The sequence below is a fragment of the Oryctolagus cuniculus genome, chromosome 5 (genome assembly GCF_964237555.1).
Source record: "Oryctolagus cuniculus chromosome 5, mOryCun1.1, whole genome shotgun sequence".
NCBI classification, from domain to species: domain Eukaryota; kingdom Metazoa; phylum Chordata; class Mammalia; order Lagomorpha; family Leporidae; genus Oryctolagus; species Oryctolagus cuniculus.
In genome coordinates, this window is record NC_091436.1 from 168761209 (window position 1) to 168831797 (window position 70589).

General features: G+C 52.6%; 1 protein-coding gene across 1 annotated transcript; it reads right to left on the reverse strand.

Moving 5' to 3' along the window:
• Window positions 1-35736: 35736 nt before the first annotated feature.
• Window positions 35737-57638, reverse strand: LOC100354642 (histone H3.1-like). Its single transcript, XM_070074948.1, has 2 exons — window positions 57561-57638; window positions 35737-36180 (listed from the first exon to the last, which is right to left on the reverse strand). Exons 1-2 carry the CDS (start codon window positions 57636-57638, stop codon window positions 35737-35739), a joined length of 522 nt encoding a protein of 173 aa, XP_069931049.1.
• Between the last annotated feature and the right edge of the window lie 12951 nt (window positions 57639-70589).

The following is a 70589-nucleotide window of genomic DNA, read 5'->3' on the forward strand; positions in this document are numbered from 1 at the left end:
TCAAGTGCTGCCCCCAGTGAGGCACTGCCGTGTTGGGGGGGACAGACAGAGCTCAGAATCTCCGCTGTGCTGGGTGCCAAACAGGACTCATTGACACGTGTATATTTGGTACCTTTCAAGGCCTCTAGGAAGACCACTTTTTAAAAAATTTTATTCCGAAGGAATTTATATGGGCAGTCTCTGCTTCCACGTTTTTCTCTTCTCTTATATAAGAGCCCAAGAAATCGCGGGGTTGAGAGCTCTGCAAGGAGGTCGGGGCCTGTCCTGCTCTGCTTCATCCCCGTCACACAGCACAGGGCTTGGCACACGCTGAGCCCTCAGGAAAGATCAGGTACTGAGTGAGTGAGTGATGGATGAGCGGATGGAACTATGAGTGAAGGAAGCTTATTGAAGGGATTGTGCTTTGTACCGAAGGCTCAAGCCTGAGATTCGGATCTGCTCCAGGATTTGACAGCTCAGTGAAAACACATCATAGAAAACGTATGCCTTCGGATCAAAAATGCCTGGAAATGGCCCCACAGGTAGGAATGTCTTAAAATCAAAGGAGTACAAAGACCTTTGGGTTATGGCAGTAGCAGTGGCAGTCACCCTGTACCGGACTGCCCCTCTCCTGGAAGGCGACCATGGACACTATAAGAATTGAAAACAAACAATGACGTCACTTCCTGGAAGCACTGGAAAGAGCTGGACACGGGCAGGCTGATCAGGCTCACCGCGTCGTTCAGTAAGCACCCACAACTCCTAGGCCTGGCTCACTCCTGTCCCTGTGTTAGAGGGAGGGTTGGGGGGCGTGGGTGATAGCTGTGTGCCTCCCTTCTCTGAATGCCACAGTACCTGGCGCAATCTTTACAAACGTTTGTCACTAGGTGCTCATAAAGATTGTCGTTCGGGTATCGGCGTTCGGCGTAGCTGCTAAGATTCCAGTTAAGACGGCCGCGTCCTGTATCGAGGGCCCAGGTTCAATACTTGGCCCCAGGTCCTGACCCCAGCACACCCGGGAACAGCAGTGAAGGCTCAAGCCACTGGACCCTGGAAGACCTGGGCTGGGCACACAGCTTCCGGCTTCGGCCCAGCAGAGCGCCAACTGCTGCAGGCATTTGGAGCTCTCTCTGCCTGTTAGAAACATGTTTTTATTGATTCTTTGACTTCTGTTTTAGTGACAAGGTGTCAGGCTTTTCCTTATTTCAGCGTGAGTGCCTTAAGCTAACCCTTCAAGCTGGCCCCCGCAACCCCGAGACTTGACGACCTCCCTTCTGCTCGTGGGGAGCTCATGAAGGCGCGGCGGCAGCAGGAAAGGACCCCACAGCTGCCACTGCAAGGATCTGGGGTTCAGCGTCTTCGCTGGTGAGAGCCAGGCTCCTTCTCTTCCATTTCTCACACAACCTCCCTGACCGGGAGGTCCTGCCGGAAGCGATGCCGTGGGCAGCTCTGATGAAACAGTCAGGCCAACAGAATGCTGGGAGATCCAGGTTCAAACCTGGCTTCCGATGTCTTGATTGGCTGCGAACCCATAGAGGAAGTACTTCAACGTGAGACTGGAGAAAAAGAGTCTGAATTCAGTGTCGTCAAACACAAGGTAGAAGCCCTCCCTGCATCCCGGCCTCAAGGGAGAGCGCACAGAGTGAAACTGCTCCTGCAGGCCTTCTGAGACAGCCAGGCCACACCATCCTGTGCTTCTGTGGAAGCAGCCGCGGCGTGTCCTGGAAGAGGAAACCCTGTTCCCACCTGGCACAGCTGACCGCACGCCTGACAGGTGAATCCGAGCTGACCATCTGCAGTTGGATGTTATCCAGGTGAGTGGGACCCGCCGTGCAAACAACCAGTGGGACCTCAGCAGTCCATGTCTCTTCCCCGGGAGCCGTCACTGAGAGTGGACAAAGAGGAGCTGACCCCCTCGGGCTCAGGTGACAGCCCGGCCCCCAGAGCAGAGCTGCAGGTAGGCCCTTCACGTGCCAGCTGGACTCTGGTCTTGGAAACCCTGTGGCCTCCGGTCACTCCTTGGCCCAGTGTTCCAGCGAATTCCTGAGGGTGAACGTCCAATCCTGAAGGCAACCTGCGCATTCACTCTCTTCGCGTGGGAACTTCCTGTAGAGCCCCACGGCCAACCTCACTGACGGTGCGTTGAGCATGGAGTAGGTTTGCTGTGCACGTCAGTGACGGGAGCTCAGGGAGCCCCTCACCTCCCCCACCGCCTGTGGACTCAACCGTGTGCAGCCATCCTTCGTTCTTCGTACTGTCTCAGCACTGGGTGTCCCGCAGGTGAAATGCTGACTATTGTTGGTGTAGACGTCCTAGCTGTGGCGTCTAGAATGTCAAGAAGTACTCTCCAAGGACTGCATTTCTCACCCCCCCCCCCCGCAGCCCTGTGGTCTGACTGCTGAGCCACGTTCTTGGGTGTACAAATGTCAGGAGAGGACACCCCTGGCTCCCAGTCTGTCTCTCTGCTGCTGGTTGTTGACAGCGTACTCTGGGCGTGGAATGGAATGTTAAGATTCCCAAGCAAGACCAAGTTCCCATGGAAAACATGCTTTCCAGTTATACTGACATGTGTTTAGTGGACAGGCTGGGGATGCCTGGGATACGACTAACCTGGTTCACTCCCCAGATGGCCACAATGGCCGGAACTGCGCTGATCCGAAGCCAGGAGCTTCTTCTGGGTCTCCCACGTGGGTGCAGGGGCCCAAGGACTTGGGCCATCTTCTGCTGTTTTACCAGGCCACAGCAAAGAGCTGGATTGGAAGTGGAGCAGCCGGGACTCGAACTAGAGCCCACATAGGATGCTGACATTGAAGGTGGCAGCTTTACCTGCTACACCACAGCGCCGTCTGGGCAGTAAGGCCATGGGGAAGCTGTTCGTGGATTTTATCTTGGATTTAAGTCACCCTTTCTCCAACTGTTGGACTGCATTTGGAATGCTTCTGAGGACATTTAATGAAATTATTGTATGGTCAGCTCTCTGTCTGAATTCATGGGTTCATTCCACATCAACTAACTGCAGATTGAAATATTCAGAAAAAGAGAGTTGCATTGTGTGTAGACATTTTCCCCTTTATCACTATGACACCTGTCCACACAGCATTTGTGTTGTAGCAGGTATCCTAGCTAATAATCTGGAGATGATATAAAGCATACTGGAGAGGGGGCTGGCGCCGTGGCTCACTTGGTTAAACCTCCGCCTGCGGTGCCGGCATCCCGGGTTCTAGTTCTGATTGGGGCGCTGGATTCTGTCCCGGTTGCTCCTCTTCCAGGCCAGCTCTCTGCTGTGGCCCGGGAAGGCAGTGGAGGATGGCCCAAGTGCTTGGGCCCTGCACCTGGCTTCAGATCCGCGCAGCACGCCAGCCACGGCGGCCATTTAGGGGGTGAACCAACAGAAGGACGACCTTTCTCTGTCTCTCTCTCTCTCTCTCGCTGTCTAACTCTGCCTGTCAAATAAAAAAAGTAAAGCGTACTAGAGGATTACCAGTTTTCATGCAATGCTGTTATTTTTAGATTCACATCTGGCATCCTAGGAGTCCTGACACCAGTCACCTGTGGGTCCTAGGGGACCAATGGACTTTCTTTTATAAAAGGGGCAGAGCAATACTGACAGCTGTGGTTGCCACGGGAGACCAAGCCATCAGATTGTGGTTCCAGGGCTGTGCTGCCTCTGCTGTGATGTGGATGAGACACTGGGCGTCTCGGCTCCCAGCTTCCCTGTAACGCTCACTGGTGGTCCTGGACCACGGTGCTCAGCTCCTGATTCGCTTGTTGGGAGGAGAATTTGTGATTCTTTTTACGTAATGTCATTCTTGCTTTGCGTCCAGTTGTTTGACACAAGCTGGGCCAGATGTGGCTCAGTAAATAAGCTGTCATTGGATAACTTTCAGAAACGTGTGTTATAAAACGAGGCTCACGTGACAAATCAGGTAATACGGTTGTGAAACTGGAATGAATGAACATGGCTGTTTAATCCTCATTTCATGGGTAGCCACACTGGGGATGACCTCTGACGGATACACAAGAGGTTCAAGGGCAGTCACTTGCAGAAGTTGGAGAGGTGGGACAATGTGAGTGATATCCCAGGGGGAATCTAAATTACAGCTCTGATTGTTTGGAAGTGTGGCTGCTTGGTTTTCATTCTGTTTCCAGTCATATTTTGAAACCTGCGTATCTGCTCCCTAGAAGATGTAGGGTTTACAGTCCTCTGCTCTACCAGCTGAGTATATACTAAATTGATCTTCTGTATATAGAGATAATTGAAAATGAATCTTGATGTGAATGGAATGGGAGAGGGAGTGGGAAAGGGGAGGGGTACAGGTGGGAGGGAAGTTATGGGGGGGGAAAAGCCATTGTAATCCATAAACTTTACTTTGGAAATTTATATTTACTAAATTAAAGTTTAAAAAAAAAAAGAAGATGTAGAGTTTAGAGTCCCACTGCCCCTTGCTGACTTACTTAATGCGCGATGCGAGTATAAGGCAATGGGAGGGGAGAAGGGAGACCTTCGTCCTCAGACTCAGCTGCACCCTCCGTTCCTGAATTTGAGGACATTTGCTGGATGTTCTTGGCTCCTTGATATGAAAACTCACGCACGGCCCGTGGAAATTGCAGAATGAGTCAGTCTTGACCTCTGAATTTTGTTTCGTTTGGTCTCTGCCTCCTCCCCCGACTCCGTCCCTCCTTTCTCTGCCTCCCCAGTCCTCCCCTGGTCTTCCCATCTAATCACCCGGTCACATGCACTTTCGCAGTCCATCCTGTAGTGGACAGCTGTTAGTTAGGCTTTGCTACTGCTGCTGCTGGCATTGCTCACTGGCAAGATCTGGACTGCCTTCCTAGTGTGTTACATATGTGAGGGGAGACGCAATGGGTGAGTCTCAGTGGAAGGCAGGGAGCTTTGTCCATCACACCCAGCAGGCACCAGTCGCGGCTGCTCCAGCCCCTGAAATTTGGGGTGTAGTCAGACTTGGTCAGTTGCATGGTGCATGTGGGACCCTGACCATGGAGAGGAATGCGAAAATGCAGAGCCTGTAGGAGACCCTGCAGGGTGGAATGTGTGGGGGCTGGCTCTGTAGGTAGGGCCTCGACCCTGTCCTTAGCCTCCAGAAGACCCTGCTGCCTGCCTTTGTTGTAAGCCTGGTTTTGGCCTCATGACCATTCTACAGCTACCAGATGACCTTCCAGATCTGTTTCTTTTATTATTTAGCAGGAGTCCATCTCTGATACTTGCCACGGAGCACTCAGGAGTCTCTGGGGGTCAGATTGTCTCCGTTTCCCAGTTTACTGCAGGAGAAGTTGGCTGCACTTTGTCATAGCAAATATGTAATCAATGTGTGTGGGCCGACAGCTCTTGAATACAGCAGCAGCGCAGACCCGACTTGCTGTAGGTTGTGCCAGTGGCCACTAAAGCCACAGGGGTCCGTGAGTGCCAGCAGCAGGTGCCTACCTCTTAGTGTGCACACTTGCACACGCTACAGTGCACTCACCGTGTTATCTCCAAAACACCCAAGTCTTTGCCTTTTTTTTTAAGTCATTCTGACTTTTTCTTTATTTCTTTTTTTAAAAAGATTTATTTATTTATTTGGAAGACAGAGTTACAGGGAGAAAGAGGTAGACAGAGGGGGAGAGAGAAAGTTCTTCCATCCGCTGGTTCACTCCCCACATGGCTGCAATGGCCGGATCTCAGCTGATCTGAGGCCAGGAGCCAGCAGCTTCTTCTGGGTCTCCTACATGGGTGCAGGGCCCCAAGCACTTGGGCCATCTTCCACTGCTCTACCCAGCGCATCAGCGGGGAGCTGGATTGGAACTAGAGCAGCCAGTCTCGGACTGGCGCCCATATGGATACTGGCACTGCAGGCGGTGGCTTTACCTGCTACGGCACAGCGCCAACCCCAACATGCAACTCTTTTAAAAAAGTTGTTTTAAAAGTTTAATTGACATTGAATCCTTGAATATATTTAAGTAACTTGTAATGATCAAATCAGGGTAATCCGCATATCTATCACCTCAAACATTCATCATTTCTTTGTGTTGGGACCATTCAAAATCCTCTCAGTCATATAATCTCACACATTCCATTGATTGTTGTCAATTATTAGAGACACGGTTTGGTCCTTGTTACTAATTTTTCTCTACTATTGTATTTTTGAAAAAGTTTAAAGGAGGCCCATTTATCTTGAGATAGGAGAGTGAAGATACTGTGTTGACATGGTTAACTTCTCAGGACGCTCAGAGTTTAAACGACGGACGATGTACCTGGTGCCTGAGCCAGGACTGTACTCAGGTCTCCCGTTCGGGACGCAGGCATCTCCAGTGTGCCTTCCCTGCTGCGCCAGGTGCTCCCCCTATTTCTGTCTCATTGCCATTTCACCTGAACTTGTGAGAGGGGTCTGTCCTGCTCTGCTGCTCGGTTCACCTGAGGAATGCTCGTCCGCTCCCTCCAGGATTCCCGTGCTCCCAGGGCTGAGTAGAGGTCCACGGTGTGCTCTTAACACATTTTCCTTGTCTGTTCATGGACACTTATGTTCATTCCATTTCTTGCTAATGTGAAAAGTGCTGTAACCCTTATGTAAGTACAAATGTCTCTTTTTAAAAAATTATTTATTTGAAAAAAAAATTATTTATTTATTTGAAAGTCACAGAGAGGGAGAGGGGGAGAGAGAGAGATCTTGCACCCACTGGCTCACTTTGCAGATGGCTGCAATGGGCAGGGTTGGGCCAGGTCGCAGCCAGGAGCCCAGAACTCTACCCTGGTCTCCCATGTGGATGCAGAGGCCCAAGCACTTGGTCATCTTCTGCTGCTTTTCCCAGGCTCATTAGCAGGGAGCTGGATCAAAAGCAGAGCAGCCAGGACTTTATCTGGTGCCCATATGCGATGCCGGTGTCGCGGGTTGTGGTTTTACCCGCTGCACCACAATACCGGCCTTGCACATGTCTCTTTAACATAACTTATGTCTTTTCCTTTGTATTTGCAAGGATACTCCAAAAGGTTCAGGGAGAAGGGGAATTAGAAGACAACATGCATCAGTGAACACTCTGAAGTACTTCCATACACACAGCCTTGGAAATGCAGGATCAAATGATAAAATATTCAGTGGTTTTAGCCAAGCCAACCCAATGCGCAGGTCTGGTTGGGCAAACTGAGCCAGGATCCCTGTTCCTGTCCATCAGACAGGACTGTTTTCCACCAAGTCCTACTCGAGTAGAATCTTCCCGGGGCAGGGGTCTAGCCTGGCAGTAAGCCGCCCGTCCTGGTGCTCACGTCCCATACTGGAGGGCTTGCGTTTTATTTCTGGCTCTGGCTCCTGACTTCAGCTTCCTGTGAACACAGACTCTGGGAGGCAGTGATGAGGGCTTGAGTAGCTGGACTCCTGCTGCACACCCGGGAGCTCTGCACTGGGCTCCTGGACCCTAGCTCTGGCTCTGGCCCTGGCCCAGGCCCTGGCCCAGTCACTGTGCGTATCTGCCAGTGACACCACGGATGGGAGCTTCCTCTAGCTGACTTCTAAATATACGTAAGCCAATAAATAAACTAGTAAGTAAATCCCTATGATTTCCACATCCAGACACACTCACACAGTTAAGCTCATCTTCTGCTTCCCAGGCTTAGATGTTGGAGCTCCCACAGCTGGGTTTGTTGCTCAGCTGTGCATCTCTTTCTGGTCCGGGCCTTGGAAGCCTTGTTCCTTCTTCCCCACGTGATCTGCTTGTGCTTCATGCTGTGGTTGTGTAATTTCTCAGCCCCTTGCAGCCTAACATGTAATAGTAAAGACGTGTCTTCCCATGAGTCATGCATGTGGCAGTGCCAACACACGTGTGTACAGATGCCATCATGCATGCTGCCACGCGGTCCCACTGGCCTCTGCACGTCACCTACTGCTGCCTCTAGGCCTTGGAGTAGAAATGGAATCTCTTGTGGTACCTACGGGGCTTAAAATGGACAAATGCTTCTCAAGGGAGAACCCAGGGAGGCCTCCCCGCCTTGTAGCTCCTCCACCCCCACCTTTTACATGGCATCTAGCCCTGAGTTGCAATAAAAAAGTGAGATTTTGTTTCAGGGCAACACTTTTCTGTAAAGTTATGCTGCGTTCCAGACACTGCCAAGAGCCCCTGGCTTGGGGCATTTGGGTAGCAGATTGGCTGAAGGACACTGGAGGCAGGTGGAGGAAGGCAGCGTCTCAATAGACGCGAAATGGAAATGACCGGGCAGCCACCGAAAGCCGCTCAATGAAGCAACCACTTCTGCGGGCCTTTCTCCCCGGAGATGAGACGTAAGGCTCCAGATCCTGGTGCTTTGTGTTTTCAGGTTGGACAGAATCAGCAGAGAGTAGTTGCTGACCCCCTGGCTAGTGGCAGGGCTGCAGCGGTCTGTGGTCACGGCAGCCCGCGTCTGCTTGTCCAGCTCTGGATCCTTGTCCACCCCCTGTCTCTGCAGATCTCCTCCCAGGACAACACAGTCCCCTGACAGGCCAGCAGCTTGAGCTTCGGCAGAGCCAACAGCAAAGCCCTGGTCATGGATCGTGGGGCCTTGAGTCAGTCCCTTGGTCTTCCAGACCCCACTCCTTCAGCTATAGAGTGGTGGGAGCCATCTGAGCAATGTCTCAGATTCCTTGGTTCTTAAAGATTTATTTATTTCAGGGGCCAGCACCGTGGCTCACTTGGTTAGTTCTCCACCTGCAGTGCTGGCATCTCATATGGGCGCCAGGTTCTAGTCCCAGTTGCTCCTCTTCCAGTCCAGCTCTCTGCTGTGGCCTGGGAGGGCAGTGGAGGATGGCCCAAGTGCTTGGGCCCCTATACTTGCATGGGAGACCAGGAGGAAGCACCTGGCTCCTGGCATCAGATCGGCATAGCTCCGGCCATGGCAGCCATTTGGGGGGTGAACCAACGGAAGGAAGACCTTTCTCTCTGTCTCTCTCTCTCTCACTAACTCTATCAGTCAAATAAGTTTTAAAAAGATTTATTTATTTCAAAGATAGAGTTACAGAGAGAGGTAGAGACAGAGGTCTTCCACCTGCTGGTTCACTCCCCCGCTGGCTGCAACCACCAGAGTTGTGCCGATCCGAAGCCAGGAGCCAGGAGCTTCTTCTGGGCCTCCCACGTGGGTGCAGGGGCCCAAGGACTTGGGCCATCTTCTACTGTTTTCCCAGGCACAGCAGAGAGCTGGATGGGAAGAGGAGCAGCCGGGACTAGAACTGGCACCCATATGGGATGCCGGTGCCTCAGGGCAGGGCTTTAACCCGCTGCGCCACAGCGCCGGCCCTGGGTCTCTTACCTTCTATATGGCAATGATTTCTCTTTTGGACAGAGCCCTGGAGTCTATTTCCATTCCACGCAGTGGCACAGGGCCTGAATTTGCTGGGCGTCCAGAGGCAAACCCTCAATGCTGGGGCGGCAGCTTCTGTGTGCTTCACCAGCCTTGCAGCTGAAAAGCTCCCAAGGACTTCTGTCCACCCCGGGTGGCGCTGGTTAATCCACGCGAGCCCCGGGGGAGAGAGGTGCGCTAGCCTCCCCGGCTTGGAATTTACCTCCATGGGAGATCCCGGAGCAGGGGTGTGTGGGTCTGTTTGCTAAAGTGAAAAGTCTGCTCTCATCTGGGTCAGGCGTGACCAGTGAACCCAGGTAAACCCTCCCGAAGACATTCCCGAAAATTCAGTGCTGGCAGCTTGTTCGTATGGAATATTTCGGGAGCGGGAGGCATGTTGAACTGCAGGAGCTCTACGTGGTGCCATCTGCTCGCAGGCGTCCCCTCCCACCCTGGCCCGCTCTGCGGACTTCCACGGAGAAGAGTCTCTGTGATGCTGCTTGGTGGTTTTTGTTTTCATCAAATAGAAGAATGTTGGTCTATCTCCATCAATAGAATGGGGGGTGGGGAGCAAACACAAGATTATGGATTCTTTTTAAAGTAACAAACCTACTGCTCCAGAGTGCATGGCAAAAGTAGATGGCTTAAAAATAATCAAGTTTTGGGGCCAACGCTGTGGTGCAGCAGGTTAACGCCCTGGCCTGAAGCGCCGGCATCCCATATGGGTGCTGGTTCTAGTCCCGGCTGCTCCACTTCCAATCCAGCTCTCTGCTGTGGCCTGAGAAAGCAGTAGAAGATGGCCCAAGTGCTTGGGCCCCTGCACCCCCGTGGGAGACCTGGAAGAAGCTCCTGGCTTCAGATTGGTGCAGCTCTGGCCGTTGGGGCCACCTGGGGAGTGAACCAGTGGACGGAAGACCTCTCTGTCTCTGCCTCTCTCTGTAACTCTGTCTTTCAAATAAATAAAAATAAATCTTTAAAAAATAATCAAGTTTTACTTGCTTTGAAGACAAGAGGAATGAGTAATGAGAAAGCAAAAGGCCATCACTTGTCACCCGTGCAGCGGGGCAGAGTGTGAAGTGTGTCCCGTCCCAGACAGCCTACAGCGTTCCACGTTTCTCAGTATTCCCAGCCTCCCCACACCTCTGCCCAGTGGGGGTTCCTCCAGCCCACCTTCCCCACCCCCAGCTATGGTTCGCCGATGGCCAGCCACCTCTGCGGCTCACGTTGAGATGGGATGGAGATCAGACGGCCGCACTGGGAGGGGGGCCTTCTCCGGGGGCAAGTCCGTCGAGAAGTGCGGCAAACGCCGTGCTCAGGCGCTGGCTCGCCCAGGACTGGCTCAGCGTGCACAAAGCAAGGCTGCCGGTCCTACGCTGTCCTGCCTCACTTGTCTGCTCGCCTTTCCGCATTGTGACGCAGCAGGACCTCTGGAAGCATGAGCTATAGCAGCTTCTTTCCTTTAAAAAAAAGCCACACAAACTCGCTGCCTGGCAGATTTGGAGGTCGTTAAGTGCAAAGTGTGCTTCACGGGGCTAAATTCAAGAGGCTGGCAGCACTGCAGGTGTTTCCCGGGTGTCACTTGTGTCATTACCAGGTTACAACACTGTCTCCCAGGGTCTACACACCCGCTTAATGCCCACGTGTCTCCCGAGATGCCTGTCCTCCAACCCCTCTTAGGAGAGCCCACAGCAGCCCCCGTGCCCTGTGCCCCCGCCTCTGAATCCCGCCACCCTTCAAGGCTTAGCTCAGTGACATCTCCCATCAGTCCCTGCACCGGGAGGCCGGTGTTTCCTGTCTGCACCGTCACATGTGTGCGCCATCCCCTGGCCTCATCCTTTCGACTTCCCACCTGTGGCTGTGGCTATTATGAAAGTGGCCGTTTAATTAGTTAGCTTATAACCCAAGTGGCCGGTAAGGGAAACCTCAGCTCCAGTGGATTAAGGAAGACGATGTTTCTTTCTTCCTGACGGTCATGGTCTGGGGCTCGGGCACACATCACCTCCAGGAGGCTGCCCTCGTGGTCACTCCTAGCCAGAGGGAAGGGACCAGGGGAGACTTCCAGGGCAAGGGGCTCGGGGTCCCAGGAGGTTACAGCCAGCTTTACAGATCACCCCGCTCGTAATCGCTCACGCTTAGCTTAAGCCGCATGGTCACGCTCAGTGGCAAAGGAGACCAGCAAATGCATTATTAATGTTGTCCCCATGCCTGGTTGAAATTTAGGATCTGTTTCTGAGCTGCAGAATGGAGCCCTGAGGGGCAGGTTCATTCTGCACCTGGAATCCAAGCCCTCCCCGCCAGCGCCTTCTCTTCACAGAACCAGCGCCGGGACAAAGTTTCCCACGTGGCCCCTGCTCAGAAGCACGTTCCGTTGGCTGCTAGTGCTACTCATTCACTCTCCCCTCCGCACGTGAAAAAGCAGCATTTAGGCCAGTGCCACGGCTCCCTAGGCTAATCCTCTGCCTGTGGCGCCGGCACCCTGGGTTCACGTCCTGGTTGGGGTGCTGGTTCTGTCCCAGTTGCTCCTCTTCCAGTCCAGCTCTCTGCTGTGGCTGGGGAGGGCAGTGGAGGATGGCCCAAGTGCTTGGGCCCTGTACCCCATGGGAGAGCAGGAGAAGCACCTGGCTCCTGGCTTCGGATCAGCGCGGTGCGCCGGCCATGGCGGCCATTTGGGGGGTGAACCAACAGAAAAAGGAAGACCTTTCTCTCTGTCTCTCACTGTCTAACTCTGCCTGTCAAAAAAAAAAAAAAGAGAGAGAGAAAGAGAGAAAGAAAAAGCAGCATTTGGTCCTGCTCTAAACCTAGCCAGAGGTTGCACTGCTTTAACGTTTGCACTGACTTGGGTCGGACGGGGTCCATGTGGACACAGGGCCTGCAGTAGGAATGCGTGCCTTGAGCTTGTGTTCGTGCCTTCCTGCCTCAGGGGGGCAGACCCAGCCCCACTGGGAGAGTGAGGATGGCCACCTGGCCTTCCTCCCATGTGTGTCTCCAACCTGACGCTGCTTGTCCAGGGGCATGCTTCAAGGTTCAGGTTTTCCGTACAGGAAGGATTTCCAGGCAGGGCCAGGAAGCGAGCTGCTCTGTATAACGGTGGACAGGAAGGTCAAGGGTGCGAGGGTGCTGGAATCAGCTTCTCACTGCTCATTGTACCCCGGCACGGTTAGAACACACGATTCTCTGCGCCACAGGCTGTCCCGCACCTCCTGGGCCGCGTGCAGGCCTAAGCGAGACGGGACCCACACTTGGAAGAGTATTCATTCCCTGCATCTCAGACTCCCTGTCCCGCATGGTCTCCTGCTATGTGCAGGGATCCAGGTCAGGGCCTGGAGGTTAGGATCTGGGCATTCAGTTCTCCTGGAGCAGAAGACAGTGTGCACTAGGTGTCCCTTCGGCTGGGCCAGAGGGAGTGGAGGCGGTTTCGGGAGTGAAGTCCAGCTGTGTCCGTCTAGGCTAGCTGAGTTGGAGGTCTGCACCAGGGCGGGTCCCAGCAAGTGACAATCACCCCACTTCCTCCTGGGCACCCTAGAAGATGTCCAGACATTCCCAGAAGGAGCACCTGCTGGCCTACAGGCATCACCCTGGACCAGAGCCCCAGCCCTTGCTGCCAGGGTTGGTCTGGGTCATGCACTGGTGTGTGGGTGTATGTTCTAGGAATGTGGATGGCCCTACCTGGTTTGCTGGGGGCCCGAGCTTTGGCAGCTCCTCCCTCTGGGCCTTCCTCCTTGGGGGTCTCGTGTCTGCTGTAGGCAGAGGCATGCCTTTCACAGAGGATACAGCCTCAGACCAGGGGGCTCCTCTGACATCCAACCTTCTGAGTCTTGACTTAAACACCATCGTCTACCACCACCATCTCTGTAAACATGATCGGACTCTGACGTTACGGACATGAAACAGAAAACTGAAGTCATTCCTTATTAAACTCCTCGCATTTTTTTGTGATAAAACCCATTTATTTAGAACAAGCTCTCCAGCTACTTACCAGTCATTACGACTCATGAACAAGGTGGGCACTGAGGTTGGCATTGTGGTGCAGTTAAGCCGCTGCTTGTGATGTGGGCATTCTGGGTCACACCCTGGCTGCTCCACTTCAGATCCTGTCCCTGCTAGTGCGCCTTGGAAAGCAGCAGGACACAGCCCCATTGCTCTGTTCTGTGCTACCCCTGTGGGAGACCTGGATGGAATAGTTCCTAGCTCCTGACTTTGGTCTGGCCCTGCACGGGCTGTTCTGGCTATTTGGGGAGTGAACCAATGGATGGAAGATTTCTCTCTTTCTCTCTGTCTCACCCTCTAGCTCTCTCAGTAACTTTGCCTTCAAATAAATAAGTGAATCTTTTTAAAAAAGAAGAAAATAGGCCGGCGTCGTAGCTCACTAGGCTAATCCTCCGCCTTGCGGCGCCGGCACACCGGGTTCTAGTCCCGGTCAGGGCACCAGATTCTGTCCCGGTTGCCCCTCTTCCAGGCCAGCTCTCTGCTGTGGCCCGGGAGTGCAGTGGAGGATGGTCCAAGTACTTGGACCCTGTACCCCATGGGAGACCAGGAGAAGTACCTGGCTCCTGCCATCGAATCAGCGCGGTGAACCGGCCACAGCGCGCCAGCCGTGGCGGCCATTGGAGGGTGAACCAACAGCAAAGGAAGACCTTCCTTTCTCTCTGTCTCTCTCTCTCTCACTGTCCACTCTGCCTGTAAAAAAAAAAAAAAAAAAGAAGAAGAAGAAGAAGAAGAAGAAGAAAATAAGCACACACACACAAAAAACACCCTGTGGAGGAATAAGAAAAAATGTGTCACTTGAGAAAAATCCGATCACCCAAATAATTGCCCTTCACGTCCTGGTAGTTCACTATGCTTGCCAGCCAGGAACGCCAGGAGACAGGGACCAGCTGCCTGCCTCCCCTGCTCTGGTGGGAGTCGTGGGGAGCCTGGGGCTCGCTGTCATTCACCTTCTAATTCCCAGGACTCCCTCCAGGGCTGGTCCCTCCGTGGTTGTTAGTGTTTCTATCCAAATACAGCTTTTGGCTTTTCTTGCTTGTATTTGCTAGCCGTGAGTTTTGGTCCTGGTCATCAACCTGTTAAGACTTCCGGTGTTTTCCTAACAGTCACTGCATCGTCACCTGCGTCGTCACCGAGCTGGCCTGGCACAGGGGAGGGCTGCTGGGCTCGCCTCTGTTTCCAGGGGGTGCTGTGAGGTTTGAGTGGCCCGTGGCCCTCCCGTGTGAGAGCCCGTCCGGGTTGCTCATCTGTTTCTGATTGCTGCGGGTCTCACAAGGCCAGGCAGGGCCCATCTGTGCAAGTGGAGAGCCCTGTGAAAACGCCTCCAGGGCTGGCTTTTAAGGCGTCTCCAGGAGGTCTCAGCTACTGGGGATCCAAGCAAAGCCGCCCAGTCTTATTGGACATCTGTTTGTCCTCACGAGGGCTTATTGGGATTCCCCCAACTTGGGTCCTGGGAAACCCCGTGCTCCTCCTGCAGCCCACAGGAGACCGGAAGAGCACGGACGTGGGAGAGCTGCTTCCCTCTGGGCAGCAGCAACCTCACTGCGCTCACTCGCGGTCCGACGCTCACCCCCGGGTTGGCCCCTCTGCATCGTGGGCGCCCAGGGTGGGACCCCGCTCTCAGAGTCACCGGTCTTAAGAACAAATCTGCTCTGCTCCTGGTTTAGAGTAAGGCACGCTCGTTGTTAATGATATTGAAAAACAGGCGTAAAGAAGAAAATAGGCAGTCATGAACCTCACCACCTATCCACCTTCCTGTGTTAGCGTCTTGCTATTACAGCTACAGTGCGAAGCAACTTAGCAAAGAACAGGCTGTTTTTTCTCCTCTTCCTCCTCCTTCTTCTTCCTCTTCTTCTTTAAAAGATTTATTTACTTATTTGAAAGAGAGAGAGAGAGAGAGAGAGAATCTCCCATCCACTGGTCACTCCCCAAATGGTCACAACAGCAGAGGCTGGGTCAGTGCAAAGCCAAGAGCCTGGCGCTCCATCCTGGTCTCACATGGGTGCAGGGCCCAAGCACTTGGCCACCTTCCGCTGCCTTCTCAGGCGCATTAGCAGGGAGCTGGGTCAGAAGAGGAGCCGCCAGGACTCCCCTAGAGCCCAGCGTGGGAAGGCCGTGTCACAGGCGTCAGCTGAGCTCGCCCCGCCGCACAGCTGTCCCCAGCGTTTTCTTTCCGCTCACAGTCTGGAAGTCACGGTCCGAGTTCGGGCGTCTCCCCAGTCTGGAGCCTTGTGGAGTCTGCAGAGAGGCAGCGTCCCAGGGAGATCTTTACTCAGTCTCCGCATAAAGCCGTCATGATCCAGTCACGGACTCCACCCTAGCAACCTAATCCAATCCAATTATTCTCCAAGGTCTCACCTTTCGACATGGCAACTGGGTTAAATTCCATTCCCAATCCCTTACCCATTAACCCATTAATCATTAGCATAAGACTTTGATGTTCAAGTATCTGCCCGAGTTTGGGGAGCCAGATCCTGCTCAAACCCTAACAGGTACCTTTTTGGGCTTATTCCACATACATGTTTTATGTAGTTTGGTTCATGGTATGTTTTGATTTTTTCACTCCACTTTGCATCTTAATGAACATTTTCTCACACCAAAAGACTTTAACGACTGAATGATATTTTACTGTGTGATTATACTTTGCTTTCCTTAAGTTATCACACCTAAGCAATGTGTCCCATGGGTGGTATATAGGTTATTTGTAGCTAGCATCGAGATAAATGCCTTATTTTAATAACCACCTACGTCTATTATGTCATGGCTGTGGCTGTCTAGAACAGCACTGAGTGAAAAGGTGGACAATTGGATGAACACAGATTTAAAGGAGCTGTCGGATACCCTGTACCTTGTGCGGTTGTGTGAGTGCAGCCTGTTGAAATCCTTGCTTAGTATGTACTAAGTTGATCTTCAGTATATGAAGGTAATTGAAAATGAAACTTGATGAAGGGCGGGATGGGAGAGGGAGTGGGAGGGGGGAGGGCTACGGGAGGGAGGGAAGTTGCGGGGGGAGCCACAACAATACAAAAGTTGCACTTTGTAAATTCACATTTATTAAATAAAAAAACTATATAACAAACAAAAAAAAAAGAAAAAAAAGAACTTAATACTTTACCCTTTTAGTATTTTTATGTTCTACTTAAAACTATTGGTTGAACTCTGTAATTAATACACAATTACTCTTAGGTGTTTAATTAATGCTATAACTAGTACTCAAATAGTATTTTACACTTTGTGTTTCTGTGTGGGTGCAAACTGTTGAAATCGTTACTTAATATATGCTAAATTGATCTTCTGTATATAAAGATAATTGAAAATTAATCTTGATGTGAATGGAAGGGGAGAGGGAGTGGGAGAGGGGAGTGTTGTGGGTGGGAGGGGTGTTATGGGGGGGGAAGCTATTGTAATCCATAAGCTGTACTTTGGAAATTTATGTTCATTAAATAAAATAAAATAAAAATAAAAAAATTAAAAATAAATAAATAAGGGAGCTGTCGGCTGCATGGCAGAACAAGCCGAGTGTGCCTGTGAGCAGCCACGAATGAGCAGGGGCCGGGAAGAAGCATCCTCGTGGCGTTCCTCTTGCGGGACAGTTAGGTGATTTCCAGTGCTGGGACGAACAGCTCCAGGCAGAGCTGTTTGTGTTCATGGCTGATTATTTCCTTAAAATGGATTCCCCTTCATAGGAGTCGAAGGTTGAAAGTCAATGCTACGAATAATAGCCCTGCTTCAGGACCCACAGCTATGAAATCTCAGAAAAATAATTACTTCTTGGTTTCCTAATATTTTTAATCAATAAGAATCAAATCTTTAATTAGTAGAATCAATAAATAATGCAGATCAATTGAATGTATCCCCCAAAGATCTGACTTTAAGATTTATTTATTTATTTGCAAGCAGAGTTACAGAGCGAGAAAGGAGAGAGAGAGAGGAAGAGTTCTTCCGTCTGCTGGTTCACTCCCCACATGGCCACAACAACTGGAGCTAGGAGCTTCCTCAGGGTCTCCCATGTGGTACAGGGGCCCAGTGACTTGGGCCGTCCTCCACTACTTTCCCAGGTGCATTAGCAGGGAGCTGGATCAGAAGTGGAGCAGCCAAGACTTGAACCAGTGCCCACATGGGATGCTGGTGCTGCAGGCCACAGCTTAACCCACTGCAGCACATCACCAACTCCAGATCTTATTAGTTTAAAATTTTATTTATTTTTTTGCGAAACAGAGAGGTAGCGTCCCCATCTATTGGTTTACTCCCCGAACACCCTCAATGCAGAAGGAGGTGTGAGGAAGTCAAAGCCACACTCCCAGGCAAGCAGAGGGCACTTTCCTCACTTAGACAATCAGCTCTGTAACAGAAAGACTGTGCTTCTGAGCCTTCTCTGTTGCTGTTTGATTTCTTCCCTTACAAAGCCAGGGGCTCAGCTACTCAGAGGGCAGGTGGATCCGTGAGTCCGGGGTAAATGAGTGAGCTGAGGGAGCTACACAGGGCAACAGTGCTGACCACTCCCCCTGCCTCCTTGCTCAGAGGCGGTCACTACTCTCCGCCTCCCTGTGTCTCTCCTGCCTTCTCTGCAGGCTTGGACACAGCCTGCCATCTACACAGAGCCACATCCCTGGGGAGGAGTGGCAGCACACTGTCCCCAGTGGAGGTGCCCCAAGGTTTCCTACTCTCGTTTGTAATTCTTTTTTTCAAAAAAAGATTTGTTTTATTTATTTGAAAGGAAGAGTTACAGAGAGAGAGGGAGAGACAGACAGAGAGAGAGAGAGATCTTCCATCTGCGGTTCACTCCCTAGATGGCCAGTGGCCAGGACTGGGCCAGACCAAAGCCGGGAGCCAGGAGCCAGGAGCTTCTTACATGTCTCCCACGTGGGTGCAGGAGCCCAAGCACTTGGGCCATCTTCTACTGCTTTCTCAGGTGCATTAGCAGGAAGATAGATTGGAAGTGGAGCAACCAGGACTCAAACCCATGGGATGCCAGCATCACAGGCTTTATGTACTATGCCACATGTTGATAATGTTTATAATTTTAATGACACTAATAACGAATCATTGTGATCATTGTAGTTCATTGTTCTCTATAGTCAATTTTTCATCTTAGTAACCGTGTGACCAGGCTAAGGCAAATCTAAGCTGTATATACCACCACCTGGACACACATGCTGGGTGGTGTCAATCATTACTGTTGTTCTGGGGTTGGCCTCGCGCTGTCTTGCTGGCTTATGGTTCTACAGAACAGCTATTTTCAAACGTTGGGATAGGGCTATTATAATCAGGAAAAGTTTTGTCTCACTGCTTTTTTTTTTTTTTTTTTTTTTGCTACAACATTTGCCTGGAAAAAGTGCACACGATTTTTGCATTTCTCCAAAGCGGGCCAGGTTTGGAGAAAGGTTGCTCAGCTCTGCACCAAGATAGAGCTCTGAGCATGGCCTCCTGTCTGTGACGTCACCCTAAAGTGCTTGCGTGGCTGCACACCTGGGTGAAAGTTTTCCTGGAGAGAGCATCTCCCGCCTTACATTCTCAAAGGATTCCTGGGCTTCAGAAGATTTTTTTCAAAGATTTATTTTATTTATTTGAAAGACAGAGTTACAGAGAGATGTAGGCCAGAGAGAGAGAGAGGTCTTCCGTCCGCTGGTTCACTCCCCAGATGGCTGCAACGGCCGGAGCTGTGCCGATCCGAAGCCAGGAGCCAGGAGCTTCTTCTGGGTCTCCCATGCAGGTGTAGGGGCTCAAGGACTTGGGCCATCATCCACTGCTCCCCCAGGCCATAGGAGAGAGCTGGATCAGTAGAGGAGCAGCCGGGACTAGAACCGGCGCCCACATGGGATGCCGGCACTTCAGGCCAGGGCGTTAACCAGCTGCGCCACAGTGCTGGCCCTTTCAGAAGATTTTTATTCACTCGATTTTGAGTTTCTGCCAAGCCTTCTAAAGAATGATGAGAATTCACACGCTGGCCGATGCATGGATCTGAGCCCCTTGCTCTAATCTCCCACGTGACGGGAGCTGGTGCTCCACCTACACAACACAGTCCATGGAGAGAGAGCTGTGTGGACCGTGATTCCTGACAGCCTGGCTCCACGGGCCCCACTGCCCACGGCGGCCACGCTCACAGCACTTCCCCTCTCTGTGGGCCTTTGCCTTCTGCCATCACCCTCACCTCTCTTATTCTCCCCCTTCTTGCTGCAGATGCTCCCTTGATGCCAGGCACCCTCCTCTCCCAGCCCCTGCCCTGGACTTGGCGCGGGTTGGTCCCAGCACCAGCACAAGCCTGGGTTGTGGTCCAGGCTGAGGACTTCGCCTGACAGCATCCGGGTCTGCAAACCAGCGTCTTCGGGTGAACAGAGGCAGCCCCTTATCACCGTCTGGTCCGTGCTGCTCCTTCTGGCCCAGCAGGCTCTGGGCATAGCAGGAATCCCGTCTCCTGTGCCTTGTGAACCCTGGGAACCCATGCGCCCACAAGTAGAAGCTGCCTGCATGGTCACAGGATTCTCCTTTCCCGTGGATTTGGGCAACGATGACCCAAAAGCCTGTGTTGGATTTTAAATGCATGCTTTTTAAAACTTGAGCTGCCTGCCTGACTACACACATGGCATCTTAGAGTTAATATCCATCTGTTGGTTCACTCCCCAAAAGGCTACAATGGCTGGAGCTGGGAGGGGCCAAAGCCAGGAGTCTGGAACTCCACTGGGGTCTCCCATATGGGTGGCAGGGGCCCGAGCACTTGGGCTATCTTGCGCTGCTTTGCCAGGCGCATCAGCCAGAAGCTGGATCTGAAGTGGAGCAGCTGGGACTTGAACTGGCGCTCCTGTGGGATGCCGGCGTCGTGGGCGGCTGCTCATCCTGCTGCTCCACAGTGCAGACCGCTCTTCCTTGCCTCGCAAGCTCCAGTGCCATCATGGCGTCTCATGCTCTTGACCTCGTCAGTCTGAATTACTACCAAAGGCCCCACCTCCAGCCGCCAGCCACCTGTGGATCTGGGGATTCAGTCTCCAGCACACACACTTTGTGGGTACACAAAGCTCGGCCAGAGTGAATGCCAGAGTCGGGGAAAGGACTTCGCACAGCCCCCAGTCTATCTCGGCTCCTCCGGGTTCCGGTCCAAGGAAGAGAATGCGGGGGAAGGAAGGAGAGCAGAGGAAAGTGAGACCGAAGCCCAGCAACACAGCCTGCCGGGGCAAGGACACCTCCTCTCGGTCTGCAGCCTTTCTGAGCGGGGAAGCCTGGCTCTGCCGTCAGGATCCGCCGAATCCCACGGTCGTCCAGGGCGCTCCCTCTCCTATCCTCCTCTGTCCTCTGTAGTCAGTTTCTGCCCGAATCCTTAAGGCCGTTCTCAGCAAGTGATGCCAGGTCCACACAGGTCCCTCCGGCGATGGTGTGTGGATCTTGGCTCTCACTGAGATCTTCTCCGACGTTGTTAACCCACTCTCGGCCCCACCTTCCCCACCCCACACCCGCGGTCACGTGTCCTTATCCTCTGCCCGAACTTGAAACTTCTTCCCGACCCTCTGGGCCACAGTGTACCAGGGATGTGCCTGTAGCTTTCTTTTCCTACGTGCAGTCTCTGGAACACTGAATGTATTACACATTCTCCAATAGCTGCAACACGTGCTATCCTCAGCTCTAAATCCGCCCAGCATGTGCACTGCGAGATCTCATTGGCGGCTCAGTGTGAACATGCCTGAAACCAAACTCAGGGTCTGGGCCCCCAAACCTGCAAGGCAGACCCATTCCCTGTCTCAGTGAAGGAGTTCCTCACGGTAGAGGCGCTGAGACATCTCCATTTCCTGAAACCCCACCAGCGGTCAGTCTCCACATTCTGTCGCTTCCACCTTAAACGCAGGTCTTTAGTCCTGTGATGATTTCTCCGTAAGCCATCACCGTATGTTCATTTGGAATTGTCCCTCGGGTCCTGTTCTTTTGTTTTCCAGACTTTAGCCAGCTCGTGCTTTTAGAAAATATAACCATAGCAAGATGCCTGCCCGTGGGATACAGTTGGAAACCCATCCCAGGGCTGGGGCCAGCCCGAGTCTCGCCACTGCCCTGTCTTCACGCTCTGTGCTCAGATCCCGGGCTGGCTCCCATTCATCCCGGGGACAGGAGCACCTGCAGAGGTGAACTCTCCAGACGAGAGGCTGGCGTTACCTACTTTGAAACAGGTTCTGCAAGCGAAGGCTACCAGAATTAACCGTTGATGTCCAGAAAGATCATGGACTCCCTTCACTGGGAAGGCTTTGCACGTGTAAGGCAGACTCCTACCTCCCTCAGCTTCAACAACATGAAGGGGCGCAGGTGGGGCAGATGGACACTGCCCAGGGGGACCTCTGGGCCTCTGAGGACCATCACTGTGCATTTGCAGAGCGGTTTTCTGATGTAGATCTCCTCTTTGACTCACCGGATCATGCCCACTTCCCAAGTAACACTGGAGACCGAGCCATCACCATTGCGTTCTCAGCGTGTCTCTGAGAAAGACAGCAGCAGCGCCCTGGCAGGGCCATGATAGAAAGGCCGATGCGAAGTATAAAGTCACCAGGGCACAGCCTGAGTGACTTACATAAAGCCACTTGCTAATTGTTACTGGAAGCCGGCATGACTAATGCGGGAGCAGATGTTTTAAAAAATAAAAGGTCGCAAGCATTTCCAGACTCTTAAAGCATTTATTTACGTAGCAAATTTGCATCTGGATTTCTTTGCCCCTGCTTTGATCCCTGTCCTTACACACACGCAGGGAGAGGCTGTTAGAAACGTCACCCCTCCAGGCACAATAGTTGTGATAGAAACAGTCGGAGTGGGGTGACGTCTGCGGAGTGTGAGGAGGGCTATTTCAAATCTGAGCAGAACGGATGCTTCCAGTCCCTGCACCATTAAAGGAAGGGGTGAGGTCACAATCTCTTCATTCCAGAAGGGGCCAATGAATCGCCAGGATTCATCATGAGTTGCCTCTTACTTTAGCACGTAAGAGTCTCCAGGTCCTTTCTAAAAGCAAACAGCTTTTTTTTATTTGACAGGTAGAGTTATAGACAGTGAGAGAGAGAGAGAGACAGAGGAAGGTCTTCCTTCCGTTGGTTCACCCCCCAAAATGGCCGCTACAGCCGGTGCTGCGCCGATCCGAAGCCAGGAGCCAGGTGCTTCCTACTGGTCTCCCATGGGGTGCAGGGCCCAAGTACTTGGGCCATCCTCCACTGCACTCCCGGGCCACAGCAGAGAGCTGGCCTGGAAGAGGGGCAACCGGGACTAGAACCCAGTGCCTGTATGGGATGCTGGCACCACAGGCGGAGGATTAACCAAGTGAGCCACAGCGCCGTCCCCGCAAATAGGTTTTGAATAACTTCAGGGGACCCTGCAGTGTTTGTTCTGTGTCTGGCTTTTATTGGTGAGCTAACGTCCTCTGGGCTCATCTGTGTTGTCCAAGTGGCCAGTTGCTTTGTTGTTTTGAGTGGTATTCCCCGGTTATGTCAATACGGCAATCCTACCTTATCTGTCCTTTTGCTTTCTTCATTTATCTGTGCTCAGATGAGGTCTAAAATGGGAATTGGAATATTCCAGAAATAGACAATTCATGAGTTTTAAATAACTCATGGTAATATGTTGTTATAATTGTTCTATTTTATTGTTAGCTACTGTTTGTATTCTCTTAGTGTACCCAATTCATAAACTAATCTTTGTCATAGGTACATACAGGGGCTTCAAGAAGTTTGTGAAATGCACAATATCTTTTAATATTTGCCACAGATATTCTGAAATATCCTCACATGTGAGTATAAGATAACCTGCAGTATATATACAGCGTTTGGTACCAACCATGGTTTCAGGCATCCACCAGGAGTCCTGGAATGTGTCCCCTATGGAGAAGGAGGAGCTACGATACTGTTTTTTCTTTATCCATTCACCTATCTCTGGGCATTTAGGTTGCTTCCATCAGTTGTGAATAGAGCTGCATTAATGTGAACAATGCGGCCGGCGCCGCGGCTCACTAGGCTAATCCTCCGCCTTGCGGCACCGGCACACCGGGTTCTAGTCCTGGTCGGGGCGCCGGATTCTGTCCTGGTTGCCCCTCTTCCAGTCCAGCTCCCTGCTGTGGCCCGGGAGTGCAGTGGAGGATGGCCCAGGTGCTTGGGCCCTGCACCCGCATGGGAGAGCAGGAGAAGCACCTGGCTCCTGGCTTCGGATCAGCGCGGTGCACAGGCCGCAGCAGCCATTGGAGGGTGAACCAAAGGAAGGTAAAGGAAGACCTTTCTCTCTGTCTCTCTGTCCACTCTGCCTGTCAAAAAAAAAAAAATGTGAACAATGCTATACCGCACACAGAACCGCAGCTATCACTTCGACAGACTGATTTCATATCCTGAGTACACATACCAGACGTGGGGTTGCTAGATCCTATGTCAGTGCTATTCTTAATTTTTTGAGGAACCTCCATACTGTCTTCCACAGAGGCTGCTCCATCTTACCTGCCCACCAAAGGTGCCAGTGGGTACAAGAGTTCCTATTTCTCCATACCTTCTCTGCCTCCTCCTTCATCCCTGCCTTCCTCCTCTTCCTCACACCCTTTTCCTCCCCCTCCCTCTCTCCCTCTCCCCCTCCCTCCATCTCCCCCTCCCCCTCCCCTCCCTCTCCCCCCTCTCCCTCCCCTCCCCCTCCCCCTCTCTCTCCCCCTTCCTCTCTCTCTCCCTCTCCCTCTCCCTCTCCCCCCCTCTTTCCCCCCCCCTCTCCCTCCCTCTCCCCCTCCCTCTCCCCCTCCCTCTCCCCCTCCCTCTCTCTCATTGGATAACAGCCCTTCTAGGAGGTGTGAGGTAACAGCTCACTGTGACTTTGATTTGCATTTCCCTGACGACTAGTGATATTCAACACTTTTTCATATGCCTGTTGATCATTTGTGTATCTTTAGAGAAATGCATATTTAAGTCTTTCCCCTAATTTTGACTGCATTATTTGTGCTGTTAATTTGTAAGCATTCCTTATATATTTTTTTATTATTTATTTGACAAGTAGAGTTATAGACAGTGAGAGAGAGAGAGACAGAGAGAAAGGTCTTCCTTTCGTTGGTTCACCCCCAAATGGCTGCTACAGCCGGCGCTACGCTGATCCGAAGCCAGGAGCCAGGTGCTTCCTCTTGGTCTCCCATGGGGTACAGGGCCCAAGCACTTGGGCCATCCTCCACTGCCTTCCTGGGCCACAGCAGAGGGCTGGACTAGAAGAGGAGCAGCCAGGACTAGAACCTGGCGCCCATATGGGTTGCCAGCGCCACAGCTGGAGGATTAACCAAGTGAGCCACGGTGCCGTCCCCTATATATTTTAAATATTAATCCTCTACCAGATGTGCAATTTTCAAATATTTTCTCCCATTATTTGGATTTCTGTTACTATTCAGATTCTGTCCATTGGTGTGCAGACACAATGTCATTTGCTTATTTTTGTTTTGATATCATATCCAAGACACCACGGTCAATGCCAATTCCAGGAGACCTCCCTCTACTTATTCTTGTAGGAGTGTCACAGTTTCAGGTGTACCTGAGAAGCAGAGAACAGGGCCGTGGTCTCAGGGGGGAGCCCGTTTAGATGGGGGCGTACTGGACAGGGTGCACAGAGCTTCAGCACACAGGGTGAAGAGCCTTACTAGTGAAATCTGCCACCAGCAGAACGATGCCTCTAGTGACAGCTGTTGTGCGCCACACTTGACGTTTGCTGAAGGGTAGTATTATGTTCACTGCTTTATCAAACTAGAAAAATGGAGAGGAAGTTGGGGGTGATGGGTATGTGGCATGTATTGTAGTGATGGTCTCATGGGGTATACTTATCTAAGTTGTACACAGACAATATGTACAGCTTTGTACATATCAACGATATCTCAGCAAAGACTTTAAAAAAAAAAAAAACAAGTAGCGAGACTACATACTTTAAATGGTGCGGCTGACTTAGAGATATCTGACAGTTTCTGGAAATGGTCCTCACACATTTACGATACGACGATATGACCCGCAGCTCTCCTCTTTGATGTCTATCTACTTAAGAGAAATGAAAACCCACGAAAGGCTTCCAGGCACATGTTCCCAGCAGCACTATCCATCACAACCCGGGCCCTGGACGCACCTGAGTGTCCATCATCTGACAACCGGAGAAGCAGGCTGTGCTGCCTGTGTACTGTAGGACAGCGTTTGGCCATCGGCAGGACAGAGGGCTGGTGCAGCCTTCGGCAGGGACGCACCACGAGCGCACCGTGGGAAGGCGGGGAGAGCCCAGTTCCCAGAGACCACCTCGCACACAAACAATGGCACTTTACAGAGCTTCCAGAAAAGGCAAAGGTACCCCCAGTGGGCCAGAAGTCGCGAGACGTGGGGCAGGCACAAGCTCCTTTGGGGGTGCTGGAAATGCCCCAGAGTTCCCTTGGTGATGGGTGCGACTCCACAGGTTTATCGTAAACCGTTCAGCTGTGCGTTTCAAATGGTGCATCCATCGCACTTCAAAAAAGTTTTCTCTTTTTTTTTCTTAAAGTGGCACGCTTGCCCTGCTGCTCCCTCCTGCCCTTCACAGCCTTGCGGGAAGAGCGCAAGCCCGGGGCTGGGTGGTGCGGACACGTTCAGACATCCTTGGATCCGAAGGAACCCCCTGGAGCCAGATTGCCCAGATAATATCTCAGGCACCGCATGACCGGTTTGGCTTATTTTTAAATGCATTTCAGAAGCATTAAAACCAAAAGAAAAAAAAACCCGCTGCAAGAGAACCTCTGGCAATAAGTCCCTCCCACTCAGCCCTCAGGAATTCGCCTTTTCATGAAATATTCAGGCGTCGGCAGGTGTGGCAGGGCTGGGACCTGAGGGGCAGAGACCAACAAGCCATTAAAAATCGATGAACGAGTTCACTGCTTCTTCCGGGCAGAAGAACTTGATATCCTGCCGGACCGGTCAGACGTCACGGTGCACCCGGCACAGGCGCAGGAGCCTGGTGAGAAGGAGAGGGTTCCACTCATCCCATAGGATGGAGAACCCTGTGAAGTCACAAAAGCCAAAACAGGCCCCAGACACACAACACACCCCTGCAGGACGGAGGTGCCAAGCCGCCAGGAGCGATCTGGGTGGGGGTTGGGGGGAGAAGAGAAACAGACAAGGACAAGATGAGGTCTTTTGCTTATGCAGCCCGTGCACCTCTGGATTGAGTCATGAAAATATGCATGTATTAATTTTGCAAAGCAAAGAACAAAGAAAAAGTCAGAGAATGTGACTGAATGGTCTCTGCAGCTGCGCCCAGAGGTCAACCGGCCAAGCCCTGGTGCCCCTGGTGGGTGTGCCAGTGGGAGGGGGAGGGCTTAATCAGGATGTGCCTCCGGGCTTAGCCCCTCCTGGGGTGTCTGCTGTGTGCAGCTGCTCACCGGGCATCGGGACGAGGCAGAGCTGACCGACTAATGAAACACTTCATCGAGTGTTGCTGCCCACTGCATTATGAGCATTTTCCAGCGCCGTGCAGGCTGGATTTGCACATCGTGAAACGCAGTGACGGTTTACCCTGGAAAGCCGTGCCACGCAGCATTCCCGAGACGGGCTGAGTTCACCTGATGACTTTCAAAGCTGGATTCCCTTCTCTGTGCCCACGAGCATCGCAGAGGCACATTCCTGCCAGTCCTTCCGCGATAACCTCTCCCTCTTTCAACAAAGCTCCGCAGTCTTAAAAGTTCTTGCCCTAGGGGAGAAAGCCCTTGTGGTGTTGCAGCAAGAGAAAGCTGCCGAGAGAGCTTCCTCGGGTCGTCTGAGTTCCAGGCTTCTTCTGAGCTTGGGACTCTCAGGTTCTGCTGCAGAGAAAAAAATAGAAACTGGTTTCCATTCCCAAAGGTCCAGAAGTCAGTAGGCTGTGATCTCTGAGCCAAGCCAGCTCCCAGACTGTTTCTGTGTGGGCTGTGAGCTAAGAATGGTTCGTGCATTCTTAAATCTTGAAAAATAAATCCAAAAGAAGAATAACATTTCATGATGTGTGCAAATGATATGAAATTGAAATTCCAGTGTCCGTGAATACAGCTCCCTGGGAGCACAGCCACGGCCACTCCTCCTGTATTTGTACCACAAGCACGGAATTGAGTTTTCACAGTGGACATTGTACAGCCTGCAAAGCCCAAACGTTTGCCGTCTAGCCCTTTCCAGAAAAACCTTGTCCGCATGGCTGGGGTGGGATAGAAACGTTAGCAGCTGAGAGCTGAGCTGTGTCCTGCAGGATCCCAGCGACCGCACGACTCGTACAGGAATCGCTCTCTCTCTCTCTCTGGGGGACACAATGACTTCGGTCACTGCCAGCTGGGGCGGCCCGTGCAGGGTGCCGAGCGGGCATCATCACCCTGGAGGCATGGTGGGTGCTGTCTTTCCTCACTTCGGGAACACTGTTCTCTGTCACTCGCATCATTGCTTTTGCAATGGCTTTGCTAGGGGAAAACTTACCTGCACAGTTGTTATTAATTTTGGAAATGCTAATGAGAAAATCATCTTTTTAATGAGATTGCCTTGCTGGCTTCCCACTCCCTCCCTCAACTGGGCTCTCTGGGGGTCAGGGGCTGCACCTTGTTCAGTTTTGCAAGCCCAGGCTCTCGTATGAGCACCAAAGTTGACACCATAGAGTAGGGTTCTGTGGTCATTGGTGGGTTGGGACATGAGTTTGGCTGCCATCCTCTGGCGTTTATAAATGAAACAGGACAGCCTGGGACTGGGTGGATGAGAACAGAAAGGCCGGAGCAGACTATTCAAGTGCTTCTGCTGTGCTTGGCTGTGATGGAGGCACCACACGCCCGCGTGCACCGCAGACGCAAGGGCAGTGAGTGCTGCGGGTGGCCTTGGGACAGTCCTAGTGCAGCCCCTCCTCCAGCCCCACTGCAAGCCGGTGCGGTGAGGGTCGCAAAGCCGCAGGAGAAGTGATCCCGGTTCTCCGAGAGCTGACAGCCATCGGGGAGCAGGGGTTCCCCCCTCAAAGCGGTGAGAAGGCAGCAGCTCCTCACTGAGAGGAGGTGGCAACCGTGAGGCTGCAGCAGTCCGCGGGAACCCAAGCGCCTGACCTCCAGCACCCACGGAGCCTTGCGCCAGTGTCCTCGGGCCGAGACTAGGGCACTGTGCCAGTTCCGAACGTGCAGGTCAGAATGGACCGTGCAGTGCAGCAAAGCCCCTTCCCCAGAGTGGGAGGGCCAAGGTGGGGAACAAGGCTCCAGAGCCCCCGGCCCCTACCTGGGAGCTCAGGCTCAGGCCCAGCACTTCCTAGGGGAGGAGTTGGAAAGCAGGAAGAGGCGATGGCGTCTCCCCGAGTGCTCGGGACCCATCTGGGCAGCCAGCTGAGTCTGAGCTGGAAACAGAGACGCGAGGAGGTGGGAGGGGAGAGGAGTGGACTGTGCAGGAGAGGCTGCCTGGCACGGAGACACTGCAGGAGGGCCAGGGGTGAGCAGAGAGGGAGCCTTGACTTCTGATCCCTGGCAGAGGCTTGGGGTGCACTGCCTTCCGCAGAGTGAGAGAGCGTCTCCCCCCACCCCCGGCCCCGAGTAGGACAGGAAGTCCACCAGGGCACTGAAATTCTAACTTTGGGCCGGTGACTGCGTGTCTTAATTTACCCTCTTCCAAAGTTGACAGCGGCTTCCAGGAGCCAAGATTGGGGCTGCCAACAGTGACTACGACAGCGGCACCGCCCCCTAGTGCAGGGTTTTGCAGTCCTAAAGCACTCCTATACACGTGCCTCCTTTTCAGATGTGGGCTGGACGACCATGACTATCAAGAGAAGAAAAAAACGGAATGTCAAAGAAGTTAGGAGAACAATTCGAGGTCATACAACTCGGCTTGTTTTCCTAAAAAAGATTTATGTATTTGAAAGGCAGAGTTAGAGAGAGAGAGGAAGAGAGCCATGAAGAGGGCTCTTGCATCTGCTGGTTTGCTCCCCAAATGGCTGCACCACTGGGGCTGGGCCGGGTCCAAGCCAGGAGCCCGGAACTGCATCTGTGTCTCTCACGTGGGTGGCAGGGGCACAAGCACTTGGGCCATCTTCCGCTGCTTTCCCAGGCCCATTAGCAGGGAGCTGGATTAGACGTGGAGCAGCTGGACACGAACCGGCGCCCATGTGAGATGCTGGCGTCGCAGGCAGTGGCTTGAACGGCTGTGCCACAGTGCTGGCCCCAGGATTGCTTTGTTTTGTTTTCTGTGCAGAGATCGTGTGTCACTCACTGGCTCCACCATCCTTTCCATGCACTGCCTGCGATAGGCAGGCAGGCTCTCGTGCTGATGGACACAGGGGTTCCCTCAGAGCAGCTACAGGAGACAGGACTGCTCGGAAGGCTGGGCATGGCGACGTGCAGGAAAGAATCCTTGCAAGTCAGAGATGCTGCATTGCAAAGTTGACCGTCGCAGAATTTGAACCCCGGGGGTCAGCTGGGTGCCAAGGCAGCCCTGGGGAGGGCTCAGTACCTCACCAAGGCCACCACCATGGCCGTGCTCAGCCACTGCCTGGCCCTGTGCCACGTGCTCCTGTACCTGTCTGCTCTCAAAGATTCACTCAACATCTGCGTCTTTCCTGGTGATTCAACAGCGCTGTGATTTCAGAGTGTGTGCCCGGAGTCCCTGTGCTGCAATATTGACGCCCGATGCGGTGGTGCTGGTAGGGGGTGTTTGGGGGTGGGGCCCTCCCAATGGATCTGCCCGCCCTTCTCCTTTCTGCTGTGAATGGAAGCAGCTCAAGGCCCTCACCAGAAGCTAGCAGATGCTAGAGCCAGGCTCGTGGCCCTCCGCGGCTGCACCACCATGAGCCGACAGGCACGTCACTCCTTTGTGAGTGACCCAGGCTCAGGTGTTCTGCTGTGGCAGCAGCAAATGGTTTGAGACGCTCAGTGTGCTCAGAATTCATGGGCTCCTCGGCGTGTCGACCTGGTCCATGCCCGTTCCTCCTCCCAGGGTTTGTCACTTAATTATCTTCGTGTTTCCCAATTCAGGTTCTTGAGAACCGAATCTGCCGAGCCCCACTTGGGGAGAATAAGGCTCCTCTTCGTCCAGCGAGCCTGGCTCAGGGTCATGGGCGTCCCCTGGGTGGGCGTGTGGGGATGGCCAGTGTCGCGAGGCAGCGGTGGGGCAGAGGGCAGAGAAGACACCCCCACCCGCTGGTGTCGCCCCTTACTGAGAGTCACTTTGCTCCTGACGTGAGGGTGCGCCCTTTCATGGCCCTGACCACGCTGAAACGACCCTTCTGTATGCTCCCCCGTATCCGTCCAGCTCATTTGCTGGCTCGCTCGCTTGCTCATTCATTCGTTCAACAAATATGTCACGAATGCCCACCGCGTCTCGGACGTCGGGCTAGCTCTGGGCATCAGGAGGGACCTGGTTTGCCATCAGAACTTTGCCCTGCCTGCAGCTTCTTCCCTCCATCAAGCGGGTCTGCTTGTGACTTGTGTGGCACGGGCTTTGATTTCTTGGATGTCCTGGTGACGCAGGTCTCCTGCTTCCCACATCCCGACCTGAGTACACTCCACCCTTGGAAAGGGAGACAGGGGCCAGCGTCGTGGCGCTGCGGTGTGAGCTGCCCAGTGCGATGTCTGCTTCGTGCATTGGAGCTCCGGTCCCGGTCCTGGCTGCTCTACTCCAGTCCCGCTCCCTGTCAACGCCCCTGGGAAGGCAGCAGATCATGGCCCAAATATCTGTGCCCCTGCCACCCACCTGGGAGGCAGGATGGACTTCCAAGCTGCTGGCTTCAAGCTGGCCAAGCCCCAGCTGCTGTGGGCATTTGGTGGGCAGCAGATGGACACACATCTATGGACACACGCCCTGCCTCCTGATGAAGCTCACCCAGGGTCCCAGTCTTCTCACAAGCACATCCCGGAAACCATCGGCCTGGGTAAAGCCTGATTACATTGGGAGTACGCTGGTCTCAGGCTGAAATCAACCACCAAGGCTGCCTTTGGCGGGGGCAGCTCTCTCTGCTGAAGTTCCTGTTCACTCTCCTGCCCGGCCCTGCGTGGAGGCAGGAAGGCGGAAAGCGATTTCGCCGCGGGCAGGCGCCGTCCGCACCTTGCTCTTCCGGCCCTGAGTCCCAGCGCCTTTGATGCACCGTGGAGCCGGGCCGTGTTCGAAGTTTGTTTTTCAGGTTGCGGATGTTGTAATCACAAGAAGCGGTTTTGTTATGGCTACAGCAGGAGTCTCTGGGCTTGCACAGGTTTGGGGCGGGCCTAGGGGCTGCCAGAGCCATGTGGAGTTTGTTTATATTCAAACACAGGGACTCCCCTTCCCTGGACTCCACCCCTCTCTTCTAGGCTCCAGGGTTTCTCTCTTGGAAGGCGAAGGGAAGCCACGGAAGGGCTTGTTCCCTGCCTTCCTGCCCCTTCTAGAAAATTCGGCTCTGAACTAAGGAAACTCGTGTTGTTTTCAAATATCTAGTTTGTTCTGAAGTCAGCGTTGTTTTCAAGTTGCATTCACACCACAGAAGTTTCCTTTTTGAGCGGTGAATGGATTGTCTGGAGCCCCAGGAAATGAACTTGGCCAGAGTCACGGCTGACAGGGTCTCGCCTGGGACAAGCAAGGCTGCTCCCCAACCCCACCCTCTCACCTCCCTTTTCCTCCCTCCTCTGCTCCTTCCCTCCCGCGCCTCTCCCCTTGCTGTTTCTTTTGTTCTCTGCCTCCTTGCTGTCATGGAGAAAATGTAGGTCCCCTCTCTGACCTCACATTCTCACCTGCCAGTTCAGAACCCCCCCCCGGGGGGGCCCCCAAGTAAGTACCTGCAGGGGACATGTGCGCACGCAGACACACACTCTCCGAGATGCGCGCACATTCAACTCCTGTGCCAAGGACCCCGGTAAAGCAGGTTAGCCCCCAGATTAGCAGAGTCGGAGCAGTGAGTTCTGCCCCAATTTTATGTCCCAGTGTCTGGAGAGGTAACAGATAACTCTGCAGTTAAAATGCTATTTTTCTCCCTGTGGGCAAAGTTAATATTAACATTGCTTAAAAAGAAGGAGCTCTATTTCTTGTTAAGCAGCCTCTTTCCCGTTCTGACTCCCCGAGCTATTCTCAGAGGGCCTTAGGTGGTATTGTGCACGGTCTTTTGTAGAATAATGCAGTGTTTATATTCCAGGGCTCCATTGTGAGATCAATCAGTCCCTGCAGGGCGGTTTATAAACACTGTTCGCAGGTGGTCTCTGTGTGTCACTCCCCACAAGACAAGCCCTCCTTCTCAGGAAGGGGCCTCCCCAGAGACGAGCCAGCGCTGCAGCCAGGGCTTCCGGCAGGCTAGCCAGACGGTAACCGGGCCCTGGAGCCCCCGTGTTCCTCTCTAGAGCCCCCTCCCCTCCAGAGGAAGGCGGGGTCTGGAGCTGAGCTCAGAGCCCGGAGGCTGAGCCGCCCCTCTCTTCCCTCTGTTCTGTACTCAGCAGCGTCCTCTCAGAGGGTCACGCGGAGTCTGCCGGGGTCTCCCACGCCACGCCCTTTCTCAGCCCTCTGGCCGCACGGTAATCAAGTTTTCCAGAAAGCATTCGAGAGCGTCTTGCTTCTCGCTTGGGCGATTTTCCTGTAGTCGACGTAGGTCTTCTAATTCCAGAACCACTTGGCTGAGTTTAAAATGCGCTTCTGGGTATCTACTTAAGGATGACGGCAGAGAAAAGGGTCCAGAGAAGGCGTGAGGTTGGCAGAGGGCGGTCGCGGGACCGCTTCTCCTCCTGCTTCCCCGTTGGCTCAGCACCGTCAACGCCTGGCCTCTGCACAGTGCCGTGGATGTGCCTGCCAGACGAGAGCCCCAGAGGCTGGGGGTGGAGAGGGGTGGCTCCCAGCGCTGCCCTGGCCTGTCTCGGAGGGAACCCTGGCCCTCTGGGGGGTCGGGGGCCTCCTTGGCGGACCTGAATGGACTCCCGTGTGTCTTTCAGCGCCACCCCCATCTGTTCCCCTGAACCTCATCATAACCTGTGTGCCTTTGGTACAGGGTTGGCGTACACCCAAGCATGTGCGATTGGCCTAGGGAAAATAAACAATTCTGGGTCTGTGAGATCAGAGGCTTTGCTTAACAAAGTTCAGAGGCGTGGACGCTATCTTAGGTACAGCCCAAGAGATCCCACGGGCAGCACGCTCCTTTCAAAGAGCTGAGTTAAAAGTCCCGGCGTTACTCAGCAAGGGATAATCCGCTGCAGGCGATACGTTGTTTTCATTCTCCCTGTAATTTATCTTTCAGCAGACGGGCTACAGAAAAAGCAACAAACTGTGTGCTCACAAGTGTCTTGGCTCTGATTCTAGACGGGCGATTCGCAGGCCCTTGAGTGGGAGCTGTCGTCAAGCGGGACTGCTCTGGGACCGCGCAGACACTGCTGATCTCTGGACACTGGGCCCAGTTTTTCCCAGATCTGTGAGAAGCTAGAGGATACACGGTCTTCTCTGGGATTCTCTGGAACTACAAGTAGGGAGGAAGGGGTGGCTGAGGTCATGACAAACGAATTAGCTGGAGCAGCAATTAGCCCAATGGTTTGATGTTGGCCCATGCATGTTATACGGCCTTGTCCTCGGGCTGCCTGTTTCTGGGGTGGCTGTACGTGGTCCTGGAGCAAGCATCGTCTTTGGACTGTTTTCTCCATGCCTTGCATTTCCTCTGCACCAAGCATGGCAAGTCCAGAGACCTCTCTGGCCTGTGTGGTGGTGGCTGTTGGTGTCTGGGCGATCCTGTCGATGGTCTGAGACCAAGACTTGCTTCCTCCTGCCGGCAAGCGTGGCTGGGCCTCCTCCAGACTCCTGGATGTATTTCCAGAGTGTCTACAGGAGAGGGTGTGTGGGGGTCGCCATGACACCTGCTGTTCCTGGCTTCTCTCCATCACCCACTTGCTCCGGTTTACAGAGTTTGCCGGCCTGGTGCCCAACATGATCGGATTGAACGGTGGTGAGCCTAGGGTGCAGGAGTGGGAACGTCCAACCCTGGGCCATATAAGGCCCGTGAAATCATTAGGCCTGGCCTTGACAAGGCAACTGCAGGTGGGACTTGAAATCTCATAAATCTATAGGAGGCTAATTTTTAAGTTGACAATAATGTTTGCCCCATGAGTGATACTATCAATATCCAAGCGGCCCTTGACATGAAGACATTCCCTGGTGCCTGGCCCAGAGGAAAGTAACTAGTCACAGTGTCCCTGCGACTGAAGGCATTCATGCCTGTGTCTTGGGAGAGGGTTGGGTCATGAGGGGCGGGGCTAGCTACTCCAAGAGCATGTGTCACAGGGCGAGGCCAGCCCTCTGGCTTGCTCTGCTGGACTTAATCAGCTCCCCAGCCAGGCTGTGCTGCAACCGGGAGCCCCTTGCCAGCCACCAGCGCCACCAGGTTGGGACTTTCCAGCCATCACAATCTTTGCTTTGAAAGACTTTTTATTTATTTAAGAGACAGAGCGAGAGCGAGATCTTCCATCTGCTGGTGCATTCCCTAAATAACTGCAACAGCCAGATCTGGGCCAGACTGAGGCCCAGGGTCTCTCACACAGGGGCTGAAGCACTTGGGTCATCTTCTGTCTTCCTCGGCTCATTAGCAGGGAGCAGGATCAGAAGCAGAGCAGCCGGCACTCCGATAGGGGACGCTGGCATGGCCAGATGTGGCTTAACCTGCTGTGCCCCCGGCCATCAGAATCTTGAGTGAAGTAGATTTCTCTTCCTAAAACTTAACCCAGTGTGTGGTGCTGTGTTATTAGCAACAGAAAATGAACTAAGACATTGTCTCGAAAAAAGATTCCTGTTTGTCAGAGAGAGGGAGATGAGATTATGTACCTGGCTGGATGACTCTTCCCCGTAGGAGAGAATTCATGATGTATTTTAGTGGGAACTCCCCTCTCCATTTCCTCCTGTCTCTGCTCCGCTCGGGCTTGACTGGCTCAGTACCCAGGCTGTCGGGGAACCTGGGGAACTCACCTGGTGGTTGCCCCGACCGATCGCTGGCTGACACGCTTGGGGCCCTGCTGGGTGCTTAAGGGACGTCAACCCTCACACGGCGAGGCGTCCACAGAGAAAGAGGGAAGCCAAGGAGAGCAAGGGGCAAGGTCAGGAGGCACACGGGACAGGCTCGGCTGAGACCGGGGAGCCTAGGCAGGAGACAAAGCTCTGCCCACAAGAGGCTGCCTCTGAGGACCTCTGGTTTCTTCACCTTTGAAATGAGAAGCATCGACTGAGTGGTTTCCAAGGCTACTCTTAGCACTCGTATATTATGGCTATTTATTGAGAGAGAGGATTTCGTGTACAGAGGGCAGATTTTTTTCATTCTCTTTTATTATTATAAAGAGAATGGATTGTGTAGTTCATAGATACAGTTCTTTCCTTCCTCCCTCCTCTCTCCTTCCTTCCTTCCTTCCTTCCTTCCTTCCTTCCTTCCTTCCTTCCTTCCTTCCTTCCTTCCTTCCTCTCTCCTTCTCTCCCTCTCTCCCTCTCTCCCTCTCTCCCTCTCTCCCTCTCTCTTTCTCTTCTCTCTTTCTCTCTTTCTCTCTTTCTTTCTTTCTTCTCTGAAAAGAGCCTTTGGGCCAAGGATGGAAAACGGAGGCGCGCTGCCTAAGCCCGCTCCCCGCGGATGCGGCGCGCCAGCTGGATGTCCTTGGGCATGATGGTGACGCGCTTGGCGTGAATGGCGCACAGGTTGGTGTCCTCGAAGAGCCCCACGAGGTAGGCCTCGCAGGCCTCCTGCAGCGCCATGACGGCCGAGCTCTGGAAGCGCAGGTCCGTCTTGAAGTCCTGCGCGATCTCGCGCACCAGGCGCTGGAAGGGCAGCTTGCGGATGAGCAGCTCGGTGGACTTCTGGTAGCGCCGGATCTCGCGCAGCGCCACCGTGCCGGGCCGGTAGCGGTGCGGCTTCTTGATGCCGCCCGTGGCCGGCGCGCTCTTGCGGGCCGCCTTGGTGGCCAGCTGCTTGCGCGGCGCCTTGCTGCCCGTCGACTTGCGCGCCGTCTGCTTCGTGCGGGCCTTGCTCCCCGACCTGCGACCTCGCTCCCCGGCGAGCTAATCTCCCACAGATACAGCTCCAAGAGCATAATGCTACTTCCTTCCCTCTTTCTTCCTTTCTTTTATTTATTTTTTCTTGTTTTCTTTTAATTGTTGGGATTAAGTATTTCTAGTTTACTTCATAATCGCAGGCTTAATCCTCTACCAAATAAAGAGTTCAACGAGTAAAAAGCAAAAAGACCACTGTTCCAAGGAGTATAGACAAGGGCTGAAACAGTAATCAAACCCCAAGACGTCAGTTTCACGCATACACATTAAGGGTTTTTTTGTACTTTATATATTAGCTACCACAAATCAGAGAAGATATGTGGTAATTGTCTTTTTGTGTCTGACTTACTTCACTAAACATAATGGTCTCCATTGGCAACCATTTTGTTGAGAAAGACGGGATTTCGCTCTTTATGACTGAGTAGTATCCATCACATGTATACCTTCTTTTCTTTGGTCATCGGCTGATGGACCTCTGGGATGACTGCATATCTTAGCTATTCAGAACTGCACTGCGAAACATGGAGTACAGGTATCAGAGGGCAGAACTGCAACAGGCAGCTACAGCTTACATCTTTGCATCATCGCCATCTGGAAATCTGTTAGCAAGCAAGACAGACAGCTCTGGAAATAGGATGCCAACTGAAGGGGGCTCTGCCTGACTGAAGTACGGGACATCTCCCGTCATTTCTCCCCTGACTTGCATGTGAGGTTTGTGAGAGCAGGGGCCGCGCCCGGCTCGTTGGCTGCTGGGTTCCAACCACCATTTGTGCACCCAGCATACAGGGTGCTCTCAGAAATAACTATCGGATGGGTGAACGAACCACAGTTCATTGCACCTGCTGTCAAACCCAGGCTCTGTGTCCCGTCCCCGAGGGACCCGTCAGTGTTGCCACCTGTCTGCCCTCCCTATTCATTCTCACTCTCACGGTCTGGCTAGTTCCATGCAGTTCTTCAAGGACACTCTGACTTTAACCTCCTCCATGATTCCCTCTTTGCTTGCTAGATCCTGTTTCAGTAAGCCCAGGGTAAGTTCTGCTCGGTTCTTGCATCTAATTAAGGTGGACTTTTAACATCCACTCGCACGCCTGGGGAGGTGAAGGTTTTCAGCCAAGGTGTGTGTAGAGCAGAACTGACACAGCTGGTTCACAGCTCAGCCACCGGAGCTGGACAGATGTGGGCTGCACTCCTTTCTACGATGTCACCTGGGGGAAACCGCGCGATTCTCTGTGCTTTTGCATCCTCACCTGGAGATGGGACTAAAACGAGCTCACCTGGAGCGTTGCTGTGGGGCTTGAATGAGGTCATTCTAAGAGGCATTTATGAAGTTCAGGGGCGCTGATCTTTCCACATTGAGGATTGGTGCTGTGGCATGGTGGATAAAGCCGCTGCCTATAGTGCCGGCATCCCATATGGGATCCCATATGGCGGCTGCTCCACTTTTGATCCAGCTCCCTGTTAATGCGCCTGGGAAAGCAGCGGAGGATGGCCCAAGTGTTTGGTCCCGCTGACCCACTTGGGAGACCTGGAAGGAGTTCCTGGCTCCTCGCTTTGGATCAGCCTGGCTCCAGCCATTGTGGCCATGTGGGGAGTGAACCAGCAGATGGAAAATCTCTCTCTCTCTCTCTTGCTTGCTCTCCCCCCCCCCAATCTTCTCTCTCTCTCTCTCTCTCTCTCTGTAACTCTGCCTTTCAAATAAATACATACATATCTTTTTTTTTTTTTAAAGTAAACATAGCATCGGGTTGCCATCTCAGCAGGCTTCATGAAAATAACATCCTCCTGGGCAAAGAATGCGTCACTTTCTCATGTCAGAGAGCCACATTTGCAAGGTCTGATGATGGACCACAGGGTCTCAGGCTTGTAGATTTCTCAGTGGAGGAGAGGGAGGAGGGAGAAGAGCAAGGGGAGGGTACGAACTGATTCTGCTTGCCCTAGTGTGATGTTTCCTTTCTGAACCTTCTCGAAAGGGCTTTCTCTGAGGTCCTGTAAAAATGTTGATGAAAGCCCCATACTTCCTGCCAATTGGTGGGAGCATGACACCTTTCTGGGGGCCGCTCTCTTAGCTCGGGACACAGTGCCCATGTGTTAGTGCCTGGGAGCCTTGAGGTGGTCTCAGGGCTACGTCCTAGGCTGCCCATGGGCTGTGCCACTTCCTCTCCAAAGATGCGCAATAGCTCTGGCTCCGTCCCAGGTGTGTGACGGGGCGGCAGAATTTGATTTGTTGAAACAGAAAGGGATGAAGGAGAGGAGAGGTGGGTCAGACACTGGGGCACTAGCACGAGCTACAAAGGTAGGAAGTGGGTCCTGCCGGAGGAGTGCCTAGGCCGATTCTCTTTCCCGTTCAAAACCAGCTCCAGAAGGGGCACAGGAGGCTCCCCTCTTCCCCTCGCTCCTGTCCTGCCTCACTCTTAGTTGATGGGCTTTCATTTCGTCTTCTGGAGTGTTCTTTCCTAGCCTTCGTAATCCACACAGAAGAAGCAGAAATGAAAACAAAATGAATCTCTGTGTTCGCCTTGCTCACTGTCAATGCAGAGTGGGGCCTTGGCCTTGGCCTTTTAGAGAGAACACTGCCAGCTCACTCCCGCCTTCCCAGAATTCCCAAACACACGCCGGCTCCTTCTCCACAAAGAAAACCAAGGAGAAAACAGCTCTGACTTTAGGGTGGCAAAGCAGAGTTAATCATTAAGGGGTTTTCCAGAGCAACATGAAAACTGCCTCAACATAGGCTGCTGCCCGCAGAGAGAGAGAGAGAGAGAGAGAGAGAGAGAGAGAGAGAGAGGAGAGAGAGGGAGGTAAGCCCTGATACCAATGGAGCAAGCAAGCGAGAAGTTTGTCTTCAGCGTCCTCTGCTTTGACCACAGGGAGCTGCTCCGGAGGAGGCAGGGGAAGCTCTGCCCAGCTCTGCAGCTCCCTAAGTAAACCATTTGACAAGCCCTCGGAGAGCGGCGAGCAGCCACACGAGAGCGGCGAGCCGCGACACGTCCGGGACGCGGCAGGTTGGCCCGGCTGGTGCCGTTCTGAGCAGTATTTGCTAAGTTCCAGCCACCAGCATGTTCTCAGAGAATGAGAGGCATGTCATCTTGATTTGACACGATAATCCCGAGTTGATGGAATTTCTTCACAGTGTGTGAAACTGGTTTTTCACCTGGCTGCTTACCTGGCTTCAGAGGCGGAGTCCGCTGAGAACTGAGCAGAGAAGTCCCCGTCCTCGCTGCCACTGCCGCCCTCCTAGCCCAGCCCCTGTGCCGCGCGCTGCACTGTCTCAGTCTCAGTGTGCGTCTGGGGTCTCTCAAACCACCGGCAGCTCTCTCGCTCTTTCTCGCTCCTGAAAAGGACAACTAATACATTGACAAAGTTTTCAGTCACGGCATTGCAGACCATTCTACGGCGCTGGGACAACTGAAATGTATCTTAACCTCCAGTATCTTCTACTTCTTAGCTTGACGGGGACTCCGTAGGAAACAGCTGTAGAGCGAGGCCCGGCGGAGGAGGATGTTCCTGTATCCGCCTACCTGTTAATATCAGGGCACATAAGTGTTTCTCCCGCACTCACAGATAGCTGTGAACAAACTTGCTGTTCATTTGTTAACAATGTGGCACTCAAAAGAGATAATTGACATATGTGCATCATTCAACTTAAATACATATGTTAATTAATTATCATTCTTGAAAGTTGTGATCAACATCAAAGAGAAATTCTTAATTGTCCAATTTAAATGACAAAATGTGATTTTTACACAGTTAAGAAGATCACTTAGGGTGTTGGTGGAAGTTTGATCCATGATTACTTAAAACTTTTTTGTATGAATTAGGAAGTTCACAGACATTGTTCATAAATGAAAGACAGTCTTAAAATGTTTGTTTATTTTCATGCACTTGAAAGGCAGAGCAGCAGAGGGACAGCGACAGAGGCACACACACACACACACACACACAATCGTGCATCTACTGGTCACTCCCCAAACGCCTGCAAGATCTAGGGCTGGGAGGTCAAAGCCAGGAGCCTGGAGCTCCACCTGGGTCTCTTACCTGGGAGGTGGTGGGGTCCCACTTGAGTCACGACCTTCTGATTCCCAGGGTACACTAGCAGGAGGATGTACTGGACGCAGAGGTATTTCAAAAGTGGTGTTGCCGTCCCAAGAGGCTGTTTAACCTGCTGTGCTACAGCATCCACCCCTGAAAGATATTTTAAATAAATTTTAGAACAATTTTCATTTTATAATTCTTCATGGTATCTGTTTATTTAAATAAAAAGTAATTAGCAAATATGTATAAGCTACCTGGATGGTGCTACAGAGGAGTGCAAAACTCGTGAGTGATTTCTTTTATTACATAATGTGTGTGGTTTTATTTTAATATTTGTTTATTTATTTGAAAGGTAGAATTGCAGAGAGGCAGAGAGAGAGAGAGAGAGAGAAAGGTCTTCCATCTGCTGGTTCACTTCCCAGATGGCTGAAATGGCTGGAACTGCGCTTATTCAAAGCCAGGAGCCAGGAGCTTCCTCTGGGTCTCCCACGTGGGTGCAGGGGCCCAAGGACCTGGCCCATCTTCCACTGCTTTCCCAGGCCATAGCAGAGAGCTGGAAGGGAAGTGGAGCAGCCGGGACTCGAACCGGCGCCCATATGGGATGCGGCCCTGCAGGCGATGGCTTTACCCATTACGCCACAGCGCCAGACCCTCTTGAGTGATTTTTAAAGACATTCTAAAGGAACTAGTAGGTGATAATTTTAATTAATAAGCAATTTTTAAGTTAAGAAAATCAGGAAGGCTTCAACTACACTGTAATTAAAGTTATGAAGTTATATTCTCTGTGTTGCACAGAAATTAAAAAAAATTTGCAATCAGCTTACCTTGGAGTGTGGGCTGGTAAAGGCTAGGAGACTCCCCGGCTGCATTTAATAGTATCATTTTACCCTCAGAAACATTGGAAGCTACTCATGCTTGGCCAGGAGAGATGGTGACCCATGGTGGTGCCAGTTGAACATGCACAACCTGAGAACCCACAATCTGAGACGCTCCCACAACTGACATGTTTTGAATCCACCAGGCCACAGTGGAGAGTTCCACATCTGACCTCATGTGATGGACTGCAGTGAGAACACAGGTGCACTAAAGACACTTACAAAATCATCTTCAGCTAACGCATGTGAGACAATCAAACACTGTTTTCAGACTTGAAGGTCTCTCATTATGCATATGCAAATATTCCAAAATCCAAAAACCTCCAAGACATGCTGGTCCCAAGTGTTTGGGGACCTGTGTGTCCTGGCCGTCAGTGACGACTCTACCGGCCTGCACGATGTTTTCCTGGATTCCCATTCCGGCCCCGTGTGGTCTGCGGATGATTAGACCCCTCCCCCACTCTTTGATTTGGTCTCTGCTGGAAGCACGGTGGCCCACATACGGCCAGGCCCTCACTTCCGACTGATGCCACAGTGTGGGCAGCTGGGGGCCCTGGCAGGTGGCAAGGGGCTGCCAGGGTTGGCATCACGTGAGGCCCATCGATGTGGCCACAGAACAGGAAAGGTGGAAAAATCCAGAGCCGAGTCGACAGCCATCCCTGGCCGTCTGCTGCGAGCCACGTCAGCCCCCAAGGCAAGCAGGTCATGGTGCCGGAGGTGGGGACACGGAGTTCCAGGCTCTGCTGTCCTCCCTGACAGCCAGATTGTGGGCACTTCCGCTTCCTCTGTCAAACCTGTTTTGTGGGCCTGGTAGAGCTCAGTCAGGTGTCTTCAAGCCATTCTTGCTAAGTCAAAATCTGCTTCTCCTTTCAACCTGGGAGTGGCTATCAGTCAGAGGGTGATGAACGTACTTCCCCTGGATGGGATGAGGTTAACATGTTCTTCCCCCGCAGCAGCGACCAGGTGGAAAGCTGTCAGGACAATCCTTTGGGCAGTCTGACCGTTGGCCGAGCCCCTCCCAGCTCCGCCATGAAGCTGTTTGCCCTGGGCGGGCCAGGCAGTGCTGCAAGGGGGTCGCTTGATCCTGGGTGTGCGGGTGACAGCGGTGGTCTCCAAGGCAAGCAAGGGGCCGGTTCGCTTGCTCTGTGCTTAATGTGGAATCAAAAAGGTGGAACAGCTACAGCGGCCTCAAAAGCTCTCCACGTGCCTGGGTTTGACCAGAGGCTACACACATGGGCAGAAGAGGTCAGGGTGGCCTTGAACTACCCACATGTGTGCCACAGGAGATCCCAAAAGGCATCAGCAGTGCGCTGGTTTTGAGGCACTCGCATCACTGATAAGCCCGGGGTGAGTGTTCCTGGCCACCCAGGGCCGGTTGTGGAACTGGCTTCCTACACAGCAGTGGGGATGATAGATCCCGAAACAAGGAAGGCAAACTGGTGGTGCTCGCTGTCCACAGCAAGGGGGACACAATTCCCAGAACAAGCAGCCTCCAGGGCGTCCTGAACACAAGCGAGATGGGCAGCCAGCAAAGGCAGTGTGCTTCTGTTCTGCAACCTCCAGTCCTGCTCCCTGGCCCCGTCCCTGGAGTGGAGCAAGTCCTCCGTGCTGGGCTCCACCGACTGCAGGACAGCCTCATGTCCTTGAGCAAGGACGTGGCAATCCCACTCCGTGTGTGTGCTGAGGACTCCCCGTGTCTCCGCAAATGCACCTCCGCCACCTGTGTGCATTTACTTGGGCCACGTCCTATGGGGAGAGGCACATACTCAAGTGGTTTAGGAGTGCTGAGTACAGGGCTGAGTGTTCGCAGATATGCAGCTGCTACCGTGTCATCCTGTTCACGGGGTCAGGGTGTGCAGGAGGCCCTGGCCTGGGGTCTCACTTTCAGTGGTCCCCCGTGTGCGGGGAATGTCACAGACATTTCTTCCATTTCCAAATGTAGAAGCATCGTACTTGACTGTTGAAACAACCCGCCATAGTCCTTTGATGTGGTCTGAGAGCCAATAGGAGGCTAACTGGAAGTATCCACCCCATTCAAGAAAAGAAATCGCAAATAACGATGCTATCCCAGGGACTGAGATTAGTGCCACCTACCAAGATGTGAAGGGTGACGGTGGTGGTTTCCACCCTATCTCCACCTAATTCGCACGCCTGGCATCTACAGAAGCCAGCGAGGTCTGGCAGATGTCAAACTGGATTACACAGCAGCTGCAGCTGTAATTGCTAGCCCAGATACGATGCCTTTGCCAGGCGAAATCAGCCTTAGGCCCATTGTGTGTGGCCATTGATCTGAAGACTCAACAGTCTGGTTTGCCCATGTCGACTCCCTCCCAGCCTCTGTCCCGATGCAGATGCCGCTCGCGGGGACTGAGACGGTGGGGTAACCTGCAGAACTCGCGCTGCCCGCCGTTGATAGCAGCATGTTGACCGCCCCATATTATCTGGAAGCCACAAGTCTGTCCAAGGCCCTGGTGAGACGTGTGTGCCCAGGAGACGGGATACAGATACTCCCTAAACCTTTGCAAGGGATGAAAGCTACATTCTACCAGAACCTTGGGAGGCCTGCAGGCCCAGTAGCTTTTCATTGTAAGACAAAAGTGGTCTATTGTGCTCAGGCACAGACCAGAGAGCAACATCAGGCTACAAGACCAGGAGACACCCTCCCCCGTCATCCCCACCGTTGTGACACCTGATCCTTAGTTCAAACCTGTGTCTATATGGGGGAGTCTTAAACATGGAGTTATAATAATCGTGCACATTTATGGGAGCCAGTGTAACATTTTGATACAACCTGCAGTGATCAAATCACGGTCATCAATGCGTCCCATCTAAAATATTTGTTATTTCCTCGTGTTGAGCAGACTCAAAGTCTTATATTCTAGCTAATTTGGAATATACAGGGGGCCAGCACTGTGGTGTAGCAGGTAAAGCCGCTGCCTGCAGTGCCAGCTCCCATATGGATGCTGGTTCGAGACCCGGCTGCTCCACTTCCCATCCAGCTCTCTGCTGTGGCCTGGGAAAGCAGTGGAGGATGGCCCAAGTCCTTGGGGCCCTGCACCCACATGGGAGACCCAGAGGAAGCTCCTGGCTCCTGGCTTCAGACTGGTGCAGCTCCGGCAGTTGCGGCCAATTGGGGAGTGAACCAGCAGATGGAAGACCTCTCTCTCTCTCTCTCTCTCTCTCTCTGTGCCTCTCCTTGTCTCTCTGTGTAACTCTGACTTTCAAATAAAATAAATAAATCTTTAAAATAAAACACAGCAGGTTATTGCTAACTGTAGCATCCTCCTCCTATCCAGCTGTAACCTCTCTCTGTCCCCTCCTCTTTGTTTAACCCCTTCCCAAGGCCTCACTTTCAGACATTCTAACTGGATTAAGTGCCATCCTTCATCCACTAACGTCACCCCCTCAGGGTCAAGCTTTTAACACATGGGCCTTCTGGGGACACCCAACGTTATGAGACCATGACAGCCCCCGAGCTCATTCTGCCTGGCTGTGCTCACACGCGCCGTCCTTGAATGCAGAGTTCAAGGTCAGAGTCCGCCAGGAGCTTCAGGATGCTCCAGGGCCTGGCGGGAGGCGCAGCGTTTCCCGGGCCTCCTCTGTCGGTGCAGCTGAACTAGACCTCGAGCCTCACATTCGCAAGATCCCACGTGCTCCAAACATGGCTGGGGGAGGGGTGGGCGGGCTGCAGAGCGAGCTCCGTGCAGCCCCACTCACAGCACAAGGCTGGACCTGCACGTCCGGAGAGCCGCCCCTGTGCTGAGACGCTGCTGTCCCAGGGGCTCCCGCACGCTCTCTTAAATCGCCGTGGTCTTAGGAAAAATCGCGAAATGGCTTCCGTCTGCCGGTGGTGTAATACGCCGGCTCTGTCCTCAAAAGGAGGAGGTGAGAGACAGTCCTACCGCAAGGCGCGGAGATGGTAGAGACAGGTGTGCTGGAATTCCTGGCGCGTGGTCAGGAAGGCGTGGCCTCTGGGCCTCTCTGGCTTCTGTGCCCTCTCCTCTCTCACCTGGGCCCACGGTGACGGTGACACTCGGCCGCTCTGTGATGCCGCCGCCGGGGGCCCTCAGCAGAGCTCAGCAGAAGAGAGCACCAGGCCCTGGGGCTTCAGATCTGTGAGCTGCAGACACCGCTCCTTCATCAAGCACCTGGCCTCGGGAGTTTCCTCACAGCAACAGAGAACAGCTGAAGACACCTTCCCTGGCCAGAGATAAACCGCCTCTGGCAAAGGACACCAAACAGGGGCCGGTTAGACGGAGAGGGGACATGGAAGGATGTGAGAGCCAGGTCCTCCAGGACCTCATTTCAGGATTCAGAATGGTTAGGCCCCCTCTGGTGGGGGGAGGCGTGGTGGGTGCTGTGTGTGTGTGTGTGTGTGTGTGTGTGGAGTGTATTTCACTCTGTGAACAGAGTGGTTTGTCAATGCTGCGTGTGTAGTATCTGTAGGTGTTGGGTTCTCTGTGAATTGGGTGTGGATGCATGCAGGTTGTGTGTGGGTATTTGGTGTATGGACGTGTGTTGGGTGAGTGTAGGGTTGCATGTATGTGTGTCTCTCTGTGTGTGAAAGGCTGCTCCCTTTACACTTAGATGGGAGGTGTCCCGGTCCCCTGGGGCTGCGGGACAATAAGCAGAGAGAGCATCCTGTTAGGAGAAGCCCCACCAGGGGGTTTTCTGAATTGGGATGCAGAACAGCCGGGTTCTGGGAGCCTTCAGGATGTAATGTGAACTCCTCCCTTCTCTGCTGTGGGCTAAGCAGACTCAGCAAAAAAGAAGAGAAAAAAAGCGACCCAGATGTTCAGAAGCGGACCACGAGTCAGGGCCTCGTGAGCAGCCTCAGCTCTCGGGAGCTCTGAGTCACGAAGGGGCAGCAGCCCCGTCCCGGAGGAACCACAGCCCCCTCGAGGAGGCGTCCACTGAGCTTTGGGGGGGGGGGACGGTCCAGGCACCCTGGAGTTGTGACTTTCTGCAAGAGAATTGCAGGGGGAAAACACCTTGAGTAGAAGAATATTTCAGACCTGTATTCGGTATTTGCTGACTTGTGTCTAAGTGAACAGCTTTTCCATGACTCGTTCATTCACCCAGCAAGCCTCTGTCTCAGCATCTGCAGTGCGGAGCAGGGAGTTCGCTGAAAGAGGAGCTCAAGGCCAGGGCAGCGCTGCGGACCCCGTCCCTGACCCTCTGTGTGTGCCGCTGGGGTGCAGCAGCGCCAAGACGAGGTCTGTCTGCCCCACGGAGCTCACCTTCTGGCAGGGAATTTGGACAGCACACAGTTCTGTCAGCACTGCAAGGCAAGATCTGGGGGTGGTGACGGATTTTCTGCACTCTAAGATCGTGGGGTGTTTGACAACCAGAGCGAAGGCTGAGGGAGGAGAGAGGGAAGAGATGGCTCCAAACTCAGCCAGAGCCCGAGATGCCCCAGAGGTGGTGTCCCGTGGGGAGAGGCGTGTGTGTGTGTGTGTGTGTGCGTGCACAGCTGAAGGAGGCCCCATGGGGCTGGGGGGCAGACGTGTGGGGAGGAGTGGGAAGGCAGACAGGGCAAGGGCAGGTGGAGTCTTGGAGGGTGGAGTTTGCATCCCATCTACGGGAAGTTCAGAAGGGCACTGTTCTCTCCGATGGTGAGCTTTCGCTTCTAAACCATCACTCCCATCCGCAGCAACATCTCTACACCACTACGAGCTTTTGGGACACAACTTGAGACAGGAGTCAGTCTCAAGTGAGATCAAATCATCTCCTAAAGGCCAAGCTTGCAAGCAGGGCATAAAGGGAAGCTTCAGGTGCCAGCAGCGTGGTGCAGTGGGTTAAGCTGCTGCCTGTAACACCGGCGTCCTGTAAGAGCCCTGACTTGAGTCCTGACTGCTCCACTTCCAGTCCAGCTCCTGCTAATGTTCTTGGGAAAACAGCTGAAGTGACCCGAGGGCTTGGGGCTCTGCCACCCTCATGGGAGACCTGGATGGAATTCCACGTTCCTGGCTTCAACGTGGCCAGTCCCACCTGTTGCAGACATTTGGGGAGTTACCAGCAGGTGGAAGATCTCTCTCTCTCTCTCTCTCTCTCTCTCTCTCTCTCTCTCTTTCTCTCCCCCGGCCCCACCCCCTGCCTTTCAAATAAATAATTTTTTTTAAAGGGAAAGAAAGCTATGAAACTGAAATGTAAAAAGGATTTACTATGTCTGGTTTCGCTTCTGTTTGGTCATGGTGAAATGCATCATTGGTAGCACCACCAGTGAATTTCTATGCCATCTTCAGAATTCTGAAGGTAGCTGGCTGATGTTCATTTTCTCATCACAGACAGCTTCCCCATCTAAAAGAGGATGAAGCTGGAAAACAATTTTGCTGAGCTCTGCAGGGGTGGAGTTTGCGGATTTTACCATAAGTGCACCTGCACAGGACGTATACAAACAGGACGTCCCTTTTGGGCTGGAGGTGTGTGCAAACAATGTCTTGACTCTCAAAAAACAAGAATTTTAATGACTTGAATTTATTCTCTAATACAGTAGAATTAAATGAGTGGGATTAATCTTTTTTTTAAAAAGTAAGCTTGAGCCTGTTCCACACTAACCAATAAACTCAAAAGACGGTAAATTCTAGATGCAAATAACAGAAATGCCGTACCATAGCTACGAACAGGGGAAACTTCTACTGAGATCAGGCTCTGGGCACCTTGCAGGCCCCTGCTATTGATCCACACGTGGATCCGGTGCCTTCACGCTTTCTCCTACACACACACGCCCTTGCCCCAGGAGCATTCAGTGCCTGTTACATCCTGCACAGAGCGGACGCTGAGTGCATCTTCTTCAGAGCTCTGCCTCCCCTCTCTAACCAAACAAGCACAGAGACAGCGTGCATCCTGACCCCGCTCTTCCGAGTCCTGGACCCTTCCTCCTCCTTTCCCCAGCTCAGGAAGCGGGAGAGAGGCCAGAAACGCAGTCTGGTATTGAAGACATCGCGAGGTAGACGTTAGGAGTGCTGCCTTCCCCTCTGAGCGGTCACAGGCAGAGGTGACCTGGCGCCTCAAGCCTGAGAGTCGCAGCTATCAATGCTCAAATGGTTTGGGATGCAGCGGAAGAATGAAAATCATCAAATGCCCGTACTACCAAAAGCAGTTTACGGATCGACTGTGATCCCAATCAAAATGCCAAAGATGATCGTCTCAGATCTGGAACAAAATGAGCCCCAAATTCATATGGAGCCACAAGAGACCCCGAACAGTGAAAGCAACCCTAAACAATAAAAAATAAAGCTGGGGGCATCACAGCACCTGATTTCAAGACATATTACAGAATCACAACAGCTTGGTACTGGTGCAGAAACCGGCAGGTCCTCGCTTCTGAGACGGTCAGTTCCTTGTCAGTGTGAGCTGTGTGAGCACTTTAGAAGGACAAGTGGCACACGCTGGAGGACCCAGACACGGGAAATCACCTGCACGCCCTCCAGGGGCTATGGCAGAAGAAAAGCTTTAATTTTCCTTCATTTCTTCTGGATCGAAAAGGTCATTTACCCTTCGAGTAGAAATGGAAGTAGATCAATCACTTGTCGTGAATGAAATGTTTAGAGTCTGAATAGACATCTCTGACTGACATTTTTACACTGTCATCTCTAAACATTGTATATGTTAAATATATAACATATAGACTACAGTTTGTAGAACATTTCCTATAAAGTACTTGATGGATCGAGCTTAATGTAAAAACTAATCAAGAAAATCTTTTGACTTTTGCCTAAGGCAATTCTTTTTTTATTTTTATCATTTTTATTACTATGTCTTCAGTTTTCATTGGTAGTTACTGTAGCAAAGTGGTTAGAAGAATAGCCCAGATTTCAATAAGAGAAACATGAACAAACCAACTCAAAAATGAATAAAGGGGTTGGGCATTTAGCCCAGTGTCCTAAATCAAAGTGCGTGAGTTCGATTCCCAGCTCAAGCTCCTGACTTCAACTCCCTGCTAATGCAGGCCCTGGGAGGCAGCTGTGATGGCTCACGTGGTTGAGTTCCTGCCAATCACATGGTGTGTGTGTGTGTGTGTGTGTGTGTGCCTTTCAGGTACGTCTTAAAAAGCTATCTTTAAAAATCAACAAAGAATATGACTAAGACAGCTCATGGAAAAGAAAATGTCATAAACAAGCCTTAAACATATGAAAATGTACTTCGCTTCATGATAAAAGGAATGTGAATTAATTTAGAGTGCGTTTTCATCTGCATAAAATGAGCAAAAATTCCAAGTCTGTTGATGAGAAAAATAAGCAGTAGCTCAAATTGCAGGAAGATGCGTGAATTGATTCCTGCAGAGGGGAATTCATTATTAGGAAAATCATAAAAGCATTTATCTTTTGAACTACAAATGCCGCTTCCAGAAATTCACCCAACACAAAAAAATCTACATATAAAAAAATAGATGGACCACGAGATCTTGGGAACATTGTACAAGCAGCAAAAAAAGGAAGCAACCTAAGTTTCCATCAGTGTGGAGCTGATTAAATAACAGCATGTTCATACGACAGAATGTGGATCAAAGAAGGAAACAGGCCAGGGGTTGTGGTGTGGCAGATTAAGCCCCCACGTGCGACACTGGCATCCCATATTGAAACATTGGTTGGAGTCTTGGCTGCTCCACTTCAGATCCAGCTTCCTGCTAACGCACCTGGGAAGCCAACAGATGATGACTTGATTGATTAGATCCCTGCCACCCACTTGAGAGACTCAGATGGAGCTACTGGCTTCTGCCTTTGGCATGGCCCAGCCCTGGCTCTTGAACCCATTTGGAGAGTGAACCAATGGATGGAAGATCTCTGTCTCTGTCTCCCTATCCCCTCTCTGATGCTCTGCCTTTCAAGCAAATGAATAAATAAATCTTTAAAAAATAAAATAATGATAAAGATTTTTATGAAATGATATGGAAAGCGCTCTAAGATATATTAACATGGAAAAGCAAATGTGTATGGCACCATTTTTTTTTAATGGAAGAAAGTGAGAAATGTGAGGATACATTTGCATATGCTTGCATTTGAGGAAAAAAGGTTGGAAGAAAGTAATAAAAGTTGGGGCTGGCTCAGTGGCATTGTAGGTTGAGCCTCTCCCTGCAATGCCGGCATCTCAAATGGGTGCCAGTTCATGTCCTGGCCACTCCTCTTCTGATCCAGTTCTCTGCTTATGACCTGGGAGCACAGCTGAAGATGGCCCAAGCGCTTGGGCCCCTGCACCCACGTGGGAGACCCAGGAGAAGCTCCTGGCTCCTGGCTTCAGATTGACCCCGCTCCAGCTGTTGTGGCCGTTTGGGGAGTGAACCAGCAGATGGAAGACCTCTCTCTGGGTCCCTCCTTCTCTTTCTGTAACTCTGCCTCTCAAATAAATAAATAAATCTTTTTAAAAAAGTAATAAAAGTTGTCACCTGTGCATGTTCATCTATATGAAAAGGAAATTTGAAAGTAAAATGTAGGCTCCAAACTGCACTTTCCTGGATTCAAATCCAGGGTTGCCACGTGACAGCTGTGTGACCTCGGGCAAGGTAGGAGTCCTGTGATTCCCCCGCCCCCCGTCCCCCCCTCATAAAATGGGAGTGATAATGATAGAGCCCACATTACGGATTTGGGATTAAAAAAGGTCAGAACCTACAAAGCATGTATCAGTGCCCAGCACATATTGAAATACATGTTTAAAGTATTTCTTTTTAAAATTTATTTTTTATTTGTTTGAAAGGCAGAGTTACACAGAGAGGGAGAGAGTCAGAGACAGAGACAGAGAGAGAGATTGGTCTTCCATCTGTTGGTTCATTCCCCAAATGGCCACAAAGGCCAGAGCTTGGCCAGACTGAAATCAGGAGCCAGGAGCTTCTTTTGGGTCACCCACAGGGTGGCAGGGACCCAAGCACTGGGGCCATCCTCCACTGCTTTCCCACGTGCATCAGCAGGGAGCTGGATTGGGACTGGAGCAGCTGGGACTCGAACAGGTGCCCATATGGGACGTCAGCGTCATGGGCAGGAGCTCAACCCACTCTACCTCAACGCAGGCCCCGCCTATAATTATTTCTCAGTCCCTGACTCCCAGGAGGAGACCATTGGCTTGGAGGAGAAACACACTCCAAGGCTGGGCGCAGAACATCTGTTGTTAAGGTTTGCTGAGATTTGAAATGTGTGTTTCATTAAGCAGAGTTAGTCTCCGTCTTGAGAACTAAACTTGAACTGTGATTTGTACAGAGGAGGTGTAGAGATAAACTTTGCATTCAGAGGAAAACTGTAGTGCTTAAGAGAAAGCAAACAGTTACCCGATGAAGCTTTGTTAGCCAAAAGGCCTAGAGCTTGCTGGAACAATGCCTCAGTACCGTGGGCAGCTTTTCTGTTACACTGTATCGTCGCCTATTGTGTATCCTTTTACATGTATACATTGTCCTGTTTACTTGGGTTAGGCTATTTATTCCACCCAGTTGCATGACTTGGCATTTTCAGCGCCTCTTGGCAGGTAGGAGTAAAATGAGAACAAGTCAGGGAAATAAGTTTCCAATCTCTGTTTGTATAAACTTGAGCCCTCTCCACTGCCTCTGATGGGCAACCTGCCTGCAGGTCCTGAGAGCTGAGTGAGCCTGTCTATGGATGGCATATTGGTTTAGTAATCCAATATCTGAACACTTGAATTTGATCTGTCACCATGCTGAGTGCCGGTGAACTCACGATGAATCGGGTAGGATCTGGATCTGAGCAACACAGAAGGTGACCTGTGTGTTCGCAGGTGACTGTAGTGGGAAGCTCAGTGCTGTAGGCACATGTGGCAAGAAAGTTTTCAGAGTGGGAGGCGGAGTCCAGGACTTAGCGCCACAGTCCTGCAGGGAGCGTCAGGTCCAGGCCAGCACAAAGCAGCAAGTCCGCAGGTAGTGAGGGATCTAAGCTGCTCTGGGTCCTGCCAACAACACTACAGATGTTGGGATAAAGTCAGCCTAGTCAAGAGCAGAGAGAGCTGTGTTTATAGCAGTCCAGGAAGACGTAGATGTAAGCAACCTTGAAAAGGTACTCCAAGGTCAAAACCACCAGGTGGGCTGCTGGCTCCCTCACTCTCGTGTTTGGATTTGTGATTTGTGCCATCAAGAGGCAGTGAGAAAGGGATTGGGTGCTGTTCAGTCTTCTGGTACCTTCGGGGCATCAGGAGCCCTCACAGATAATTAGCAATACTAGCATTGCAGTCTGGCCCAGTGTAGAGATCAGTGTGCATCTGGGGACGGGGTCCTAGCTACAAAGTTCAGCTGCAGGCGTGTCTGGCACCCAACTTAACAATGACCTCTCAGCTCAATTTTAAAGACCCTACACCAATGCTACTCCATTTTTAAGTTTTCTTTCTTGAGGAGAGAGATAAAGCGGCAAGCTGCGTGTCCAGAAAGCACTCAGTAGGTGGTAGCAGGGGTCAGCATTGTGGCGCAGCACTTGCAGTCCCCATGTGCAATGCCAGCATCAGAATGAGGGTTTGCTCCACTTCTGATCCAGCTTCCTGCTAAGGCACCTGGGAGGCAGCAGATGATGTCTGGACACTCGGTTCCCTGTCGTCCATGTGCGAGATCCGGATGGAGCTCCTGGCTCTTGGCTTCAGCTTGGCCCAGCCCTGGCTATTGCAGACATTTGGAGAGGGAAAGAATTACATTAGACCATGTTCATATTTTGCATTTTTTTAAAGATTTTTTTTACTTATTTGAAAGTCATAGTTACACAGAGGGAGAAGGAGAGGCAGAGAGAGAGAGAGAGAGAGAGGTCTTCCATCTGCTGGTTCACTCCCCAACTGGCTGCAACGGCCGGAGCTGAGCCAATCTGATGTCAGGAGCCAGGAGCTTCTTCCAGGTCTCCCATGCGGGTACAGGGGCCCAAGGACTTGGGCCATCTTCTGCTGCCTTCCCAGGCCATAGCAGAGAGCTGGATCAGAAGTGGAGCAGCCAGGACTCAAACAGGTGCCTATATGGGATTCCAGCTCTGCAGGCCAGGGCTTTACCTGCTATGCCACAATGCTGGCCCCCCTATTTTGCATTTTCAACGTTTAGCATTGCCTAATAATCCAAAGTACATCAGGCTTCAACTTCCCAGAGGTAAAAAGTTCTGCCTGCCACAGCAACTGTGGCAATGGTGCGCTGAGCTCCTTTTTACGAATTCCCGCACGACCTAAAACTCAGGTCTGCGGCTTCCCAGTGAGGTGTGAAGTGCTCCCTAGCTGCCTCTGGATGGGAGGCGGGTCCTGAGTCAATCTGTGAACAAACTTCAGAGGAAAGAGAGGCTGAAGGTGAGAGAAGTTAGGTCATTCCTGGCTCCCAAGCAAGATTCCCCGGAACGATCTCTGGTTGCACAAGTGCTATGATAAATAACCTGAAACTCCTCCAACTGCAAATCTCTCCAAGGAAAATGTTAGCAAGCATCCTGTGAAGTGTGGAGCTGAGCTTGTATGACTGCGGCTGCTTCCAGAGCCCTGGATGGGGAGGGGCTGACGGCTGAGCCAGGCTGGGTGCAGGTGGCAACATCCCAGGGCCTTGGGCTTGGATTCAGCACATCTTGGAATAAATGAGGTGGGCACAGAGAACCCTCCTACTAACCAGGGTCACAAAGGATTGTCATCTCAGTGAGCTCACGGTCCACCAGCAAAGAGTTCTAGCACCTGGAGCGCTCCTCTTGTTCTGGACTTGGGTAGACATGTCTTCCCGGAATTGCTATGCAGGGCCCCGCATCACATCGGGATGGACTATGTAAGCAGAGAGCCGCAGCAGCAGTTCTACTAAGAAGCTCAATATTAGGGGAAACATTGCATGGTAGGAATAAAAATGCCACTAGCAGCAGGTGCTTAGCTCAGCAGTTAACATGCATCCTGCAACAGAACGCCCGGACAAACAAGCAGCGGTGGGAAGCCCAGCCTCCCCGAGGAGTTCACTAGTGAAAGGGCTCTCAGGGGCTCTCTTGCCACCATTCCAAACCACGTGATGTGCTGCACAAGGGCCAGGCTAAAAGCATTGGCTTTACTAACCAATTCCTTCCACAACTACTCATCAAACCCCTTCATAGGGTTGATTATATGCTGGGGTAACTGAGAGTTGGCAAGTTTTCCATTTTTCTCCTGTCAACCTTTGCTGGAAGTATGTTGAGATGATATTACTCAGGCTATATAATCTCAGAATTGTGCATCTCTTCTCTCTCAGTGAATGTTTCGTTTTCGTTTTTGTTTTATTTCTTAGTTGGAGAGGCAGAGACAGAGTTCCCAGTTTCTGGTTCACTCCCCAAATGCACACAACAGCTGAGGCTGGGCCAAGCTGAAGTCAGAAGCCAGGAACTCAATCCCTCTTCTTAAGGATTTATTTGAAAGTGAGAACACCAGAGAGAGAGAGGAAGAGACAGAAATAGATTTCTATCCAGCAGTTCACTCCCCAGATAGCTGCAATAGCCAACAGGCAATGGCCAATAGGCAAGACTAAAGCCAGGAGCCTAGAGCTCGATTCAGATCTCCCTTGTGGGTAGCTGGGCTCAAGTACTCAAGCCATCATCTCTGCCTTCACAGGAGCGTTAGCAGGAAGCTAGATTGGAAGTGGGGCAGCTGGGGTTCAGAGAGACTCTAGCACGGGCTGCTGGCATCACCAATGGCAGATTTACCTGATTCTCCACACGTCAGCCCCTCAAATGTCCTTCTTCTTCTTTTTTTCGCACCAAAATAAACTTACCTTTTATTTTAAAAATTTTATTTAAGGTACAAAATTTCATGTATTTCATATACAAATTTAGGAACATGGTGATGTTTCCCACCCTACCCTCCCTCCTGCCCACGCTGCCACCTTTCCTCCTTTTCCCTTCCTATTTCCATTCTTAATTTTTACAAAGATCTGTCTTCAGTTTACTTTATACTCCTAAGATTAACCCTACACTAAGTAAACGGTTAAACAAATAGTATGAAGAAAAAGCACTGTTCCTCAACAGTAGAGACACGGGCTGTAAACAATCATCGAATCTCAAAACGTCCATTTCACTCCAATTCATTACATTTTAGATACTTTTTTAGTTACCACAGATCAGGGAAAATGTTGGTATCTGTCTTTTTGGGACTGGCTTATTTCACTAAGTATAATGGTTTCCAGTTGCATCCTTTTGTTGCAAAAGACATCATTTCATCTTTTATAGCTGAGTAGTGCTCCATAGTGTATACAAATTATAATTTCTTTATCTGGTCATCAGTTGATGGATGTCTGGGCTGATTCATATATTAGCTACTGTGAATTGAGCTGCAATGGACATGGGGGACAGGTAGCTCTTTCATATGCTGACTTTATTTCCCTTGGCAAATTCCCAGGAGTGGGATGTCTGGGTCATATGGTGGGTCTGTATTCAGATTTCTGAGGTATCTCCATACTGTCTTTCCCAGTGGCTGGACCAGTTTACATTCCCATCAACAGTGGATTGGGGTACCTTATTCACCACATCCTCACCAGCATTTATTATTTGTTGATTTCTGTATGAGAACCATTGTAGCTGGGGTGAGGTGAAAACTCACTGTGGTTTTGATTTGCATTGATCCCGAGCATTTTTTGATGTGTCTGTTGGCCATTTGGATTTCCTCTTTTGGAAAATGCCTGTTCAAGACCTTTGCCCACTTCTTAACTGGATTGTTTGTTTTGTTGTTGAGTTTCTTGAGCTCTTCATAGATTCTGGATATTAATCCTTTATCAGTTGCATAATTTGCAAATATTTTCTCCTGTTCTGTCAGTTGCCTCTTAATTTTGCTGAGTGTTTCTTTTGCAGCACAGAAACTTCTCAACTTGACGCAATCCCATTTTGGCTTTGATTGCCTGTGCCCTGGGGTCTTTTCCAAAAAGGCTTTGCCTATGCCAATGTCTTGCAGTGTTTCCCCAATGTTCTTTAGTAATTTGATGGCGTTGGGTCATAGAAGGTCCTTGATCTATTTTGAGTAGATTTTTGTGTAAGGTGTAAGGTAGTGGTCTCGTTTCATACTTGTGCACAGAGATCCAGTTTTCCCAGCACCGTTTGTTGAAGAGACTGTCCTTGCTCCAGGGATTGGTTTTAGCTCCTTTGTCAAAGATAAGTTGGTTGTAGATGTGTGCATTGATTCCTGGAGTTTCTATTCTGCTCCATTGGTCTACATATCTATTTTTTTTTTTGCCAGTACAAGGTTGTTTTGATTATAGCTGCCCTGTATTATGTCTTGAAATCAGATATTGTGATGCCTCCGGCTTTGTTTTTGTTGTATAAGATTTCTTTGCCTATTCGGGATCTCTCGAATGTCATTCTTAACAACAGCAGCATGTGTGGGGCACCAACCTCCCGCAATACTTTTACACGATTTCTTTAAGAAATTTATTCAGGAAAAAGCTCAAATTTTATTAGACAGTGTTTTATAATATTGTAGATCATTTATTGTATAAAGTCTCTCCAAATTACTGCACATATTTCTTCTGGGAATTAGTTTGGGGTTCATATCATGCTCAACTGACTTACATTTGTATGAGTTTCGCTTTGTTTATAATAAATTGAAGATTTATGAAAAAATGTTCAGAGATCTCTATTTATAGAATATGCATACTACAGATAATCATTCATCCCCTCAAATGAAGTGATATTAAAGTAATTTATTAAAAACTTTACGAGGGTACCTCAGAAAATTTGTGTAAAAAAACAGAATTAAAATATGTTTATTTTGGTGCAAGAAAAATCAAAATCCACATGAAGTTTTATGTAACACACATTTTCCACAAACTTCTTGAAAATCCCTCATTTGCATGGATTCAAAGTGCTTTGCACCAAATCTCTTGGACTTTAATTTCATTTCCCATCAGCTGGTTGAAGTTCACCTGTCCGTCCTTGGAGAACGGGCATTCCGAGTTTGGGCGACGGGTTTGGTCAGACTGCCGACACCGCTGGCCATGTGAGTGTGGATCTGGGGGCGCAGACAAGTGCCTCGCATGTGTGGGCCTCTGTCATCCCAGTTGCTAAGTAGGAGTGAGGCCAGCACCTGCTTTTACCACTGTCAAGGGGATCCTGAACCAACACAACTCACGGTCGATAGGACTTAACCCAGCACTGTACCACCACGCACCAGGTGCTGGGCCCCGTGTTGTGCTGGCTGCCTCCCCTACGTTATCTCCGTTTACCTTCAATATCATAAGATAGAGCCCATTATTATACCCATTTTGCAGATGAGGTAATTGAGGTTTGTGGTTGTTTAATCCTTGCCTTTATGACTGTTTGCTCCTCTGTGCTCTCTGTTTGATGCTTTGTTCTTGATTAGAAATAAACCTCTGATTTTATCATCATTCCCATGAGAAAAATATCGTCCACATTGCATTGATTTACTTGTGGTGATGTTTTGGGGACTGCACCAAGGCAAATCATGAAAGGAGACGAAACATTCATGAGATGCCGTGAAGGAGCAGGGACCCCCAAGCCGGATGGCGCCATGGACAGCACACGGCCGGTTCTGTTGGGGATTCTGCCTCGCGGCCGTGTGCAGAATCACAGGGCTGACGCACACCCTCAGCAGGTCCCCTTCCTTCTGCGTGACCAGCAGCTCGTGCTGGAGGACAGCGGCCTGGAGCCTCCTCGTGCCCATCTCTCCGGCTTCAGATCTCCTTCTGGTCACCTTGTGGACCAGGAAAGAAACCGCAAGGCTCGCTACGCTAACGGTGCCCTGTGTAGACAACCCGATCTCTTCAGCCCTCGGGACAGATCTCAAAGATTTAGAGACAACCAGTGTCAGCACTGAAGAAGTAGCCAGGTGTAAAAATGTGCACGGATTTGTTTTCAGGGCTCACTGGCTAGGTCGGCTCCACGGCTGCTAATTTGGGGCAGCTGAAGCCTTCTGAGCTGGCTCTGCCGTGCCATCACCGCATGCCTGTGCCACAGGACCAGCGGAGCAGGATGCACTCCCTTTAGGAACAAGGAGTGCTCACGGCTTACGTTGGAGGCGTGGTACCCCTGTTCTCTGAAACCCTGTGTGTGCGCCACCGCCCGACTTGGAAAGCGTTTGGTAACAGATGGTGTAAGCGGGTCCAGATGCGACGGATTAACCTCTTTCCTCCGCTGATGACACGAACTTTCCAGCTTTCCAGTTTGTGACAACTTGAATCCGCTTGGACCGCCCTGGTTGGGAAGTATCTATGTCAGAAACAGTCACAGTGGAGGAAGAAGATGTGGCATCTCTCCAGGCGCCAGCATGAAACTTAGTTCACCGAGCTCGGGGAGGAAGGAAAACTGGCAGAACAGTGGTGGCGCAGGGACCACGGGACACTCATAAAGGGCTGCTGTCTGCCCACATCGGGGGCCCCGGGCAGACTGGGACGACGTGCGCGTCTCCTTTCTCCCAACTGTAGAGTGAGGATAATAGCTATTTATATACCTGGAAGGGCAAGTGGTGCCGAATTAGTTAATGTATTCAGCGCGCTTTGAAGTGCTATATTAAGCTTCATTTAGATCGGCCTCATAATTTCATGAACTCAGAGCTCTCTGCACCAGCTGAGGACTTGAACCGTCTTGATCAGATTTTTCCAAATGGCACAGCAGTTTTCATGCAAACGCCTTCTTGAAACTGGTTTGTACTGGTATTTGCAATTAAAAAAAAAAAAGAGCTGAACAGTTGTGCAATCCCGTGTCCAAGCGTATCAGAGGGCAGGATAATCTCTGCGCGATAATGGAGGCAAATATTAGTCCCTTTCTCCCTTTGCCACTGATGCCCCCTCCCCTCGACTCGGCAATCATAGTGCTGAGTCAATCAAGGCAATCAAGTGCTGAGCCCATCATCCACTGCCTTCCCAGGTGCATTATCAGGGAGCTGGATCGGAAGTGGAGCAGCCAGCGCTCGACTTGGTGCTCCAATAGCAGATGATGCCATGGTAAGCAACACCTGAGCCCTCTGTGCCAGCACCCTCCCCCCACCCAAATAAAACTGTTTTCATATGAGAGCTTGAGGTGGCACGTGTCAGGGCCCATGCTCACCTGGTGCTTCCTGGAAGTCAGGTGAAAGTTCTCAGTGGGGTGGCCTCAGTGGGGTGTCCAGCCGAGGACTGGGGCCGAGCCAGGGCATGCGGCCACACTTCCTGCTGACTCACAGGCAGGCATGCCCCATGTGCGCTGCCTGGCTCCAACCCGCTCCCGCCCCCAATGTAAACGTCCCAAGGGTGTGGGCCAGCAGGGTCGGGGAAAGTCCGTCAGAACCATGGCAGTGTGGCCCAGTGGGGTGGAGGAAATGTGTCCTTGCCACATGCGGTGGTGGGATTAGAGGTCACTCCTGATCCACCTCCCTCGTGATGAGAGGGGAGCGCCCCTGGGGCACCCATCCCCACCACCCCCGCCGCCTTGCAGGAAGCCCCTGGGGTAACAGCCCTGCCTTTGCTTGTCCAGGCTCAGAGCTGTGCACGTGTCCTGGGCAGCGATGCCAGGAAACCCCCAGGGGCAGCAGCACAGGGGTCAGTGTTTGGAGCTCTGCCTGACAGCGTGAGTCTCCTGAAAACCCCAGTCCCTTCTTCCACTTCCCTTCGCCGCTAACTTGACGGAGTCCCCTCTGGGTGTCCGCCGTGCTGGGCGCTCATGTTGGGAATTGCGTGACAGGCTCTGCTCCTCTTCATTGTTTTTTCCTGATTATATTCAGTCAATCAGGATACAGGAAAATCAGGATGCAGGAAAAAACATTTTCTATTTTTCAGGTTAGCAGGCCAGCGTGATTTAGCTGTAAGATAAGACACCCTTGATTGGTCTTGCGTTCCCAGTTGGATACGCATTTCTGGTGCATGTAATGTATGTATCGTGGAAGTGACACAGCAAGGAGGACTGTGGAAGACGCTGGAATTTTTCCAATGAGTGGGCTGGGCTGACTTAGTCCAGGCACGTCCAGTGGAGCGTGACCCGCAGGGTTCACACCGTCCGGGTGGCAGGCCTGCTCCCAGGAGGCTCCTGGTGTTTGTAGAACAGGGTGGATCCTGGCTGGGACAGAGCTCAGCACGGGGTAACTGGAGACCAGGGGAGCCAGGGAGGAGGCCTCCTCTTGCACACTTTCTCCCTAGCGATGCCGCACGTGCTTTCCTGCTCTGCGGCGTTCAGTATTACGGCACCTGCTCGACTGTGTCCATGAAGAAGCAGTAGCCCCAGCCCCTTCGATGGGCTGCTTCCTGCGAGTTACTCACCCAGCAGGAGTCATGGCTGCAATCCTCCCCTCCGCCCGGGGCCCTGGCTTTAACTCGCAAAGATGCTTTCAAGGTAACCAAACGGAGGCAGAGAGGAAAGACTCATGGGAAAACCACACCTGGATCAGAAGGGGACCGCGCACCGCAAGAGTGGGGCCGAGCCTTGCACCCCGGAACCTGTGGTGCTGTCACACCCACGTGGTGGAGCCTGAGGAAGTGCTAGGATCACCTGCCACTCAGGAGCCGGGGGATGACTGCAGCTCCTACCCGTGCAACGACGGGCTTCCTCCATTTGGGGTTTCACAGACGCCCATGTCTGTCACCAGAAAGAGCACAGCCGGCCTCCTCCCGTTGGGATTAGATCACTGGGGCAGGCAAGCACGCAGCCAGTCCTCAGGAAGAGGGAAGACAAACCGGGCCAGGCTGTGGAGGGCTCTCGCCTGCCGCTGTGCTGCGTGCGGCTGTGGGAGAGAGCGGCCACGGCAGGGAAGCAACCTGGGAGCCCGCGGACGGACGGAAATCCCGCAGTCCGGGGCCGGGGAGCCGTGGAAAGCCCACGAAGCCACTCGGTCTGGCCCTGCCAACGCAACACTCGAAATTCATTGCATTCATTAAATCTACGGCAGGCAGGCTAAACTGTAAGTTGGTGATTTTGTTCTAAGTACCCACATGGCCCTTGGCAGATAACGGTTCCCCCTCCCTGCAGAGGGCAGTGAGAAAGGAGGTGGGGCCAGGTCACCGCGCAGCAGGTTAAGCCTCCGCCTTCTCTGCGAGCGTCCTGTGTGAGCACCAGTTCAAGTCCTGGCTGCTCTGCTTCTGATCCAGCTTCCTCGGGAAGAAGCAGATGAGGGCCCAAGTACTCGGGCCCCTGCCAGGCGAGTGGCCGGTCCCGATGGAGCTCTTGGCTCCTGGCTTTGGCCTGGACCAGCCCAGACTGTAACAACCATTTGGGGGAGTGAACCAGCAGATGGAAGATCTCTTTGCCTATCTTTGTCTTTCTGTCACTCTACCTTTCAAATAAATAAATAAATCTTTTTTTTAAATAAAATAGAAAATGGAGATGACCCTCTTGTTCGTGGCAAGGTGGAGGAATCTGGAGAACGTCATTGTAACTGAAATAAGCTGGCGAGAGACCAGGCTGCGTGGTCTCCCTTACGTGCGGGCTCCCGCGCTCAGGAACAGGCAGTCACTGGCAGTGATGGCCGAGTCGGGGAAAGAGCGAGACGTTGGCTGCAGGGTGCAGACCTGCAGCTGGAAGAAGGGTAGGTTCCGGACCTGAAGCAGGCACGGTGACTATACCGAATTGCATACCTGGAATGTGCTCAAATGTTCTTGTCCCCAAAAACACAAAACAAGAAGGGTCCCAGGTGAACTAGCAGGTGCCGGCTGTGGTCACAGCTCTCAGGCTCAGCGTCCACCAGGTCACCCCGCGGCCGTGTCACTAGTCAGCTGCACTGCAGTAAAGCTGGGGAGGGTTTGAAAATCCAAGCCGGGTTTTGGGTCCCGTCCCCCCTGGGTCTGTGATGGCTGCTCCTGTTCCGCGCTTTCTGCCTTGCTGTCCAGGCTCACCTGCCTCCTGTTGCTCATCCAGGCTGCGTGCGGGTGATGAGTCTGTCTCGCCCACACACCACCAGCAGCATCAGCCGGTTACCATCAGGACCCAAAGGGCTAACTGTCTGCCCTCGAAGCACGGCGCAGAGGATCGCAGCGGTGAGCACTGAGCCTAGTGGGTGAGAAGCTGGTTAGGGCGTCCGCGTCCCACAGGGCAGTGCCTGGGTTGGATGCACAGCCCCAGATCCAGAGCCTGCCTTCCTGCTAATGTGGATTCTGGGAGGCAGTGGTCAAGGACCAAGTAGCTGGGTTCCTGCCACCCACGTGGGAGACCTGGATTGAGTATCCAGGCTCCTGGCTCTGGCCCAGCACTGGCTGTTGTGGGCATGTGCAGAGTGCAAGTTGAAGCAGTAGCCCTTGTGAGTTGAGAGCAAAAGATGTTGTCTTCACTGACCGCCTCAATATTCCTCCAGTGTCGTCAGAGACGCGTGTAACCCAATTTTTCTTTTGGTTCCTGCCCTTTGGAAGTGGAATTGGAGTTGTTTTCTGCACGTGGAGTTGCTAGAAACAGCGAGAGGTTGCTCCGTTCTGAGGGCAGCAACCCTGTGTGACATTCCTGTCTCACCCTCTACACAGAACTTCACACAGAAGGGACAAAGTGAGCACCCGACAGCGTGACGTCAGAACCCTGGCAGACGTGAGGGAGAGCCACGCCCGCCCCAGGGGAGCAGGAGAAGGCTCTGTAGCTTATCGACAAAAGCGTCAGTGTTGATCAAGGGCACGGCTTCCGATAACACTTTCACTTGCGCTCCGCACGGCATGACTGACAGTGCCACTCCCGTGAACCGAAGTCTAAAACGGGCTTCTCCTCGGAGAAAGTGCTGGGACTGCCTCAGGAGTGTTATTGCTGTTGTTGGTTTTGATGCTCCGGTAGGTCTCGCGCAGCGGCTGGACCGCGTTTCCTGTGAAGGAACCGCTCGTAAATCCTGGAGGGTTTCTGGGCCCTCGGCGTCTGCACCGCAGACACTGAACAAGCAGATGGGTGGGGCCGGTTTCCAAGAAAGCGTGTTCACAAAAGCAGCTGGTGCTGCAGGCGGGTTTGGTCTGTGGGCTGCACTTTGCTGACCCTGGTCTGGAAAGCTAAGGGGACAAGGTGCTCCACTCTCCCTGGTGAGGTCTTGGCTCAGTGGCCAAGCTTGAGCCTGTGACGGCCACCTGCTATAGAATGATCCCCCCCAACACACACACACCCCGGCCTCTGCCCTTGACCCACAAGTTCTCAGCACAGATGGACTCTCCATCCAGGGTGGGCTCATGTGCAGCAGGAGCTCCAAGCCTTTCTGGCTCACCTACGCGAGGGAACCATTCATGGAGACCCCTCCCCGTGGTTCACCCAGCCTAGATTTTCCTTCACACAGCATGCGTGCTGCCATCTGAACCTCAGAGCTTCCAGCTGAAGGGCAGCAGCAAGTTGAGGGCCGTCTTGTTCATGGGGAATCACTCCAGTTCACATGGAGGTACTTGATTCTTCTGCAAAACTTTAAACAGGCTAAAACGACCCGAGTCAGAGACAGGCGGAGAAGGTACAGAATTATCAAATGATTCTACACTCTAGGCTCAGTTATCTGAATAGATGTTTCCTTTGGAAGATCGCGTGTTGGGTAGTTACCATGTCTCTGTCATTCAAGGTTTGCGGAGACCAGGAGGCTGTGAAAACGCCGATCCTGACTTTTTTTCGCATGCTCTGCTCAAACTCCTCTTCCTCGCTCTTGTGAACGGAGTACAACAGGAAACGGCTTCCTGTTAGATAGCGATCTTGGGAAAGCTACTGAAGAAGAAACGCTCTGAGCGCACTTTGGGGACACAGAGTGCATTTACACAAATTAACCAACACTCGAGCTCCTTATCTGTGAGGTTTTGCCAAAATAAATTCAGCGCTTGCCTTGGCCAGCATTCGTTTGATTTCAGGGGTTAAGACCCCAGCAGAGAACAGCAAAAGGAAACAGCACTAGAGATGCACAGGGAACCTCCTGGACCAAGGCAGGTGCAGGCCAGGAACAGGAGCTGGAAGCCACTCCCTGGGCCCTCTCCTGCCGCCTGGAAGCCTCTCACTGGGCCCTCTCCTGTCCGCCCTGTTCCTCTCCCAGCTCCCACATCCCTGGGTTGAAAGTCCGAAGTGGATAGTTCCCGGCATTTCTTTGCAAATCAGCCATCTCTCTCTGTGTTCTGTAGCTGTAACAGCACCAGATACTGGATAACTTACAACACTGGGTGCCGGGCAGCGCAAGAGTAAGGCCCAGGCAGTTGCCTGGCTCTTGCTGAGGGCCTCGTGCTGGGCCATCACACAGGGAAGGAGGAACGGAAGGGCAAGTGGGAGCCTGCAGGCCACGAGGCTGGCCTTGTGTCTCCAGGTCCCTAAGCCGGGCCCACAGGGCAAGAACACCTGGGAGAAAGGCATCGCCCCTTCTTAGTGACCCACTCGCTTCTCAGATGCCTTGCCTCACCTACCAGCACCACCACATGGCAACCAAACGTCAACCTGAGTTTTAGGGGTGACAAGACCATCCTTAAGCCACGGCACCAGCCTTCTCTGCCACTTACGGGTATGCTTGGTTCCAAAGGGGCATCCCCCAAAAACACCTTGTTCCAAGAACCGCCACTCCTAAGAGAGTCAGACACGCAGGAGGCCCTTCCTGAATGTTTATCCACGGACGCTTGACGGGATTCGGTGAGTGTGGTGTCCTCAGCGCCTAGAGAATCTTTGGCCAAACGCCACCTGTCCTGAGCCAGTGTCCACTGCTGGTCTGGATCCCTGGACTGGAGGGACCACACCTGATCTCCTCAGGACAGTGTTCAGAAGAGGTGTGAACACCCCAGAAAGTATCTACTCCTGTGGTTCCACTTAGTCTTAGCAATTCACCAGATAACAATTGAGCAAAGGATTTTAGTCAACTTAGTGCAGCCCCAAGTTCTCTCTGACCCAGAAACCACCTCTGGATGTTGCCCCTGTGCTACCCTGGTGGGAAGGGCAGCGGCTGACAGGTTATAATTTGCCTCTTAGTATCACATAAATGGGAGTGTTACCATACATTGCATTCTTGACTGTAACACCCCACTAGAAAGAAATGCCTTGACCCCAAGATCCACCCCAGGGGTGGCCACCTGTCCAGGTTTGCCTGGAACCATCCCAGTTTGGGCACTAAAAGCCCCATGTTGTGGGATCCTCAGTCCTGAGCAAGCTTGAATGCCGGTGGTTCACTCCCACTGAGAACCAACCTAAGCCGTGACGCTGTGGCCTGGAGGGGCCAGCCTGTCCTCAGCAGGCAGTGAGGAGCAGTGAGGAGCTTCTGTCGGATTCCGGAAGCAGCCTCAGGGCTGAGGGTGCCCGGGAGCAGGGGGCGCCCTCTGCCTGCTTCCTCAGCTCCAGCCAGCAGCCCCTCTACTTCCCAGGGCTGTGCTTGCGAGGATTTCACTCTGGGAGCCAGGTCTGAGGTCTGGGTTGGCTCTCTGGCCACCGGGCAGGCGACTGGCCATCCCCTTCCCCATTCCAGGGCACGGAAGGCTGCCTGTCTTGGTGTACTCGGGTGTCTGTAACAAAACTGCTCTAGACGGGCTGGCAGGACACGTACTGTCGGGTCCTGGGGCTGGAGGTCCGAGGTCGGTCCTGCATCAGCCTGCATGCTTGATTCTGGTGAGGGCTGGCTGCCGGACTGCAGACTGCTGGCGTCTGCACAAGGCAGGGAGAGGCTGCGGGAGCTCTCCGGGCTCTCTTTGAGGAGGGCACGAATCCCCCTCATGAGGGCCCTGCCCTGCGCAAGCTGATCACTTCCCAGTGCCCTCACCTCCATCACTCTGGAGGCTACAGTGTCAACCCATGAATCGGAGGGGAGGGGCACAGACGTTCCCCTTGCACCGCCCGTGAGCTCTCCGCAGCGGTAACACTGGCCCGCCCACAAAAGCATCTCCAGTCTGGGGGGGGGGGTGGTGGTGGTGTAGATGCAGGCAAAGGGAGACAGTTTCCCCCACTGGTATCACCATATGGTAACTCCACACCAGAGCGTGAATGTCAGAGGAGTGCTCTGTGTACGCTTCCCTGTGAAGTGCGTGTACCCTGAAGACAGATTCCGCCACCTATCTAGCTAGCTATCTGTTTAATTGGCTGCATCCCAGGGCCCAGAACCATGACGGCACATCCTAGTCTCTTAGAAAATGCTTGTGGAGAGGAGGAGAGCAAAAGAGCGCAAGACCTGGACACAGAAAGCCCAGCTGGGCAGCACATAAAGCAGTCTGATTCCTTCCTCCACTGTCCTTGTTCTTTTGACAAACAAGTAAGCAATCACCAGTTTTGATGCAAGAGGCGGGTGGGCAAGGGTGCAGGTGACGGGAGTTGCGAGATGAGGTAAGGGGGAAGCAGAGGCTGCCAGGCGGGATTTCTATTCTTCAACACTAATTCTCCTGTGTGCATTTCAGGCTTTCAGTGTGATGTCATGCGGGTACCTGCAGACAGTTACAAAGTTAATACAGTGAAGCCAATGGACACATCCATCATCTCACAGTTACCCAATTTTTGGTTTTGTGGCAAGAGCAGCTAACATGTACTCATTCGTCGCAGACCCCATACACATACGGTGTGGTCTTTTTAGAAGAACATGGTAGACTTGGGACGGTGGCTCTAGGACATTATTTCTCCAGGAGTGACCCCTGAGTCAGCCCCATCACACTCATCTGCAGAATTCTTTAAACACGCCTGGGTCCCTGATGCACTGAGTCGGACGTCTCAGGGCAGTGGGCGCACTGGGCCCTCTGATGGCTTGCAGGTGGTCCTTAGGGACCACACTCAAGCTGGAAGTTATCAGGAAGGTGAGCTCTCCAGTCTAGGGTCGGGTGGAGAGGAAGATGTTTGCGACATGGTTGTGTGCTCAGATGGACGGTAGGAGAGACACCAAGGAGCCGGGAAGAGGGAATGGTGGTGGATAACAGACAGAGGAGAGGAAGAGGAGGACTCAAGATGAGGAGTGGGGACAGCTCAGCTGTGGGCCCGAGATACATCCTCAGCTGGTGCTCACAGGTCCCAGGGAAGAGGGGCTCTCCCCAGGCCAGGCGTAGCCAGAGCAAAAGCCACAGGGGCTGTGGCAAAGACCTTCCCGAGAGAGTGGGGTGTGAGGGAGGTCAGACCGCGGGAGGAAGGCCGGGGCGCAGAGGCGCCGGGGAGGTGAGGCTGCCTGGCGTCAGAGGGGCGCTCTGGACATGGACTTGCACAGGTGCACAGGAGTCAGGCGTGCGAGCCTGAGCTCAGGGGAGCGGAACTCCCCATGGAAGTGCGTGAGCACCGCGCAGAGGCCGCCTTTCTGACACGCAGTGGAGGGACACGGGACTGCCACTCACAGGGATTCCATTACTCATCCTTGGCCCCACTAGCCTTTCCCAGGTTACTCTAGAAAGAACCCCGTGGGAACCCCACTGCCTCGTATTTCTTTTACCTGGGTTTTTCTCTTTATTTTCCCTTTGAGGGGAGAAGCTATGAATTAAGAGCTATCGATGGCAGAGGGAGAGACTCAGTCTGGAAATATTACATGGAAGAATCCAGAAATAAACGAGATATTTTGAGTGACAGTGCCCCCGTTTGCATAACTTTTACTACAGCATGTTGTTTTGTGCTGTTACTTGTCATGAATTTCTTGCTGTGTTTAATTTATAAATGGGGCTTGGTCACAGATCACGTGCATGGGAAGATGCACGGTGCACACAGGGTTGGGTGCCATCTGTGGTTTCAGGCATCCACTGGGGGTGTGGGCTGTACCCCTTTGGATTGGGGGAACAGCTGCACTATGGTCACTGTTATTAGATTAAGCCAAGCTGAAAGGGCCGTGGGTGGCTCTGGTGGGGGCAGGAGCATAGACGAGGTATCCTCAGGTGACTCCCTCCCTCCCCCACCGCCCTCCCACCCAGTGCGTCTCACACCTGGCAGCATGTTACAGTCCAAGTTGAAAAGACCTCGTTGGCCAAGTTCTGTTCTACTCCAGCTGGACCAGGAATCCCGGGGCGGGGGTGGGATCCAGCGAATGCACCTTTCCAAGGCTCCCAGGTAATTTTCATTTGAACATTGTCACGCTGCCTGGATGCTTTGCACAGGTGGCTAGTGGGGACACTCAGGATGCACACAGAGGCAGGCATTGAGAGCCTCAGAGTTTCAGCGACAAAGGGAAAGTGCTGGGGCCAGCGCCCTGGCTCACTTGCTCAATCCTCCACCTGTGCCGCCAGCATCCCATGTGGGCACCGGTTCTAGTCCCAGTTGCTCCTCTTCTGGTCCAGCTCTCTGCTGTGGCCCAGGAAGGCAGTGGAGGATGGCCCAGGTGCTTGGGCCCCTGCACCCGCATGGGAGACCAGAAGGAAGCACCTGGCTCCTGGCTTCGGGTCAGCGCAGCTCCAGCCATGGTGGTCATTTGGGGAGTGAACCAACAGAGGGAAGACCTTTCTCTCTCTCTCTCTCTCTCACTGTCTGTAACTCTACCTGTCAAATAAAAAAATTTAAAAAACAAAGGGAAAGTGCTTGGACCTCCCCCCCAGCTCCAGGCCCCCCAAGGACGTATGTCGGCTGGGATTTGGCAATGTACTTTCTCCTTCAGGACTGAGTTCTGTCTGGGTGGTGGATATTTTGACTGCATAAGGTACCTGTCGGAACAAGGGTGCCTGTGACACACCCGGGTGCTCTTTCGGGGTCTCATCTTCCCGGGACCGGTGTCCTGGGAGGCCCCAGGCTGTGCTGCTCTCCTGCTCCTGCTGGGTGGCAGTGGGGCGTGGGGGTGAGCGGTGAAGTTTGCTTTTAGCCCACAGGGACTTTCTCTTCCCCTTCCCAGGGGCATCTCTTCGCATGTGGGGTGGGTGAGGGGGTTCTGCCCTCTTCAACCTCCAGTGCCTTTCCTTAAGCACCGCCCATGGAGGGCAACGCCAGCGACCTTGGGCGGGGTTACCAGGCAGTGAAGCCACGTTGGGTGGACGGGGGTCTCCCCAGGACAGGGCTGCCTGTACTGACAGACCTTGCACTCTATTTTCAGTATGTGAAGTCCAGGTGTCCCTGTGTGTGGGGTAAGGGCAGAGTAGGAGGCTGTGCAGAGAAACGGTTACGTGAAGAGGAAAGAACAGGGCTCAGGAAACACAGATGCCGGGCCAGGTCCCCCACTGGCCAGCGTCAGGACACACACTGGCTCTCCGAGCTCAGTCTCTGCTGTGACAAAGCAAGGTTGGAGCCCCTCAGTGGTTCCCAGGAGCTTCCCGGATGCACCGGGCGCCTGGGGGTCTCCCAACCATGCAGAGACCCGCAGAGACATACCCAAGAGCTGCAGCATACTAGCTGGGACTACCGCCGCTACGACTTTGATGGTCTCTTCTGCTTTTTCTCATCCTCTGCTCTCCGGCCAGACGCCGAGACCTGTTGGGCTGGGAGCACCCAAGCCACGGGGGTGGCGGCCCCTGCATGCGCTAGAGTCATCCGCAGTCACAGATCTGGCGAGGGATGTCACTCTGGTGGGCTCCTCTCTGAGCCACATCCTCCAGCTGCGGACAGGCTGCGGTCTCACACGGCCATGCCGTGCCCTATGCAGCTTGTGGACGTAATTAACGAGGGCTGAGGACGCTGGAACCACGTCCCTCGGCCATCCTCCTACCTGGATGGTGAGGTGCCGGCTGCAGGGTTCTCAGTGTTTGCAACAACCGGCTGCTTTGCCACCTCTGCTGCCACATGGCCTAGGGTGACTCTGGAACATTCTCCTGCCTGAAGACCAGAAGTGCCTTCCCATCGGCAACACCACAGCTCCGCTCAGAAACACGGAGGGACAAGGCCACGGGGCAGCCTGGAGTCTGTGGGTTCCCACTGAGTCCCTGCTCCCCTCTGGAGACAGCTGGGCAAGGCATCCTGGGATCCGGCCCACCGGGCACCGTGCGATGGCTTCTTCCCTGGCCAGACTGAACCGGAAGCTCCAACGAACGGACGCGTGGCGTTGCTAATCTGCAGGTATCCACCTCCCCACTCAACAGTGCCGCAGTCCAGGGTGCCTGCCGTCTCCCGGGCTAAGTGCTGCTTGCAGCGTGCATCTTGTGGTTGACAAAGCTCCTCTGACTTCAAATGCGGTCTCCCCGTCTGTGTGGCTCATTAAGAACCCTAATTACCAAGGCTCAGCTCTAACAGCGCTTGCTCAGGGCAGGGATGGGGGCTTGGCCTCCTCTGACCTCCTGTGGCAGCTCTCGACTGTCAGCAGCCAGCCTGCCCCAGCCTCCTGCGCAGCCATCGGCAGCTCGGAGCGCGCGCTCCCTACCTGCAGCAGCTGGGCTGGCTGGGGATTCCTTTGCCTTGCTCAGAGGAGGAACTGGACGGGTGCAGCAAGAAGGGCTTCTTGAGCCCTTCAAGGGTGCCGAGTCACTGAAAAATCCTGGGCATTAGGCCCTGACTCAGCAGAATTGAGACCATTTGATCTATGGGACATAGGCGGCAGGAGCATCAGCTGCTTTAGTTGATTCCTGATTTTTTTCCCTGCCTCCAGTCTCAGGTCTCTCCTCGCTAGCTTGGTGCTTCCCGGAGTCCAGGGCCCGAGTCCCACTGTCCACTGATGGTGCTGTTTGGAGCACTTCGATTTTCTGGATGTCCACGTGCTGCACAGTGCAGCAGCCAGAGGTGTCCAAGGATCCTCTGTGCCTGGCACCGAAGACGGTCCCAACCAACCCCGCTGGCCTGAGACTTCTGGTGCAGAGCTGGCACTGGCCTGGCTGCCGTCTAGGCAAGTGTGGAGCCTGGAGCAGGTGAGGGAGACACGGCCGCACGAGGGCCTGCTGACCGTCTC

Excerpts from the sequence above, each read along its gene's own strand:
- LOC100354642 (XM_070074948.1), bottom strand. The coding sequence starts at position 57,638 with ATGGGCACGAGGAGGCTCCAGGCCGCTGTCCTCCAGCACGAGCTGCTG. Across the intron at positions 36,181-57,560 it reads AGGAAGGGGACCTGCTGAGG|CTCGCCGGGGAGCGAGGTCG; the intron begins GTGTGCGTCAGC and ends GTGGGAGATTAG.